Raw genomic sequence first — 72,089 nt, forward strand, 5'->3', positions numbered from 1 at the left:
GGTTGGACTCGTAATTGAATGAGTTGTCGGATTTTATAAGTTTCGCCAGATTCCGAGACGTGGTCCCTACGGGCAATTTTTGAGCTAATATCAGATTTTATTGAAAAGTGTAATACTTTCTTATGAAATTGATTCCTATAAATTTTGCTGACTGTATCGAATTAATTATGACTAGATACGAGTCGGTCGGAGTCAGAAAAATCGAGGAAAAAGCATAATACTTGGTTAAATTGGAGCAAGTCGAGGTAAGTGACTTGTCCAACCTTATGTGAGAGAAATTTCCCCTAGGATTGGTATTGATATGATTATTGAAATGTGTTGAAAGTCATGTGCACACGGGCTAAATGTGAATGATTGTATTTTTAAATTGTGTAGATCATTGTTGCGCATTTATTAAAATATTGTATCTGGTTATATTCTTCATCATTGATTAAATATTTATATTTTAAATTTATTTGACCTTCTCCTGCTAATTGTTTTACCTGTTAGTTGAAACTTGATTTCTTTTATTTTGTGCATTATTTGAAGGTTGATTTTCTTTAAATTAAATATTATTAATATGAAGTATTTGACATTTTTAAACTTGATATTGAAACAACGTATTAAAGATTTTGAAATATTATTTTCCTGAATTATTTACTCCTGAATATTTTTGTAAGATTTTCGTACTTATTGTGATGGAGCAGTGAGCTCTTTATTGTAAAAAAGTATTATTGTTGAATTATTTTGAGCTATTTATTGTGAAAAAATATTATTGTTGAATTATTTTGACATGAGCCGTGAACTCTTTATTGTAGAAAAATATTATTGTTGAGTTATTTTGATATGAGTCGTGAGTTCTTTATTGTGGAATAATATTGTTGATGAATTATTTTGGCAAGTTAAATTATTTGAGCACCTGAGGTGCAAATTGTGATATATTGTGATATTGATACGCATGCGGTGGTATAAGGTCTGGGTATTGAAACGCATGCGGTGAGATAAGGGTGGCTTGATACGCGTGGCTAGTAGGGGGAACTACTAGAAGTCATGCGGTGTGATAAGGATGGCTAAAACGCGGGATGCTATTTCGGGAAAAATATTTTCTTTCAAATAAATTGTGAAGGCTCCCGCGGTGAGATAAGGAAATGAGATATTGTGAATTTATTTATGATTTGGGACTACGAGGCGGTACCTCGGGAGTGCCCTTGTTGATATTGATTTATGGCCGCAGTTGCCTTTGATTATTATTGTAATTTTCTTCAAGTTGAAAAGAATTCTGTTTTGTTTCCACGAGATATTTATTTGCCATTATTTGATGTAATTAAATGTGACATACTACTTGATTCATTTTTATTGTCATTTTATCTTATAATATTATTTAAATATTTTACCATGCCATTATTTATTCTCCAGTAGGGCCTGACCTGACCTCGTCACTACTCTACCGAGGTTAGGCTTGGAACTTACTGGGTACCGTTGTGGTGTACTCATACTACGCTTCTGCATATCTTTTTGTGCAGATCCAGATACATCTTATCAGACCACGCATCAGTAAACTAGTTGTACGAGGAGACTTCGAGGTATATCTGCCAGCGTCCGCAGACTCTGAAGTCCCCTTCTATCTTACTATGTTGTCTTCCTTATTTTCTTTAGACTTTGATGTATAGAGACATAGAGAATAAATTCTTAGAAGCTTGTGACTTATTTCTACCGGGTTTTGGGAGTTGAAATTGTTTGAATTATAGTTTATTTATTTCAGATATTTATTATTATTCTGCATTGATAGGCTTACATAGTCTTAGAGACTAGGTGCCATCACGACATCCTACAGAGGGAATTTGGGGTCATGACAAAAGCGCTCCCTAACAAAGACGACTCCATACCCAAGGACTCGAACCCGAAACCTTTGGTTAAGGATGAACTCGTTTAGCTAATCATTGAAAGGCAAAGTCTATTCATTCCTCAAGAAGAAAACAAATTGTGTTCCTATTTAAGTACTGAATATTAGTGATGAGAAACGAAGTTTTTAAAACTATTGTTGAAGGATCCTAGTTTAATTATAGTAGGGATTAATATTTCCTACCTAGTTGAAATAAGGAAGGACTTATATAAGTAAAACTTTTATAAGGAAAAGATTAAATTCTTAAATATTAGGGATTTTTATATAAATAACTATTCCTAAACTTAGGAAATTAATAAAATGTCTATTTTGTCTAGTATGAACTTAAATTTAAAAGGGTAAAAAAGACGAACGACATTTCACTAAGGGTCTTCGTGCTTTTAATATAATACTAGTCTTAGGGTACGCGCTTTACGCGTGTATCCTATATCAATAAAATATACTTTTTAAAAAGAATTACTAAAAAAATTTAATAAACAATGTGTATTACTTTTAAAATAAAAATTAACAAAAAATGTATAAGTTATTGAAAATGATGACTACTAAATATTGTATATAGCTGGCTCAATGAAAAAATAATTATTTTCAAAAAAGTTCTTAGATGCCTTATTGTAGTTTCTGAGGACTTCTATAGCAATATCTTATAAAAAATATTGTTATTTCTATGATCTAATAAAAAAAGTAAAACAAATATGTAAATACTATTACCAACAAAGATTTATCAAATAAAATAAATTTTAAAAAAAATTAATTTCTCTGCCATTTTCGGAATGAAGAGGTTGGTGTTATACTCATAGAAAATATTGATAAGAGGAAATGTAACGTCTAAATGAATTATATTTTTTATCAAATAATTTAATATGGAACATAAGGGAAGTTGTCATTTGTAAAATAATAATAATAATAATAATAATAATAATAATAATAATAATAATAATAATAATAATAATAATAATAATAATAATAATAATAATAAATGACAATTCCTTTAGAATAAAGTTTGTATTCTATTGTTCCTCTTGATTGCTTCAAGTTTGTTTTTTTACTAATTTGACTCTTAATACTATTATAACCAATTTTTCCAGCTAATGCTATTCTTATCAAAACAAATTTATGTATCCTATTCGGTTTGTCAATTTGAAAATAATTTTACTTATATGACGAATACGAAGAACAATTAAATTAATTATTGTTAATTAGTTCATTCAAAGGCTTAATTATTTGTTCGCAACATTAAGGAAATAATTATTTTTTGTTAATTAAATTCTTCATATTAGCTCATCCAATTTTAAATAATTATTTATAATTATACTATCATCTTAATTAATTTATCAAAGAGTAAAAACATTAATTTGATATTTAACTTTTTGGATTATTGTGTTTGTAAAATCATTAATGTACTTGACTATTGTCAACCACTTAAATATTTTGTTAGTGATTTGTTCAATACTGATCGGTGTTTTCTAATATTATGTAATAATAATAGTAATTGCTATTATTACCAAGCTTTTATATAAAATACTTATCAATTGAAATTTAAAAATGGCCAATAGTTGATATGAAAGGAAATATAGATGCAAACTTGACCTTGTATGATTGAAATGAAAGGACAAAAAACACAAAAATTATTGTGGAGTTTCGTTGTTGGAAAAGGTGGTTTATAGATTATTTTTACGTATATGCTTTTATGATTTTGTGTTTTAGTTCATATTTTTAGATTGTCGATAGTTTTTCCTTTTCCTTTTTAACGATTTATATAAAGACAATTTTAATTGATTTTAATATCCTAAATATTAGGACTTTGTACTTAATTAACAAGGAATGATTTAATAAGTAAGATTTTAATTGATTTTGAATTCATAAATATTAGAAAAATCACTCAAATTATAATTTTGTCCAATATGATATATATTATTATAGGGTAAAAAAGACGGACGACAATTCGCTAAGGGCCTTCATGCTTTTAATATACACGCGTTGCGGTGTATCCCGTCTCAATGAGTAATTTTTTTTAAGAAAACATAGAAATATTATATTAAAAATAATGTTCGAATTATAAAATAAAAAGTCTAAACTCTCGAAATTGCTAATTGATCTTATATATATATATATATATATATATATATATATATATATATATATATATATATATATATATATATATATATATATATAGATAAATCAATCCATTTCTTCAGCAATCTTGCTAGTGAAAATTTGCATCTAAAGGTCGTAAAAAGAAATATTATGTGAAAGTTAAATGTAAATTATTTCAAATGCCAAAATGTTACACCATAAAGGGAGCATCATCGGTCCTAACCGTGTTTTCTACATTGTAAACAAAACAGAGCACACATAAGAAAAATAAATCGAAATAACGAATTGGATAATTAATTAAACATTAGTTCCAGACATTATTCGTCCCAACGTTGTCTTTGATATATATAGACTTTTTAAGAGACTGCAAAATTTGAAGTTATCAACAATCAATACAAATTTTACTTTAGAATAATCAACATCTTGACATAAGAAAAATCAAATTCTGCAAAAAGATGGATATTTTCTAGAGAAAATTAAGTTAGCAATGGCTCATGGCCCATGGGACAAGTAACACGATAAAGAGTTTTGACTTACATATTCTTTGCATGTTCCTCCATATTTGCTTTGGAACGTGGAGTAAAATTATTGTGTTGGAATTCTAGTTGCCGCCAGATTTCTTAGGTTTCGGGAAGCCATATACTTTGAAGTTCCATAGACTTTAAACTTTGTTTCATTCCTATATGGACAATAAAAATAAAGTTAAACTCTCTTTGTTTGATAAAGGAAGTTGCGGCGAATTGCAGATTTCGTGCATTTAATTTCATTAGGCAAAGAGATATAGTATATTTTAAATATGGAAAGATTTAATAACCAAAATTTTAGCGGAATTTAAATCCTAAAAGTTAGAAAAATAACTAAATTACAATTAAGTTCAGTGTGAACTCTATTTTTAAAGGGTAAAAAAGGCGAACAACATTTCGCTAAAAACCTTCGTACTTTTAATATAGTATAGACTACTAAAATAATTTACGCAAAAATAATACCTCACTCTAGTAGTGTTTTCACATGGAAAAAGATGCACATAACTTGCACATGACTCATTTGTTAACTCCTTTAAGGACTAAAATCTCATATTTACTTTATTGTTGTGAAAATAACTCATCAAGTAACATTAATCTCTCTAGTATGCACATAAATTCTTTTATTATAATATTCGTAATAAGATTTATTTACTTTAAATATATCCATGCCCTGGTCGTGGAGGATGAGTTAATGTAGGTTTAATCTTTTCTTCTTTGGCTTGTGCCAAATTAATTACTAAAAATATGAGTGTTCAAGGTTAGTATTATCCAACTAACCATTATTAGCATTTTCTATGTTGTGAAACAGGAAATATCATAATATATAGTTTTAAATCTTTTGTGCTTCATATTGCATGTCACACTTAAACAAGTTACAATTTTGTTGGTGATTCCCATTATATTGAGTGACATCAATGTTGGAAAGTCACCAAAGTGGATTTTCCTTGCTTATAACTCCATGGTGCTTTGGGGCAGTACCAGCACGAAAGCAGTAAATATGGCAGAATCTCACAACTTTTGTTATGGTTGGAGATGGTCCTTTGCCAGTCGTGCGTTTTTTGCTTTGCCACTTCTTGTACTGTCTTTCGTTCTTAGTGAGACTCCGAGGTTTCTCATTAAGAAAGGGCGTATGGAGGAGGCAAAAGCGTCCCTTAAGATGTGGAGGAAATGTGGAGCAGAAGCAGAGCTGCAGATGTTTGCAGGCATGATGAAAAATGAAGGCAAGAGGAAAAGGAAGAAATTGTCACACTCACCTCTTTTACTGCTTAACATATTGGCTCAAATTTTCCAGCAAGTGTTGGGCTTAGACTCAATACATTCTTTGGACCATTACTTCTGCAGTCAGCTAGATACACCTATAATGCCTCATTCATCGCTCCACTCATTGCCGAAATTGTTCGAGCTGGAGTTGCTGGACTTACTTATTCGAGTTACAGCTTCTTCGGCCGACGGATGACTCTAGTCTCGGCATGTTTAGGCATGCTTTTAGCACATGTACTTCTTCATTTCTTTCTTATTTAGGTTTCCTTTGTATAGATTAATTTTTATTAACTAAAATATAGCATATCTAATTTGATATCACTTTTCTCGGATTTTTTCAAGTTTCCTTGCCGGGTATCTTCCTTTTGGTAGGAGACTATATCTATCAACTGAGCCAAAAGAGTGCCTATGTTCGCATGGCATTTGCCTTCCCCCTCACAGGCTGCTATTCAATGTTCTCACGGCCTTCTGAGTGGACTGAAGAATCGTACGCTGAAGAATTAGGACTTTAGGCGCATGCTGGGAGACGAGCATATCTTTGCTCATGCCCCTAAACACGAATCCATTCGTTTTGCTACTCCTTTTTGCTCTCAAGGCTATGATATTCACGCTATTTGCTGCTCTGACATTGGGAATGTACTTCTCAATTTATAAATTTTTGTCCGAGAGAGAAAAGAAAGATGGCGAAGGAGTTGAGGAAGATCTCTTCAAATAACATTGGTTTTGGAAGAGGTTTCTTCCAAAAGATGGCAATGTTGAAGCCGTGTAGCTGTAAGTTATTTGTTTACTGTAAAATTATAATTTACATTTATTGTTCTTATGTATTCCTGAGATTTTGGGTATATATTTTTTTCTAGGATGGCAGCAACACTCTACTTATGTGGCAGCTCAGGAGCTTAATTCTGCATATTAACCAACCGATGGCTTTAGGGAGGTTTCAAGTAACACATTGGTGCGAGAAACAAAATTTTAGTTGATTAACTTGCTAATGTAGGTGTAGTTGAAAGACAAGAGATATTCTTCACTGAGACTCTCTCTCTCTTTGCAAGTGCAAGCCAAAGCCTTACTGAAAAATTATAGAAATGGCTATCAAGTGACTTTGATTTTCTTTCCTATTTAATTAGAATCTACTAAACTAAATTTTATACTAGCATTATGCAGATATTATTATTAATAAAATAATTTACGCAAAAATAATACCTCACCCTAGTAGTGCTTTCACATGGAAAAAGATGCACATAACATACACATGAATCATTTGTTAACTTCTTTAAGGACAAAAATCTCATATTTACTATATTGTTGTGAAAATAACTCATCAAGTAACATTAATCTCTCTAGTATGCACATAAATTCTTTTATTATAATATTCGTAATAAGATTTATTTTCTTTAAATATATCCATGCCTCGGTCGTGGAGGATGAGTTAATGTAGGTTTAATCTTTTCTCCATTGGCTTGTGCCAAATTAGTATCTGAAAATATTAGTGTTCAAGGTTAGTATTATCCAACTAGCTATTATTAGCATTTTCTATATTGTGAAATAGAAAATATCATAATATATAGTTTTAAATCTTTTGTGCTTCATATTGCATGTCACACTTAAACAAGTTACAATCTTGCTGGTGATTCCCATTATATTGAGTGACATCAATTTTGGAAAGGCACCAAAGTGGATTTACATTGCTTATAAGTCCATGGTGCTTTGGGGCAGTACCAGCACGAAAACATTAAATATGGCAGAATCTCGCAACTTCTGTTATGGTTGGAGATGGTCCTTTGCCAGTCGTGGGTTTTTTGCTTTGCCACTACTTGTATTGTCTTTCTTTCTTAGTGAGACCCCGAGGTTTCTCATTATGAAGTGGCGTATTGTCACGTCCCGAAATTCTCACCTTCGGACCGTGATGGCGCCTAACATTTTACTTGCTAGGCAAGCCAACGTTAGAATAATATTATCCATTTTAAAATAATTTTTAAATGTATTAATAACAAGGAAACAAATGCGGAAATAAAGTTTGAAATATAGTGAAATAATCCATCAAACAACGGTGTCTAAATACCATCCCAGAATTGGTGTCACAAGTGCACGAGCTTCTAGATTAAATACAAATAAAAGTCTGAATAAAGTAAAGCTGTCTGGAAATAAACACACAACTAAAGTGAAATAGACGGGGACTTCAGAACTGCGGACACCATGCAGTTATACCTCAAGTCTCCTCCGAGTAGCTGAAATCCGAGAAAAACTATGGCACGCCGCTGGGACCAACTCCAAAATTTGCACAAGAAGTGCAGAGTGTAGTATTAGTACAACCGACCCCATGTACAGGTAAATAATGAGCCTAACCTCAACGAAGTAGTGACGAGGCTAATGCGGGTCACTTACATTACCTGTATGCAATATTAGATACAACAACAATAATAGAAATAAATCAAGTAACTCATTTATAATAATTGAAGCCAACTCAGCAGTCATAACCAATTATCATTTCCATCAATTCAGTTGCAGCGTGTAACCCGCTCCTCCAACATATTCATTTTAATCAAGTCTGTTGCGGCATGCAACCCGATCCTCCAATATTAAATTTTAATAAGTCTGTTGCGGCGTGCAACCCAATCCTCCAATATTGACTTTTAATAAGTCTGTTGCGGCGTACAACTCGATCCTCCAATATTTACTTTTAATAAGTCTGTTGCGGCATGCAACCCGATCCTCCAATATTTACTTTTAATAAGTCTGTTACGGCGTGCAACCCGATCCTCCAATATTGACTTTTAATAAGTCTGTTGTGGCGTGCAACCCGATCCTCCAATATATTCATTATAATTAATTATGTTGCGGCATGCAATCCGCTCCTCCAACATTTTCATTTACCAATTCTTATAGAAGAAATTTTCACCATTAATATAACAATTAATATAAAATTACGAGACAACAAGCATACAATAATTATGGTTTAATTATGAAGCAAACAATGACAAATAGCAAATTATTATGGAAATCAGGGAGCAAATAGGCAGTTTAATATTTATTATGCTAAATATCAAATAACAATTAATGCACATAATTCAAATAGTGTGTAACCATTAATGCAGGAATTCAAGAATTTATATTTGCAAAGAATAAGAGAGAAACAGTTATTATAATAATTAATTTATAATTAAAAACAATTTATGATTTTTTAAGTAAGCAGGCAAATAATTAATTTAACGATGTATAGACACTCGTCACCTCGCCTATATGTCGTTATATGCAATTCACATAACAAACAATTTAAGGGTTCTATTCCCTCAAGTTAAAGTTAACCCCGACACTTACTTCGCTTTGTAAATTCCAATCAATTATTCAACCACAACTTTTCCTTTTAAATTTACCTCTGAAAGCTTCAAATCTATTCACAAACAATTCAATATATTCAATACTAATCATAGGAATTAATTCCATATGAATTTACTAATTTTCCGGATAAAAATCTAAAATTTATTAAAATATTCGGCAGTGGGACCCACGTCTCAAATCCCGAAAAAATTCGCCAAATCTGAACACTCGCTCCGATACGAGTTCAACCATACAAAATTTGTCCAATTCTGAGAATGAAAAAAGGATATACTTGCATATGTAGCTCGGTGTCTGAATTGTCAGCAAGTTAAGTACGAGTATCAGAGATATATTGGTTTGCTTCAGAAGTTAGAAATTCCTGAGTGGAAGTGGGAGCGTATCACTATGGATTTTGTTGTTGGGCTCCCACTGACTCAGAGAAAATTTGACGCAGTTTGGGTCATTGTGGATAGGTTGACCAAGTCAGCCCATCGTGATATTGCATTCATGGTTGGAGAACGAATATTGCTCCGGGTTTCACCTATGAAAGGTGTAATGAGGTTCGGAAAGAAGGGCAAGTTGAGCCCTAGGTATATTAGACCCTTTGAAATTCTTGAAAGGGTGGGTGAAGTAGTCTACAGGCTTGTATTACCACCTAGTTTATCAGCGGTTCATCCGGTGTTCCATGTGTCTATGCTCCGGAAATATCATGGTGATCCGTCCCATGTGTTAGATTTCAGCTCAGTCCAATTGGACAAAGATTTGACTTACGAGGAGGAGCCGGTGGCTATTCTAGCCCGGCAGGTCCGACAGTTGAGGTCAAAGAGTTATCCTTCAGTTCGGGTGCAATGGAGAGGTCAGCCGGTAGAGGCATCTACTTGGGAGTCCGAGTCGGACATGCAGAGTAAATATCCACACCTTTTCTCCAGCTCAGGTACTTTTTCTAACTCCGTTCGAGGACGAACGTTTGTTTTAGAGGTGGAGAATGTGATGACCCAAAATGTCATATTTAAATTTAATAAGTAATTCTGTGTTCTAAGACATCGAAAAGCACCATTTATCATTCCTCGACTTGCGTGCGCAGTCCGTACATTTTTTCCGAAAAGTTTTCATGTGAAAAATGAATTAAAATGTGAAATAGAGCTTTAAAATTCAAGTGAGTTGACTTTGGTCAACATTTTTAGCAAACGGACCCGGATCAATGTTTTGACAGTTCCGGTAGCTCCGTATCATAATTTGGGACTTTAATTTGGAGGTCCCTAGCTCAAGTTATGATCATTTAACGAAACTAGTAATTTAAAGGCTAAATATTTCAAGTTTGACTGCGGAGCTGACTTTTTGATATCGGAGCCGGAATCCGATTCTGGAAATTTGAATAGCTCCGTTATGTCACTTATGACTTGTGTGCCAAATTTGAAGTCATTCCGGATTCATTTAATATGTTTTGGCACGAGATTTGTAAATTAAAAAGTTTAAAACTCAAAGTTTGAATCGAGATGTGAATTGTAATTTCAGCGTTGATTGACATGATGCGAGACCCCGAGTAAGTCCGTATTATATTATTGGACTTGTTGGTATATTCGTACGGGGTCCCGAGTACCCCGAGAGTGAAATGGATCGAAATCGGAACAAGAATTGGACTTAAGAAAAATCTGAAATTTTGAATTCTGGTGTAATCGCACCTGCGAAATTTTGACCGCAGGTGCGAGCTCGCAGAAGCGAGACTTCCATCGCAGATGCGGTCTTTGCAGGTGCGGCCCTTTTGCGCAGAAGCGGACATCGCATGTGCAACATTTTTGTCCGCAGATGCGAAACCTTGCCTGGTAGCCCCACTTCGCAAATGCGAGACCGCTGGTGTGAAAATATAGCCCGCAAATGCGAAAATGCTAGGCAGAATACATAAAATCGGGTCTTAGCCATTTTTACTCATTTTTGAGTTTTAAGTCTCGGATTTGGGCGATTTCAAGGGAAATTTTCACGACTTTGAATTGGGTAAGTTTACTTTAACCAAAAGTGATTAAATTTCACAAATTCATGTCTATATTACACATTTTTCTCAGATTTAGATGGAAGAAATTGGAATTTTTGTAAACCTTTTAAAAAACGAAAAATTAAGATTTGAATGTCCATTGGATATCGGAATTGGACAAATTTTGTATGTTTGAACTCGTATCGGAACGGGTATTCGGAATTCGTGAGTTTTTCCGAGATTTGAGACGTGGGTCCCACTATCGAATATTTTAATGAATTTCAAATTTTTATCCAGAAAATTGGTAAATGCATATGGAATTAATTCCTATGATTAGTATTAAATATACTGAAGTGTTTGTGAATAGATTTGAAGCTTTCGGAGGCAAATTTAAAAGGAAAAGTTGTGGTTGAATAATTGATTGAAATTTGCAAAGCGAGATAAGTGTCGGGGTTAATTTTGACTTGAGAAAATAGAACCCTTAAATTGTTTGTTATGTAAATTGCATGTAAATGACGTATAGGCGAGGTGACGAGTGTCTATACGTCGTCAAATTAATTATTTGCCTGCTTACTTGAAAAATCATAAATTATTTTTAATCATAAATTAATTATTATAATAATTATTTCTCTCTTATTCTTTGCAAATATAAATTCTTGAATTCCTGCATTAATTGTTACATGCTATTTGAATTATGTGCATTAATTGTTATTTGACATTTAGCATAATAAATATTAAACTGCCTATTTGCTCCCTGATTTCCATAATAATTTGCTATTTGTCATTTGTTTGCTTCATAATTAAACCATAATTATTGTATGTTTGTTGTCTCGTAATTTTATATTAATTGTTACATTTATTGGAAAAATTTCTTCTATAAGAATTGATAAATGAAAAAGTTGGAGGAGAGGATTGCACGCCGCAACATGATTAATTATAATGAATATATTGAAAGATCGGGTTGCACGCCGCAACAGACTTATTAAAAGTCAATATTGGAGGATCGGGTTGCATGCCGCAACAGACTTATTAAAAGTCAATATTGGAGGATCGGGTTGCACGCCGCAACAGACTTATTAAAAGTCAATATTGGAGGATCGGGTTGTACGCCGCAACAGACTTTTTAAAAGTCAATATTGGAGGATCGGGTTGCACGGCGCAACAGACTTATTAAAAGTTAATATTGTAGGATTGGGTTGCACGCCGCAACAGAACTGAATGTGGATATATTATGAGAGCGGGTTGCACGCTGCAACTGAATTGATGGAAATGATAATTGGTTATGACTGCTGAGTTGGCTTCAACTATTATAAATGAGTTACTTGATTTATTTATATTATTGTTGTTGTATCTAATATTGTGTACAGGTAATGTAAGTGACCCGCCTTAGCCTCGTCACTACTTCTTCGAGGTTAGGCTCAGCACTTACCAGTACATGGGATCGGTTGTACTGATACTACACTCTGCACTTCTTGTACAGATTTTGGAGTTGGTCCCAGCGGCGTGCCAGAGTTTTGCTCGGATTTCAGCTACTCGGAGGAGACTTGAGGTATAACTGCATGGCGTCCGCAGTTCTGAAGTCCCCGTCTATTTCACTTTAGTTGTGTGTTTATTTCCAGATAGCTTTACTTTATTCAAACCTTTATTTGTATTTAATTTGAAGCTCGTGCACTTGTGACACCAATTCTGGGATGGTATTTAGACACCGTTATTTGATGGATTATTTCACTATATTTCAAACTTTACTTCCGCATTTGTTTCTTTGTTATTAATACATTTAAAAATTGTTTTAAAATAGATAATATTATTCTAACATTGGCTTGCCTAGCAAGTAAAATATTAGGCGCCATCACGGTCCGAAGGTGGGAATTTCGGACACATATGGAGGAGGCAAAAGCGTCCCTTAAGATGTCGAGGAAATGTGGAGCAGAAGCAGAGCTGCAGATGTTGGCAGGCATGATGGAAAATGAAGGCAAGAGGAAAAGGAAGAAATTGTCACACTCGCCCCTTTTACTGATTAACGTAGTGGCTCAAGTTTTCGAGCAAGTGTTGGGCTTAGACTCAATACTATTCTTTGGACCATTACTTCTGCAGTCAGCTAGATACACCTATAATGCCTCATTCGTCGCTCCGCTCATTGCAGGAGTTGTTCGAGCTGGAGTTGCTGGACTCACTTATCCGAGTTACAGCTTCTTCGGCCGACGCATGACTCTAATCTCGGCATGTTTAGGCATGATTTTAGCACATGGACTTCTTCAATTCTTTATTATTTAGGTTTCCTTTATATAGATTAATTTTTATTAACTGAAATATAGCATATCTAATTTGATATCACTTTTCTCGGATTTTTTCAGGTTTCCTTGCTGGGTCTCTTCCTTTTAGTAGGAGACCATATCTTTCAACTGAGCGAAAAGAGTATCTATGTTGACATGGCATTTGCCATCCCCCTCATAGACTGCTATTCAATGTTTATGGGGCCTTCTGAGTGGACTGAAGAATCGTACGCTGAAGAGATAAGTGCGTTAGGCGCATGCTGGGAGACGAGCATATCTTACCTCATGTCCCTAATCATGAAACCATCCGTTTTGCTGCTCCTTTGTGATCTCAAGGCTTGGATATTCATGCTATTTGCTACTATGACATTGGGAATGTGCTTCTCAATTTATAAAGTTTTGCACGAGAGAGAAAAGAAACATGGCGAAGGAGTTGAGGAAGATCTCTTCAAATAACATTGGTTTTGGAAGAGGTTTCTTCCAAAAGATGGCAATGTTGAAGCCGTGAAGCTGTAAATTAATTTTTACTGTAAAATTATAATTTATATTTATTGTTTTTATGTATTCCTGAGATTTTGGGTATCTGTTCTATTCTAGGATGACAACAACACTCTATCTATGTGGCAGATCAGGAGCATAATTCTGCATATTAACCAACTGATGGCTTTAGGGAGGTTTCAAGTAACACATTGCTATTCCTCATTTTTAGTTGATTACCTTTCTAATGTAGGTGTAGTTGAAAGACAAGAGATATTCTTCAGTGAGGCTCTCTCTCTTTGCAAGTGCAAGCCAAAGCCTTGCTGAAGAATGATAGAAACGGCTATCAAGTGACTTTGATTTTCTTTCGTATTTAATTGGAATCTACTAAACTAAATTTTATACTAGCATCATGCACATAATATTATTACTAAAATAATTTACGCAAAAATAATACCTCACTCTAGTAGTGCTTTAACATGAAAAAGGATGCACATAACATGCACATGACTCATTTGTTAACTCCTTTAAGGACTAAAATCTCATATTTACTTTATTGTTGTGAAAATAACTCATCAAGTAACATTAATCTCTCTAGTATGCACATAAATTCTTTTATTATAAGATTCGTAATAAGATTTATTTACTTTAAATATATCCATGCCCTGGTCGTGGAGGATGAGTTAATGTAGGTTTAATCTTTTTTCCTTTGGCTTGTGCCAAATTAATTGCTGAAAATATGAGTGTTCAAGGTTAGTATTATCCAACTAACCATTATTAGCATTTTCTATGTTGTGAAACAGGAAATATCATAATATATAGTTTTAAATCTTTTGTGCTTCATATTTCATGTCACACTTAAACAAGTTACAATCTTGCTGGTGATTCCCATTATATTGAGTGACATCAATGTTGGAAAGTCACCAAAGTGGATTTTCCTTGCTTATAACTCCATGGTGCTTTGGGGCAGTACCAGCACGAAAGCAGTAAATATGGCAGAATCTCACAACTTTTGTTATGGTTGGAGATGGTCCTTTGCCAGTCGTGCGTTTTTTGCTTTGCCACTTCTTGTACTGTCTTTCGTTCTTAGTGAGACCCCGAGGTTTCTCATTAAGAAAGGGAATATGGAGGAGGCAAAAGCATCCCTTAAGATGTGGAGTAAATGTGGAGCAGAAGCAGAGCTGCAGATGTTTGCAGGCATGATGGAAAATGAAGGCAAGAGGAAAAGGAAGAAATTGTCACACTCGCCCCTTTTACTTCTTAACATATTGGCTCAAATTTTCCAGCAAGTGTTGGGTTTAGACTCAATACTATTCTTTGGACCATTACTTCTGCAGTCAGCTAGATACACCTATAATGCCTCATTCGTCGTTCCACTCAGTGCCGAAATTGTTCGAGCTGGAGTTGCTGGACTCACTTATCTGAGTTACAACTTCTTCGGCTGATGGAGGACTCTAGTCTCGGCATTTTTAGGCATGATTTTTGTCACGACCCAATTTCACCTATAAGTCGTGATGGCACCCAACACTACAGCTAGGCAAGCCAACTAATAAATTAAGCATACATTGATAAAATTTAAAACCAAAAAAATATAATAAAATCCAAACTCTACCAATGTGTGTGCCAAGACCTGGTGTCACAAGTGTATGAGCATCTAGTAGATTATAAAAAACTCCAAATACTATCTAAAATGAAATAGACAGAATGTAAATATAAGAAGAGACATTGGTAGCTGCAGAACGACTCAGAAAGGCAGCTCACCACTATGCCTCGGGATGACGTGGATATGTGATGATAGGTCATCCACTAGTACATGTCTCAGATCCTGCACAAAAAGTGTAGCAAGTGTAGTATGAGTACGTAAACAACGTGTACCCAGTAAGTATCAAGCCTAATCTCGAAGTGGTAGAGACGAGATGACCGACTTTGACACTCACTATGGGTCAATAATAATAACTGAAATACAATTAGGATATTTAAATCAGCATGATTTATAGAATTTAAAATAATTTATTTAATCAGCGAAAATAATCAAATTCCTTCAAACGCAACAATTCTCAATATATTAACTGAATCCTTCAATTCAAATAATTTCTAATTTATCAATTAAATATCATTTACACGAATAACAATTAATTCTTTAACAAGCAAGAATAATAATTCATTAAATTCCAAGGATTTTTCAATTTATCAATTTGCTTCGCAAGCTGAAATAAATTATTAAAGTATCGTGTAATTATTATTATTATTAAGCACGATTTCTGCCGAGGACGTACGGCCCGATCCAGAGTGTCGTGTACACTACCGAGGGACGTGCGGCGCGATCCATAGATGCATCTATCCTGCCGGGGCGTTCGGCCCGCTCCACTGGAACGGAGGACATTTTTCTTAAGTATATATATATATATATATATATATATCTAACAATTCACAATATATTTATATATCAATTAATATTAATTAAACAAGGAATATAATTTACACAAGTAATTCATGCTTTGAGTCCTAAACTACCCGGACTTTAGCATTAATAGTAGCTACGCACGAACTCTCGTCACCTCGTGCGTACGTAGCCCCCATAATTAGCAACAATTATTTAATTTTAATCACCTATGAGGTAATTTCCTCCTCACAAGATTAGACAAGAGACATACCTCGTCTTGCTCCAATTTAATCCACTAGAAGGTCTTTTCCACGATTATCCAACTTTGTCTAGCTCGAATCTAGCCAAAATAATTCGATACAATCACTAAAAATTATAGGAATCAATTCTATAAGAAAATGCTACATTTCCAATCAAAATTCCGAAATTAATTATCAAATTCGTCCATGGGACCCACATCTCGGAATCCGACGAAAGTTACAAAATATGAACATCCATTCAACCACGAGTCTACCCATACCAAAATCACTAAATTTCGATAACAATTCGGCCTTCAAATCCTCAAATCTATCCAATATTGAGTTAGGAACACTTACCCCGTTGTTTTCTCCGAAAATCTCCCAAAAATCACCTAAATCCGAGCTCCAAATCGTTAAAAATGGAAAATATTTTCAGAACTTAAACTCTCTACCCAGTGATTTCTTCTACGCGATCGCGAACTTGCTCACGCGATCGCGTAGCACAAATTTTCTGCCCAAACATTAACCCTACGTGATCGCATCAAGTCCCACACGATCGCGATGTACCAGGTTCTGACTCTACGCGATCGCATCCCTCTTCACACGATCGCGTAGCACAAATGCATGGCCCAGCTTCCTCTCAAATTTCCCCTACGCAATCGCAAACAATGACACGCGATCGCGATACACACACTAGCCAATCCTACGCGATCGCGGACGTGTCCACGCGATCGCAGTGAATAAATTCCTAGCTGCCCAAATTAACTCTATGCGATCGCAACCCCATTCACACGATCGCGTAGAACAAATCCACCTCTGCCTAAATTACTCTACGCGATCGCAGACCAACTTACGCGATCGCGTATAAGGATACCAGAAGAAAATACCGGCAGCTATCAGTAGTGTTCCAAAGACCAAAAGTGATCCGCTAGTCGTCCGAAATTCACCCGAGCCCCTCGGGACCTCAACCAATTATACCAACAAGTCCCAAAATATCATACAAACTTAGTCGAACCCTCAAATCACACCAAACAATGCTAAAACTACAAATCACCCCTCAATTCAAGCTTAATGAAACTTAAGATTTCCAACTTCTACATTATGTACCGAAATCTATCAATTCAAGTCCGACTGACCTCAAATTTTTCACACAAGTCATAAATAGCATAACGGAGCTATGAAAATTTTTAGAACTGGATTATGACTCCGATATCAAAAGTCAACTACCCGGGCAAACTTCCAAACTTAAATTCCTATTTTAGCTATTTCAAGCTTAATTTAACTACGGATTTCCAAATAAAATTCCGAACACGCTCGTAAGTCTAAAATCACCATACAGAGCTGTTGGAATCGTCAAAATTCTATTCCGGGATCGTTTTCTCAAAATGTTAACCGAAGTCAAATTTTGCACTTTAAGACCAACTTAAGGAACCAAGTGTTCTGGTTTCAACCCAAACACTTTCAAATACCGAACCAACCATTCCCGCAAGTCATAAATCATTAAAAGCACATACAGAAAGTTTTATTTTAGCTAACGGGATTCTAAAAGTTAAAATGACCGATTGGGTCATTATATTTTCCACTTCTTAAACAAACGCTCGTCCTCGAACGGGTTTAGAATTGTACCTGGAGTGCTGAATAAGTGTAGATATCTGCCTCCCAAGTTGCTTCCTCGACTGGTTAGCCCATCCACTGGACCTTTACTGCAGAAATCCTCTTAGACCTCAACTGGCGAACTTGTTTATCAACAATGGCAAATGGCTCTTCTTCATAACCCAAACTCTGATCTAGTTGAAATGTGCTGAAGTCCAACATATGTGATAGGTCAGCATGATACTTCTGGATCATAGATACATGGAAAACCGAATGAACTCCCGATAGACTGGGAGGCAATGCAAGCTCATAAACAACCTCCCCAACTCATTTCAACACCTCAAATGGGCCTATAAACCTTGGGCTCAACTTGCCCTTCCTGCCATGTCCCGCCACATCCGACGTCGGGCCATGGCCACGTACAACCACGTCCTGCCATGTCCCGTCATGTTCTGCCTCGTGCGATGGCCATGTCCTGCGACGTCCGACGTCGTGCCATGGCCACGCCCTGCCATGTCCTGCGTCCTGCCATGGCCATGTACTGCGTCGTGCCATGGCCATGTCCTACGACGTCCGATGCCATGCCATGGCCATGCCCTGCCATGTCCTGCGTCGTGCCATGGCCATGTCCTGCCACGTCCGATGCCGAGCCATGGCCACGTCCGACGCCGAGCCATGGCCACACCCTACAATGTCCTGCATCCTGCCATGTCCTGCCGTGGCCATGTCCTGTCATGTCCTGCGTCGTGCCATGGCCATGTCCTGCGACGTCTGACGCCGTGCCATGGCCACGCCCTGCCATGTCCTGTGTCCTGCCATGTCCAATCTATTAGTCACGGAATGCGATTGCACAGAATGCAGAATGCGTTCATAAGTCGCAATTGTAGATTACGGTTTATAAGTCGCAATTGTAGAATGCGATTTATCTCTAAATTGATTATGGCGCAATTGCTGAATGAATAAGTCCCATTTATGCAGTGGAGAAGGCAAAACAAAGTGTTAGTAGCAAAATGATAAGATGGATGAAACCTGACTCTCGATGGCTGAAGCTAAACACAGATGGTTGTCGTAAAGGTAATTCGGGAAGTGCTGGCAGAGGCGGTGTCATCAGAGACAACCTTGGACGATGTATTTTTGCATATGCTGAAAACTATGGCAAATGTAGTAATAATATGGCTGAGGCTATAACTTTGAAACATGGAATGAATTTATGCATTGATAGAGGTTTTCTCTATGTGATGGTGGAATCCGATTCCAAATTGATTATTGACATGATTAACAACAAAATGAAGGCACCCTCGCTGATCCAACATATTATAGACCAGATTGTTCAACTCTCTAGCAAAGGTAATTTTGTTTTTGTCCATACTTTCAGAGAGGGAAACACAATGGCTGATCAACTAACTAATTTGGGAGAATCAATAGGAGGTCAGATTATAATGGATGATACTAGTTCTCTACCGGACATAGTGCAATCCCTACTGAAGTTGGATCAAGATGGCATCCCAAATTTCAGATTTAAGCCAAAGAAGAACAATTTTGTTATTAATGATGCCAGTTCTACATAATTTTGTACATTGTATAGTGTTGCTAACTATAGGCATAGTATCCTGTAGTTTAGAGCTTAATTGTCAAATTGTTATGGAGGAAATCTCCCAACTTAGGCAGAGTTCTTGGCATCTGTTCACAAGGATGATCCATGTCATTCCTCACCATGTTCTGGAGGCTATGTTCTATGTCCTTCTCTGTGTTTTAGTTCTTTTTGATAATATACGAGTTGGGGTCTATGCCTAAATCCCAACTCCCACCATGGTGAACTTTTTATTAAAAAAGAAAGTCCCATTTATGATAGGAATAAGTCTCACGCAGAAACTCTCTAAAAAAGGCTCCAATTTTCATATTTCGCCAAAACATTATGTCTCATATGATAGCTGTCACGGCCCAATTTTCCCTCTGTATGATGTCGTGACGACACCTAGTCTCTATGACTAGGTAAGCCTAACATTTTCGGAATAATGAAATAAAAACATGAATTAAACAACTAACTGTTCAAAATACACAGTAATCCCAAAACCCGAAACATCGTAAGTCACAAGCTATAAAAAGAAACTAGTATCTCTATACATCAGAGTCTAATAACAGAAGTAAGGAAGGTAAATCACATAGGAAAGAATAGAGAGGGACTCCGAGGTCTGCGAACGCGACATATATACCTTGAAGTCCCCGTACAACAGCAAGCACTCTCTGCTAGTAGCGGGGCTGATAAGAAGTACCTGGATCTGCACACAAAATATGTGCAGAAGAGTAGCATGAGTACACCACAATCGGTACCCAGTAAGTTCTAAACCTAACCTCGGTAGAGTAGTGATTAGGTCAGGTCCGGGCCCTACTGGAATATGATAATAAAGCAAGGCAAAAATGAAATATCGCAGTAAAATAAAGAGTGAAATTTAACAAGAAAGAATTTATAGACGGTAACAATTCAATACATAGAAATACAACAGGGGATCTCTCGAGATACCGTCTCGTAGTCCCAAACGTAAATGTGCAAGGGGATCTCCCGGAATACCGTTCCGTAGTCCTAAAGTAAATATGCAAGACAGGGGGATCTCTCAGAATACCGTTCCGTAGTCCCAAAGTAAATATGCAGTACAAAGGGATCTCCCGGAATACCGTTCCATAGTCCCAAAGTAAATATGCAGTATAGGGGGATCGCCCGAAATACCGTTCTGTAGTCCTAATGTAAATATGCAGCGCAGACAATAGAAATACAACTACATCACGATATCTTACGATTGAGACTAAGTACAAGTCAAGGAATAAGCAGGAAATTCACTAAGCATGCTGGACAGAGTTCACATAAGCAGTTAAGACACGTAGACATGTTGTATTAGACTAAACAGGATAGCTACACATATTGGAATAACTCAATTAAGAATGAAAATAGATTGTTACTCATTAAAATGGTATAACTCAAAATAAAAGGAAAACAAGTTGTTGCTCAGTAAGAAAATCGAGTTTTTCTACAACTAGCCCGTGTACGTACTCGTCACCTCACGTACACGGTGCTCACATATCACAATAGTTTCAAATCTTAAGGGAATTCTCCCACACAAAGTTAGGCAAGCCACTTACCTCGAACCAAGCTCAATCAATCGGTCACAAAGCCTTTCCCACGAATATCCGGCTCTGAATGGCCCAAATCTAGCTAAAAGCAATTACATATCATAAATACAACCATAATAGGCTCATCTAATTAATAAAATCAATACTTTAATAAAAATTCCGAAATTCGTCCTAAAAAGTCGACCCGGGCCCACGTCTCGTAATTGGGTAAAATTCACAAAATCCGAAAGCCCATTCACTCATGAGTCTAACCATATCAAATTTACTAAAATCCGACACCAAATGGTCCTTCAAATCCACAATTCAAACTTTTCAAATCCCTAGTCTCAAACTCCCAAATCCCACCTTAAATACACACTAACTAGGTGAAAAAATAAGTGGGGAAGCAAGATTATTGATCAAAATAAGCACAAGGGACTTACCTCAAGAAATCTCTCGAAAATGCTCTAAACAATCGCCCTAAACCGAGTTTGCAAAGTCCAAAATGACAAAAATCAAGAAGCCCTTCGATTTTAACCACTGCGCAGGTATTTCCGCACCTGCGGAGCCTGGGCTCGCCCCTGCGGGTGCGCTTGTACGGAAAATATGCGCATCTGTGCAAATCACTTACCTTCTCTGCCTCGGCACCTGCGATGAAAGGGCCGCACCTGCGCGTGCGCGCCTGCGGAAATCTCTTCCGCTTCTGCGGACCTTGCGCACGTGCGATGACCCTAACGCATCTGCGGGCATCACAGATACGGAATTCACCTCGCACCTGCGAACCCTGACACTCCTCCACTTTTCCGCTTCTGCGCTTGCCTCTCCGCACGTGCAATCCCGCACCTGCGGTCTCTCCACCGCAGGTGCAAAATACCAGATGCCTGAAGGCTTCAGCAGCAACACAAATCCAACTTTTTGATCCATTAAGCACTCAAAACTCACCCGAGGCCTCCGGGACCTCAACCAAACACATCAACCAATCCTAAAATACCATACGAACTTAGTCGAACCCTCAAATCACATCAACTAATGCTAAAAATATAAATCATCCTCCGATTCAAACTTAAAGAACTTGAAACTTTCAAATTCGACAACAGATGCCGAAACTAACCAAACCACGTCTGATTGACCCCAAATTTTGCACACAAGTCATATTCAACATTACGGACCTACTTTAACTTTCAGAATTGAAATTCGACCTCGATATAAAAAATTTCACTACCGGCCCAAAACTCCAAAAATTTGACTTACGTCATTTCAAGCCTAAATGAGCTACGGACCTCCAAAACACAATCCGAATACGCCCCTAAGTCAAAAATTACCTTACGGAGCTAACGGAACCGACGGAATTCTATTCCAGAGTCGACTTCACCCAGTCCTAATTACGGTCCAAATCCTAAGGCTTAAATCTCCATTTAGGGACTAAGTGTCCCAAAACACTCCAAAAATCAAAACAAAACCTCCCGACAAGTCACAAAAGCAAAAATAAATATGGAAGAAGAAGTAAATAGGGGATCGGGGCTATTACTTTCAAAACGACCGGTCGGGTCGTTACAATAGCAATGGCCTCTTAGCTCAAAATCCCACTTTCCCCCTCCTCAAATTGAAGAAATTAGCAAAGGTCGGTTATTTTGAAAAGAATTATACGGAGAATGGTTCAAAGAACCAATTGAGCGGGAGGATGGTTCTTTGCCTGATGTTAGGAATTTGGAGCAAACAAAAACGTTGGTTGCATTACTGGAGGTAGGCTTGAGATTTTCCAATTGTGTGTCTGTCGCAATTGGAGAGTACCAGTAATGGCCTCATCTTCTACCAGTAATGTGGAGAGTACAATTCTTCTATTGATGAGATGTAGAAAGTTACAAATAGATGACTCATAGGATTGCCTCCGGAAAATGTTTGTCGCTGGTAATTTTACTTTGTTAGTTAGAGCAAAGGTTGATATCTATATGCTCTGTGTAATTATGGCCAATATTTTGGCTAATGGATTCTATCTCACATAAATATAAGTATCTTTGTAAAGTGTAGACTTTGTTGGCAATATTTTTTGGGACCCAAAAATATTACATTATGTGGTGGACATCATTTGCACAAGTTGTATCGCTTCTTTTATACCTAAGAGGCCAAGGCTTTTTTGCATATAAAAGGGAAAGTCATTAGTTGATTTTAAACACACCAACAAGACTTGAGTCTTCATTTCTTGTTTCTTCCTTTCTTTCTTTTATTAAGAGTGTTTTGTATGAGAGTTAAGTGTTGGGAAGCACTTGTGTGAACCCTTTATTTGGAGTGATCTTGTGGGGTTATTCTCTTGGGGTATTTGAGATTAATTAGAGTATTTAGTCTAATTTTATACTCTCTTTTGTATTCTTGTTGGTATAGTGAAATTACTCCTTTCCGCTTGTGGACGTAGGTCACTTTGACTAAACCACGTTAAATTTGTGTCTTCTTAATATGCTTTAATTATCGTTGGTATCAACTTTCATTTTCTTTGTTATTGTCATTATAACGTTGTTTGGCTAAATTCCGCACTATCCGGGTTCCCGATCCTAATACCATGTAGTGTTGTTTGAGATTATGCTTATTCCAGGTTCTTATTTGTTTAGTTAGTAATCAAGCTTTACTCCAAACCCTGACCTATAGCACCACACCTACAGGTATTTTCAAGAGACAAAGCAATTTACGAAGCTGTTCAGAATGCTTTCGTTACAATTTTTATAAGGAAGAACCTAGTTGAACTGCTAGGAAACTCGTGAGTCTAGCCGTAGATTCAAGTATTGAAGATCTTGCTGCTCTGGAGTTGATAGTTAGAGCCATGGTGTCAAAAGGCGATATAACTACTAGCACATTATGTTCCTGAACTATATATCTGGCACCTCATTTTACTATGAATGAGCTGATATAATATCACCAATGCCTGGTGTCACGATCCAAAATTCCGTTAAAGGTCGTGATAGTGCCGTACACCACTATCAGGCAAGCCAACAACTAAATAGTTAATTAAATTCATATTTTAATATTTTTTTTTAAATCGTAAATTTATTTTAATTTATCTAGTAAAATATGAATTTACAGAATAATTAACAATGTTTTCCAATTTCAATACAGAAAATCCCATAATCATCAGCCTTTTCTAGAAATTTAAAATAAAATACAATAACTGTCCGGAATACAAATTTGGATAGGAAAGAAAATACAATACTCTGAAGGAGACTCTGCTGGCTACGGAGTGTCGTATAGAATGCAGCTCACCTAAGTCTCCGCCATAATCGCGCCTCTGCGCCCACAAAGTTGCTAAACATATGTGTACCTGCACAAAAATGTGCAGCAAGTGTAGTATGAGTACGTAAATCAACGCGTACTCAGTAAGTATCCCGCCTAACCCTGAAGAAGTAGTGACGAGGGGTCGAGTTCGACACTTATAATGGGCTATAAATAGGATATCAATGATATAATTAAATATGGATTATATGAACGGTTGCAAGCTCAATATTTTGAAGTAAGTAAGCAATTCTTTTATAATTAAGAAATATCCAAAAAAAAATTCCCCTTATTTAAAAATTTAACTCAGGCCGAGGAGGTAATATCATTATTTATAAATTTCAAGGCAAACAATACAAGCATGCGCAAATTATGCCGAGGTCATACGGCCCGATCCAACAAATATTTAAATTGTGCACTACTAGAGGGTCGAATAACGCGAACCATAGATGCATCTATTTAACCTGCCGAGGCGAACGGCCCGCTCCCATGAGAGTAGTAGGATATACCCCGCTCGCGAATCATATGTGCGACGCGGTAAAACATAAATTTAAGAAATCACCCCGCTCGCGGATCATACTTGCGATACGGTCAAATATAAATTTAACATTTAAAATCATATCTCTTTATTGGTTCTTTTCAAAATAAGGAAAACTCAACTTGTAGCGTTTTAAGAAAATTACCCCGCTCGCGGATCATACATGCGATGCGGTTACACATAGATTCTTCAGCTATTATATTATTCCTCAATTCTTTTCGAAATTACGAAGTTCAAATGAAACCTTTTAAATCTTAAGTTCTTCAATTTCAACTCCTTTCAAAACATTTAATAAGCAGACTCAATCTCGCTCCCTTTCAAGGCAAACAATAAACATAAATCAATAACAATATCAACAAGGCATAATGTGAGTCTAAAACTACCCAGACGTAGGCATAGCTAGTAGCTACATACAGATTCTCATTACTTCGTGCGTATGTAGCCCCCACAAATAGGAGCACACAATAATTTAGTTCACCTATGGAGTTAATTCCCTCTTACAAGGTTAGAAATGAGACTTACCTCTCTCCGAAGTTCCATAACCGGCTCCGAAGCCATTCAATCAACTCAAATCGATGCCCAACGCTCCACAACCCATTATAATTGATGAATATGGCACTCCAATGTGCTCCAAAATCGGCACCCATGGGCGAAAATGAAATGAGATACAGCCAAACCCTCGCTTTAAAGGAGACACTACCTAGCCTCGACTTTCGCACATGCGGCCTCTTCGTCGCATCTGCGGTCTCGCAGGTGCGGCCAAAACCTCGCACCTGCGCATTCCCTCTGCCTAGCTCGACTCCGCACCTGCGCCTTTCCTTCTGCGCCAGCGCCTTCGCAGGTGCGGACAAACCTTTGCACCTGCGATCACTGCCCAGCTTCGCCCAAACCGCACCTACGACCATTAGCTTGCACCTGCGGTTCTTTTGCGCAGGTGCGATCACACCAGATATCTGCTGCCTCATCTTTTCTTCCAAGTCCAAACTCGATCCGTTGACCATACGGAATCCACCTGAGGCCCTCGGGACCTCAACCAATTATACCAACATGTCCCAAAACACATTACGAACTTAGTCGAGCCTTCAAATCACATCAAACAACGTCGAATTCATGAATCGCATCCCATTCCAAGATTAATGAACTTTAGAATTTCAAACCTCTACATTCGATGTCGAAACCTATCAAATCACGCCCGATTGACCTCAAATTTTGCACACAAGCCACATTTGACATTACAGACCCACTCTAACTTTCGAAATCGGAATCCGACCCCGATATCAAAAAGTTTACTTCCGGTCAAACTTGTCATAAACCTCCAATTTCCTAACTTTCGCCAAACGACTCCAAAATGACCTACGGACCTCCAAATCCACTTTTGTACGCGCTCCCAATTCTGGAATCACCATACGGAGCTATTCTCAGAATCGGAATTCCAAACGGATATTGATAACATTGAAATGTACTTCAACCCAAATTTATGAACTTCTTCCAAATGCTAATTTTTGGAAGTGGGAGTTCTAGTGGGAATCACCCTCCACTTCTAATCAAGAGATTGTGAGTTCGAGTCAGCCCGAGAGCAAGGTGGGAGTTCTTGGAGGGAGGGAGCCGAGGGTCTATCGGAAACAACCTCTCTACCCAAGGGTAGGGGTAAGGTCTGCGTACACATTACCCTCCCCAGACCCCACTAGTGGTATTATAGTGGGTTGTTGTTGTTGTTACAAAATGTTAACTTCCACAGTAGGTGCCGAAACGCTCTCGGGGCATCCAAAATCCGATCCGAACATACGCCCAAGTCCGAAATCATCATACGAACCTACTGGAACCTTCAAATCCCAATTCCGAGGTCGTTTACTCTAAAATCCAATCTTAGTCAATTCTTCCAACTTTAAGCTTTCTAAACGAGAATTTTCTTTCCAACCCGAGTCTAAACTTCTCGAAATTCAATCCCGACCACGCGTACAAGTCAGAATACCTGAAGTGAAGCTGCTCTTTGCCTCGAACCGCAGAACGATGTGCTAGAGCTCAAAACGACCGGTCGGGTCGTTACATTCTCTCCCACTTAAACATACGTTCGTCCTCGAACGCGCTCTGGAGTTGTCTGAAATCACTACTTAACACCTTGTGCACCTACCCGTGCTACCACAACTCAGTTGAGCACACTGGATTGAGTAAATCTGAAGATTCCCCTTTTTGCTTAGTCAAATTAGCCTTAGAGCCAAATTCCAACATCTGTAATCTTCTACCAGGCCTGTTTCTAACGTACGATCACCGTGTCAATCACCACACGATGTACCAAAACATGACTGCATTCCTTTGTTGAATTCACACGATGCGCCACATAATTCACATGAGCCTAATAACATCCTCTGATAACAATAGCCGAAATTCCACGAACCTGATGTCCGCAATGCACTTCATGACATATATAAGTCTGGTTCCAACTCTTGTAATGCTGCCGCAACGGAAAAGATGCGTAGAAATTTACAACCAACTGTCGAGTCAACCATTCATTGAGTTTCTCCCCTTGACAAGAACCATTACCTCAATCTGGATTGAATACCGATACTTACTCTTTAACTATGCCTCATACCGATCTGATCACACTGACCCCAGGTCTAATAATCACGTCTCTCCTAATATAAGCTGCCCAGACAATAAGCCACCTCAGACTCTGCCAAAATCTCATATGATGCCACAACGTGCCGAACTACAAACTTAAATGTGATACATAAGGAAAACGCACTCTGGAAAGAACTACTCAACCCACGTAACTAATTAAACAACCGAAAAGGTGTTATGAACCTTCCCCAGAAAATGAGAAACAAAACACACAAGAATAGATATAGGGAGTTGTACTCCACATCACACTGTTGTGGCGCGCAACTCGATCCAAACATAAAATCTATAAAAGGAGATACTTACAGAGTTAGAATGCTCATTATTACAAAATACCCGAATAGCGGCCACAAGCACGCTAAGTGCATAATACCATCCCTAGGGAGACAGATAGTACCATACGCTACAAAACTCGAGCACAACTAAGGTGCGATATATGATCTGAAGCTCGAGAGCCATCCCGCTCACACAACACCATCTCTACGCGGAACCTCAACACATAGGAAATTTATCAAGCCATTCCACAACTCACACGGCACAATATAGTATTACATGAAATAGTTGACGACGAAATAACATCCAATGTCCGAATATTCCTCCATAAGGAGCGCTATGCCAAAATGAACACATCCGGCCTGACATAGAGCCATATTCACTTTTAAATCCATACACATACCTCAAGCCGATTCTGATCGCACCGTACTAGGCTAATAACCTTTCAAGGGTCCATAATAACCCCTCTTTCCCATAACACATAAGAACAACCGTCATAACCGGAACAACTTCCACAGTCCACCACCAAATAAACCGAGCGCCCTCCGGGCATAAATTCCCAATTAGCGATATTACCAAAATCTTCATACTTGGTTTCCATTCTTCAATCAATCAAGTGACTACATGTCACACTTATACCATCTTCCCGTGGGATATGCTCCCATGACCTTCCGCACCAGGAAACAAGTCTGTATATTCATACTATCGGCCACACCAATTGTTGTAAAGCAAATTCAAGAATCCGCATTCAATATGCAAAGCCTCTTTACACCAGGCACCGATATCAGGTGACGCCAAAGACAATACCAGCTTACTCTAACCATCTAAATCCTTTCCCGCTCATTCGAGCTCTTGACTTTCTTGTCGACACGAAACTGCAACCTTGATCCTCAACTTCTGAATCCCATGCCGATCACTACACTTAGTCATCCCAATGCACAACAGTACAGGAATTTCATCTTAACCTCCGAACTACTAATAGAGTAAACACTTCACCACATAGAAACCTTTTACTTAACTCGTTCCAAGAGAACCATCTCAACTTGTGACTGAATCCTCAAATCTGCAGAAAATACCAACCTCAAGTAGTGGTCTAAACCACCACAGTCCTTCAGGAATCCGTCTACACCTAACATGACATAATGCTCGAATGCCCTCAATTAAAATCAATTACGGCGGCCGTCAAACCTCACACGTACTGCCACAAATCACATGCACAAATCAACACGCTTAAGGAGCTAATCATTGCCATCATCATGCCAATTCAACCATTGCTAACCAAAACCCGACTTCTCCTAATTTACTCTGGATCTTCCTTAGAAATAACAACAGCTCCTTTATTAATATAATGAATTCAATCCACACTCATTCTGAGTGACCCTATTTCACGAGACCACATTGTCCCCAAAACCCACAAACCATTTCATACCCTCCTTGTGCGCATAATCGTGTCTTCAACTGATACACCTATTCTGATGATTCTTCTATAAATCCAAAGTTACATGCTCCCCTTCCTCTCATGATACCCCGTAGACCAAAGGTAACACGGAACACTCCAAGTTCCTTTATCATAATCCGCTGCAAAACTCATTATTCAACCATACTATAGACTTGAAACCCTTAGACACCACACCTTAACTTTTAAATCTACTAGGACCGTTATTGAGAGTCACCCACTCTGACTTGGTCCTGAATATAATCAACTCCAAGGCTCCGCTAGCACATGAGTACCCTCTCAAAGAAGCACCTAGCCGAATCATCTTCCTTGTAACTCGCCTCTACACGAAGCATAAATCTTGAGTCTTCCCAAAGCCTGAGCATGAATCGATAAGGCCAACTATAGCACACATTCCTCAAATAGCTTACTCAAATTACCACTGATATTCTCTTTCCGTAGTCGTAGCAACCCATCAATATGCTGATACCTAAATATCTTACAAATAGACGACCATGCAATCCAACTGTAGGCGGTGGGATTCTCCCACTTAGCTTGAAGCTACTATTGCATAAACCTAGAACCCACCAAGATTCTTCCTTCATCGACATGATCCAGCACAATCAACCCTCCAAATTCCTCGAAATCCTTCTATTAACCTTTAATAAACACTCTGAACCACTAGCCACATTTACATATTAAATCTCTTACCGGGTAGCCAGTAGAATTCTTCGCAGAAGCTTCGTCAATCACCACATGACCGCTAACCTGCTCACAGGAGATAACCCACTTGTGGAAATTACATGCCGACATATTCCAACGTCGTTGCACTAGTTATAATTAGTACGAAATCAGTAGATCATCCTGAGTTTGAGCTCATTCACCAACTGCACCAGTCTGTTCACTCCTCATAGACATCAACTAAAGGTGCGACAATACATTCCAATCCAAAGTCATGTGGTATCCTTCTTCATATCATGCAACTATTTTCTGTTGTATCCAATCTACCGCCACATAATAGCCAATATTTCAAATTAAGTCCGTAGACCTAGTCACTGACCACCATGAATCCCAAATCACTCTAAACTTTCCTCAAGACGTGTAGTTATCCTATCATAGAACCACATGCTACTTTGACACTCTCCCACTTTGGTCAAACTCACTCCTTTAAGTAACTACCTGACTCATGTTCCTCACACTTGGCCTTTTATAAGTTTATCCACTGCAAGGCACCTCCCACATGACCTTCCTCATCCTTCGCTGCCCAGTTGTTGCCTTAAATTAAAATCTACCTCTGTAACACTTGAACCGATAGATCGCTACCAACTTTAAACCCTTCCTAAAATAATCTTTCTCGAGCCATCAATATCGGGAATTCCAATTCGATCCTAAACCACTGCATACTGCGACCTCTGACAACCGCTTTCTCGGCAACATATATAATACTTTTCCCCAAGGTGAATAGAAGGAAACCATAACACCAGCGAACTTAACACATCATAACCAATCGAGGACGATGACGCCACATCACAAGCGAAGATTCCACCACGCTCGAAAATATCGAGTCTCGCTACTCCATCAACCCAAGTCTGAACATTCTTAGTTCGATTGCCTTTCCTTCGTCGGAAGTAAAATACTGAATCCTTGAATCATGCACTAAGTAAACCTCCTTTCAAGTCATTCACTGCCCCAAAACATAGGCAAGCATCCTACCATCACATCAATATTGTGCGATAACAACTCATGAGCATCATAGCAACATGTGCATAGCCTCAAAGCTCTCAGAAGTACAACTATTGAGCTGAAATTACAGAATATCCTTCCACAAGGCGACGACAATGGCCCAATCAACTACGCATGGAGAAACATCCCGCATCACATTTGTAGAACCATTACAATTCCTCAATTCTCGATCGATAGCAAGCGTTTCATGTCGCATAAGATTGAATGTGAAGGAAATGAAGGCATAGGCCTCAAAGGAATCAAATCGCACGATGATAATCAAGATGGGAATTGCTCCTAACAACCTTGTAACCTCTCGAAAATAAGTACAGACGTCTCCGTACCGATCCGCAAGACTCTACTAGACTCGCTCATGACTCGTGAGACCTAAGTGAACCTAGTGCTCTGATACCATGTTGTCACAACCCAAAATTTTATTAAAGGTCGTGATGGTGCCGGACACCACTGTCAGGAAAGCCAACACTAAATAGTTAATTAAATTCTCATTTTAATTTTTTTTAAAATCGTAAATTTACTTCAATTTATCTAGTAAAATATGAATTTATAGAATAATTAACAATATTTTCCAATTTCAATACTGAACATCCCATAATCATCCCAGAACCCGATGTCATGAGGGGTCGACTTCAACACTTACTATGGGCTATAAATAGGATATCAATGATATAATTAAATATGGATTATATGAACGGTTGCAAGCTCAATATTTTGAAGTAAGTAAACAGTTCTTTTATAATTAAGAAATCTCCAAATTTATCTCTCATTATTTAACAATTTAACTCAGGCTGAGGAGGCAATATCATTATTTATAAATTTCAAGGGAAGCAATATAAGCATGCGTAAATCATGTCGAGGTCGTATGACCCGATCCAACAAATATTTAAACTGTGCACTGCCATAGAGTCGAATGGCGCGAATCATAGATGCATCTATTTAACCTGCCGAGGCAAACGGCCCGCTCCCATGAGAGTAGTAGGATATACCCCGCTCGCGAATCATATGTGCGACGCGGTCAAACATACATTTAAGAAATCACCTCGCTCGTGGATCATACTTGCGACGCGGTCAAATATAAATTTAATATTTAAAATCATATCTCTTTATTGGTTCTTTTCAAAATAAGGAAAACTCAACTTGTAGCGTTTTAAGAAAATTACCCTGCTCGCGGATCATACATGCGACGCGGTTACACATAGATTCTTCAGCTATTATATTATTCCTCAATTCTTTTCGAAATTACGAAGTTCAAATGAAACCTTTTAAATCTTAAGTTCTTCAATTTCAACTCCTTTCAAAACATTTAATAAGCAGACTCAATCTCGCTCCCTTTCAAGGAAAATAATAAACATAAATCAATAACAATATCAACAAGGCATAATGTGAGTCTAAAACTACCCAGACGTAGGCATAGCTAGTAGCTACATACAGATTCTCATTACTTCGTGCGTATGTAGCCCCCACAAATAGGAGCACACAATAATTTAGTTCACCTATGGGGTTAATTCCCCCTTACAAGGTTAGAAATGAGACTTACCTCGCTCCGAAGTTCCATAAACGACTCCCAAGCCATTCAATCAACTCAAATCGATGCCCAATGCTCCACAACCCATTATGATTGATGAAGATGGCACTCCAATGTGCTCCAAAATCGGCTTCCATGGGCGAAAATGAAATGAGATAGAGCCAAACCCTCGCTTTAAAGGAGACACTACCCAGCCTCGACTTCCGCACCTGCGGCCTCTTCGTCGCATCTGTGGTCTTTCAAGTGCGGCCAAAACCTCGCACCTGCGCCTTTCCTTCCGCGTCTGCACCTTCGCAGGTGCGGACAACCCTTTGCACATGCGATTACTGCCCAGCTTCGCCCAAACCGCACATGTGACCATTGGCTCGCACCTGCGGCCCTTTTGCGTAGGTGCGATCACACTAGATATCAGCTGCCTTTTCTTCCAAGTCCAAACTCGATCCGTTGACCATCCGGAATCCACCCGAAGCCCTCGGGACCTCAACCAATTATACCATTACGCCCCAAAACATATTACAAACTTAGTCGAGCTTTCAAATCACATCAAATAACATCGAATTCATGAATCATATTCCATCCCAAGCTTAATGAACTTTAGAATTTCAAACTTCTACATTCGATGCCGAAACCTATCAAATCACGTCATGAGACGTATCAGACCACTATACATATGTTGCTATCAACACTTTCATGAGCTGAATAACTTTGAGATTAGAGGATTCAATACAAGATGCAATTAATGGAAGAGATAAAGCAGTACAAGTGAGATAGGATAAAGTAGGAAAGCTATGATACAAGTCCAAAGTGGATAGGTTGTGCGGACAAATGCAAAAAGGCCGGTTACAGCACAAACCACCATAGATGTCAACACTTCAACTGAATACTCCCATGTTAAGTCTTTTGCATACAACACAAATAACACTGTTGACATCCCCATAATGTTGTTCAAGATTACTCGGACATAGATCTGCTTGTAAAAAAAATTAAATAATATTAGAGTTGTCAACGCAAAATTACAAATACAAAAGAAAGCAAGTACTCTGCCGGAGGTTTCATGAGAAAATAAAGAGAAAAGAATCTACTGAACATAGTAACTGTGTTGGAGAATTTGAGATAGATGAGAAGAGATGTAGACCTCGGAAAATGTCAAAGAAGAAGTTGTGGAACTCTGCTGGCTTGTTGAAGATAATAAAGTTATTGCTGTTATTGCAGTTCTTGCATTGATAGCCAGAGGTACTATGACAAATGATAGGAAGAAAGAAGGCGTGCCAATTGCATTTGCGAGTCGTATAATATTATCCATGAGTGGATCAGCACACAATGTTAATATAGCAGTGCCCAAAATCACTTGCAGCACAGACTTGCAGAATGCTCCTTTCAACACCAAAGAGTAGTCGAAACGTTTATGTTTTTCTCTTTTAGCCTCATCCAAGAACTTGTCGACTTCTCCCCATATCATCTGCAAAAATAAATTCCAAAACAAATCTAGCTGTCAAAATATCTTGTACATATATACATCAGACACAAGACATATAGGACTATTTAGTTAGCAATATATTTTACTTTATCCTGAAGTTCTTCGGTAGTCCTCTTGGCATTACGAAGCCAATATTTCACACCATCGAGAAACTCATTTTCGTCTATCTTGTTATCTTTATTTTGATCAAAATCCTTGATGATTTCCTCGATAGAGCCTTGGTGATCTAGATGTACTTCTCTGATTTTGACATTTTCCGTTAGTTTCTCCAGTTCTGAAGGTGTTAAGTAACTGTTTTGATCATCATCTAACTTTTGGAAGAGCCTGTAACACGATCAGATGATAAGGATTAATGAGACATTGATTCTTAGGAGCTTGTGAAATTTCTCCTCTGAACTTGAAAAAACATTGTTGGTTTTTCAAAAGATGGTTCAGCAAAAAAGGTTGGAAGATTTATTGAAAGTTTCTCTCTTGAATTTTATTAAGCATGGAGGGCTTTAAATAGCCTACTCTGAAAACAGAAAATTTGTAGAATAAAATTCAAAAGCCTAAAATATCTCAACTAAACTTATCTAACTAAAATTAAATTCAAACAAAGAGTCCTCCTACAACTAAACTACTTATTATTCTAGTAAATCAGCAGTAACATATGCAAAATCCAACAAACATTACCTTTTAATAGCTTCTATGTTGGGGCTACCGTCATCTTTTAAAAGGCCTTCGGATTCAATTGCCTGGTTCTGTATTTGTGTGAGAACTCTTGGCATGAGCTCCTGAATCTTAACTATTTCTTTTTGTTGTCCCTCAGTGTACGCCTTAACTACCTGCATATATATGGAGTTGCAAAAATTAATCATTTTACATAGTACTAGCTCAAATTATGATCGTATTCCACCTTGTTTCTATCAACATCCTTTTATTTTGACTAACTAAAAGTAATTCTTTTTGTCACAGATAGAGCCACTAGTGTCTATATTAGTGAAAGAGCAAAAGAAGATGATTTTTTTTTTTGCCTCATCAAAATGTTTCTTGATGGAGGTGGAATCGCCCTTGGATTCCTGTATCAATTTCTTGCATCCCTCAATGAACTCTTCCTCATTTATCCTTTCATCTCCATTTTTGTCGAATATCCTTGACAGTGTTGACAGGGCAAAGTTACTGTCCACTTTAACCTTTCCTGATTCAAGCTGGTTTACCAGTTCTTCTAGTTCAGTGAGTGTTATGGAGTTGCTCCTATCTTTATCGGCTTTGATAAATAATCTGCACGAGTGAAATTATCTTGACTTAAATAGATCAAAATGCTGCTACTTTAAATGAATTGTAGTATTAACTGTATTTCAACAACAACAACAACAACCCAGTAAAATCCCACAGGTAAGGTATCTGGGGAGAGTAGTGTGTATACAAACCTTAACCTTACCCGTTGGAATAGAGAGGTTATTTTCGATAGACCCTCAACTCAAGATAGTATTAACTGTAAGTCTTGATAAATATATGAGGAAACAAGACTTTTCATAAGAGTTTAACTTCTACACAGTGACTTGTAAAAGTAAGATGTTTACACTTCCAGGTGACTTAAAAGTATGGGCGGTAGATTTAACTCATTATTTAAGGGTGTCAAAAAATGTTACCCTCTGAGCGCGTTAATGTCAGGACGTCCACCTTTAAAGAGATTTCCTCTTGCCTGCCTTTGGATATGCTCCACAAACACTTTCACCAGGTTTTCGTGTTTTATGTATTCTAAACACTTTTCTTGAATCAATGGATTCCACATCTACATATATCAGAAACATAATAAACAGACATGTTTTTACAACCTGAAGTACACAAAAGAGTGACTTATATATGAGCTTAAGTTAATTTGACAGTGATCAGGATTATCAATTGGATAATGAACCATAAATTAGGTTGTTGATGATAACCTGATATGCGAAATATGACAGCAACAATGTGACTGATACTATGAGAGCAACAAGAACGGTAATGCGCTTTCCTACTGATGAACTAATGATATCGACGAATAGCATTATTATGAATGGTGCAAGGGAGAGAAACATGACTCCAGCTATATAACCAGTTAGATCATTTGTTATGATTCCAGTACCTGTAAAGAAAGATCTCATTCTTATGATGCTTAGTTATATCTTTTTCCAAACTTCATAGTATGAAAAGGAAATTAACATACGCTTTAAGTCTTTCATTTTCAAAGTAGAAGAAGATGAGTCTGCACTTTGTGTATTTGAATTTCCTGAGATGTTTTGTCTCCCAAGTATGACACATATGCCCCAGAGCACAGTAAGATTCAAGACACTGGAACCAACATTCGAACCAAGTGCAGAAGATACCGATACTTGAGCTTGCTCTCTGCTAACCAGTAGTCCAGATACTGGAAAATCAATGGCTAGTTAGAATTTTTCTACAAGGAAGAATTTAGAGATTGTGTGCATTTTGTTCCAATGCTTAAAGGGATGAGAGGCAGGGGCAGAGCTAAGCTACAACCAGATGGCCAGTCGAATACCCTTCATCTGAAAATTATGTTGTATATGTTGGGATTAAACCCTCACAGAAATAATATTTACGGTACTAAAAGAGGAATAATAATATAGCACCGACATACGGTAATTAACAAGAATAAAAGAGTGACAACGATATCAAGATTTTTACGTGGAAAACCCTTTTGAATAAGGGAAAAAACCACGGCCCCGAGACGAGCAACTAATATCACTATAGCAAGGAATTTTACACTTTGTAGGTCCGAGTAAAATACTCCAAAAATCACTACAACACTCAAAAGAAATAACCCTTTTTTGATATTCCCACTTCACTATAATATCGCTCACTCTTTATTTTCCTCTATAGAGTTTATTTCTCACAATGCCTGAGAAATACTCTCTGCAACTATTGTGTTGCTTCTCTTTCTGTGTGGTGAAATGAAGAAGCCGAAGCTCTCCTTTTATATGAGAAATAGCCTACCTCTTCAACCAATCATAATGAAGGATTGGTTGAAAATTTGTAATGCAAATTATTTTTTTATCCGCCTAACAATTTGACATTTTCCTTGAGAAAAGATGGTTGTCAATCAAAGGAAAGAAAGTTATCTTCCTTAATTTATGGGATAGACCCTACAGTATATAAGGTCAAAATATTATTGTTTGCACATATATTTTATAATTTTGAACACCATTAGCAATATTACTAGCTTCGCCACATGGGATCACTAATTCACAATTGTTAGAAGACGTGGATCAAACATGTTACTTATCAGTGACGTAGCTAGAAATTTGGCTAAGGATGTACAGGTTTTCTTACCTATGACAAGGTGGGTTACTCTGATGGTAAGCACCCTCCATTTCCAACCAAGAGGTTGTGAGTTCGAGTCACCCCAAGAGCAAGGTGGGGAGTTCTTGAAGGGAAGGATGCCGATGGTCTATTGGAAACAGTCTCTCTACCCCAGGGTAGGGGTGAGGTCTGCGTACACACTACCCTCCCTAGACCCCACTAGTGGAATTATACTGGGTTGTTGTTGTTGTATTAAGGGTGTACAAAATTAAAAATACACTCATAATAGCTAACAGTTAACCTCTGTACACACATAATTTCGGTGAAGGGTGTGCACCAGGCCACTCTTAGCCTAAGGTGGCTCCGCCCATGCTACTTATATGAACAAGAGTTTAGGTTTTCTGCATTGATAGTGTATGGATTTGAGTTGACTTATAGTAATAAGTAACTCATCATAGCAAACCTGATATGGTAACACGAAATAGGATAATAACTTGGTATATATAGTTGGTTAAATTACATTTGTATTGTAAAATCCTTTATGATGTAAGTGTAATATATATATATATATATATATATAAATAAATATGGTACTTGAACATTTCCTTGGAAAGATAAAAAAAAGTTATAAGGAATAGATAATTACCAAACGCCATAACAATTCTTGGCCAAGTTATAAGGGCTGGAAAGATACTCGCACCAAAAATTCCAGTGTCAAGAATACTAAAGAGCCTGTTGCTTCCTATGGACTGTACTTTCTCACCAAGAATTAGCAAGTACTGAAATATGACAATCATGAAAATGTACCCTCCAATATTTTCTGCACATGGAAAGAAACCATATATATGTTTACATTCATCCCCTGAAGTTATAAGTGCCTTTGAGCTGCCTGGGCTTAGATATTCTGATTGATTCTTGAAGTGTTCAACTCCATCTGAGATCAATCTACTACTTTCTGAACCTTCAAGTTTCAGAATACGCCCTTCAATAATGGGAAAAACAAAGATCAAGATTGTAATAAAGAAGAAAGAAAAGCTAGCCATTCTTGAGAAAATGAAGAAAATTTTGTGCAAGTATGAACCTCAATGTTTATTATTCCTTAGCTGCTACTGGTTAATATTTATAGTACTCAACTGGAGAAGTGAAGTTGTAGAATAAGACATCATGCTCACATCAGGAAGTTGCATCATCGTAATATTTTATTTTGTCCACCAATAACATAGTTAATTAAGACCCGAAAACTTGAAGACTTACTGCTTGTTTGGATTGATGTTAATATCGTTTCATAGTGTATTGTATCATATTGTATTTTATTGTATTGTATCGTTTAATGAATACGATGTTGGGATAGATTGTGTCGTTTGTCATCATTTCATGATATCACGAACCAGCAATATGAAGAATAAACTTGTAATATTATAAAGAAAAATTATCATACAGGATAAAATCACTATATAAAAAGGTAGGGTAAATAATAAAATAAAATTATTTAATAATAATGAAGGGTGAGATTGAGAGAAAAAAATAAGGTAACGACGCGACCACACCAAATCGGTCGTTACATAAAGTGACACATTTCGTCGTTACGTAACGACAGATTTAACGATACGATAATAGTTAACTAACAATCAAAACAAATATCTTATCTTATTTAAAGTAACAAAAAATACAATAAATAACAATCATCCAACCAAGCTTTAGCGAAAACATAAATAAAGAAGTACAATTGAATAGGACATCATGCTCACATCAGGAGGTTGCATCATCGTTATATTTTATTTTGTCCATAAAAAAATGTTTAATTAAGACCCGAAAATTTAGGGTCTATATTAAATTTAATGAATAATTGAAGACTTAGGGAGAACATAAATAAAGTAGAACAATTGAATATTCATATAAGTATGGTTGTCTAGTGGAGGTGCTAGAATCAATATTAATTTTCAGTTTGTGGTGCAAAATGTGGTTAATAATGGACGAAGAGTGGTGGCGCGCGCATGTGATTAATGCTTTAGCTCTAATAGTCTAATTTAATTTAATGATTTCTCACATGTTTTAATTCGAAGACAATTAAGTTATAGGATTTCTTTGATTCCTAGTACACAACTTGGTGCAACGTTGTTCTTTCTTAATTTCCACCATTTAATTATTGGCATGGAAATAAGATTTAAAAAGACATTAATTCATCAAAATCAGAAAATTAAATGTGACCACGAAATCATCTTTCACCCGGTGGTTAGATCAATTCCCTCCAAGAATATTTAAATAGTAACAAATTTTAGCAGTAACTAGTTGATTTAATATTTTTTGGGGTCTTCTGGTAACCACTCTAAATATTTTATAGAAATAATCAAACACCACAATCTTTAGCTGGCTTCATCAAACCCACTTGTCTGGGTATCACAGAAGAAAAAAAGGAAACGAAAGAACCCTTTTGATTGGTAAGATATTGGCGTGGCAAAAGTACTTGCATTAACCAGGTGCTTGCGCCAAACTAATATGTGTAAGTATTTAGAGTTTTATCAATTAATTATAGTTAATTAATATATATTATAATAATATTAAATAACTTAATCATGATAAATTAATATGGTTTAACGTAAATATCGGGTGCAAGAAAAGAAAAAAAAAAGTACATTACATATATTAATGTGTATAGCACTACATCCAAATTATATCACATTTGCCACCTACAGGACAAAAATATTAATCACTTACTATTCTCGTGTCCGAATACACATCGTTTATGGCAATACTGTTTACCCGAAAAATGGATAGAGTTAAATTTGTACGTTGTTCTAAAGGTACGTGGTATAATTTGGCACAAATCGTAAAGGGAAGTATGAATATCTTATATTGACTGTAAAGAATGAAATACAAACAAAGTTGAATGGGGGATGATTTATGGATAAGCAAGATGAATCAATCTATAAAAGCTAAAAAGGATAATCCTTCAATATGGGAGTGTATCAACAGTATCTGAGTTATAGTGTGTTAATGCCTTAACAGTCGTCCCCTTACAGAAATAATAATCATCCCTCTTATAGTGGAGGGATCCTACTTTAGATATAATTAAAAATACATAGTGGGGAACCCATGATAAATCAGTTTTTTCCTAATTCCCGCCGAGATTCTCTCCCTTAGTGCGGCTGTAACGGCTCTTGTCTATGAGCTCGATATTGACTCGAGGCCCGATTTTGATTCGGGCTCAGTATTGGTCGGTCTTTAGCTCTTAAGCTCGATAACGTCACTTCGCATCATAGTTCGATTTGGATTCGAGCACGATAATGACTTCGAGCTCAGTATTTATCGGTCCCTGGAACTCCTGATCGGTCCCTGGAACTCGAAGCTCGGTGACCTTGCTTCGGATCTCATCCCGATATTATGAAGATACTCTTCGGTCCATTATGTTCCCATCTCGACCAGTCATACGAAGGTCGAAATCGATTTTGACCGTATACAGATAATCCCCTAGTTTCTCGGGAAGGATGTGGCAAGAAACGACGTGATTTTCCAACGGCACTATTAGATATACACTGACATTTGCATCGAGCCCGACCATGACATACGTGATAGTTGTCCCGTCGGTTCAGTTTACCAAGGCATTTTATGTGTGTCAGACGATGGTCGGCCACTGCTGGTATTGAACTATCATTGCTCAATCTATAAATAGCCCCTCTTTTTACCATTTATCATTTTTACATCTCAAATTTCCAAATTTTCTAAGTCCTTTCTTGCATCTTGTGAGTTCTTCATTTGTGAATCTGTGATTTTCACTGCAAAATCTCCCTTTAAGGCACCAAATCTTATCATTTTCTTCTATCTTCAACCTTCGGATTCAAATGGCAAAAACATCAAAAATCGTTCCTCAAAAAGAAAAAGCTTCTTCTTCACGGCCCACCGCCGACAAAATACCGGTGGAGCCACAACTGGAGGAGTGCGTTCCCGGGGGGTGCGTTCTTACTTCTGATTTCAAGGTCGATAAAGACTCATCGGTTCCTGGTCAATGTAAACCAGTATCGAGGTATATGTACTCGATAACTAAGGGACACTTCGAGCAGCTGAGAAAAGATTGTAACTGGGAGAAAATAGAAGTGATAATACCAGCTCCCGAAGAAGATATTACTACTTATGTAAAAGGGTTTTTAAGTGTGTATACTTACCATTTCACATTGGGCCCCCTCGACCCTGTTGTTATCGATTTTTGTCTCCAATACCAAATAACCCTAGGCCAAATCCATCCTTCCTTTTGGCGGATCGTTATTCTAATCCGCTTCTTCGTGAACAAGATCGGGGGGATGCCTTTCACCCTCGACCATCTTATTAGACTGTACAACCCCCGCCTCTATCGAGGTGGGTTAATAAAACTCTAGTGTCGGGCTACCAAGGTGTTGTCCTCAAGCATAGAAGAGGACAAAGATCGAGGCTGGATGGGCAGGTTCGCTCGAGTGAAGACTTCGGACCTAATTCCGACCGAGAAGATGTCATTTCCCGAGGAATGGAACATGAAGCGTAAGTGTAATTCTGTTGTTATCTCCTATTGTTTTGCCCCTTTGTTTCTGTTACACCCCATATTTTCGTACGTGAAAGTACGCCATAAATAAATTGATATAAGCTCGGAAATGAGATGTTCCATCCCGCATTTTCGTACGTTAAAGTTTTGTCGTAAGCTAATCGACGTAAGTTCGGAAATGAGATTATTTGGAGATTATAAGCATTATGCTACTTCAAACAAGTGATGAGTAAATTCGTGAAGGTGAGAGGGTAAGCAAATCAAAGAAAATAAATTTTTGTCGAAGTTTGATATTTTGAGATAAAATACAGTCCAAGCTATAATACCCCGTATTTATGGACTAGTGTCATATAAGGTACCACATGGCCATAATAGAAAGGTGTGCAAAGTGTGTTAAAAGTGAGTAGTATTTTAAGTAATTTGAGATAATTCCTAATTATATAGATAATTGGATAATTATTGGATAATGGGGGAATTAACAAGTTAATTAATAATGAGTGGATGATTAATTAAAGTCTTTGGACAAAGACTAAGGCATTAACGTGGAAGCCACATACATGAGCCATTAAGTGACTCTTGAACAACTTTGCAAGGTGGCAATCTTTAAGGAAATGATTGAAAGATGACTTCTCAAATTCAAGATTTGCATTACTCACAAAGATATGGAATTCAAAAAAAAAGCCATAAAGACTCTAACGGTATTGCTTCAGTAGGTATCTTACAAGATTGTGATCAAATTCACAAAGTGATCATACGAAATTTGCTACAAAAATTCATACGATATTTCATAAGGTAATAGCAACGGGATTTTGCGATTTTAAGGGAGTACGATGCAATCTTTCTCAAGAATATCATACGAATATTTCCCTACTCCGATCTTGCCATCACGAATTTTGTCACAATTGTCGTGTGCTAGAAGGGTTGTGCAGAGAACCAGCTCAGGTATGTTAAGGCTAAGCCCTTCCTTTATTTTGGTATGATCTCATAATTACATATGTTTAATAACGAGGTATAAAGAGAAGTTCATACTCCCGAATTTATATACATTATCCTAGTCTCATAAATTATAGTATTCTCCTTATCGGGACTTCATATTTAATTGAGTATTGTCTTCTTTCAGTCAAGAGAGCAGAGAGCCTATATATACATATAGTATTTTCATTACCATCGAGCTATAATCGATGGGCAGGCCCCTATTGGGTAACCTCTGATCAGATGGTAAGTTATATACCGAGCCTATTGTGGTCGAGCGCCTATGAGCGAGCCCAGTTAGCCGAGATACAGAGCCTAGTATGGACGAGTGCCTATGAGAGAGCCTACTACGGCAGAGCAGTTATATATATGCCGAGCCTTATAAAGTCGGACAACTATTTTACTTACTATATTGAGAGAGTTGAGTCAGTATCAGTAGGTAAGCATATCTTCAGATTATCTTTGACACCTAGTTACTATCAGTTATTATATTATCAGTCCAGTTTCAGCTTTCAGTATATTGCCTTATATACTCGATATATTATTTTGTACTGACGTCCCTTTTCTAGGGTCACTGCATTTCATGCATGCAGGTTCACACAGACAGACGGGTAGACCTCCTCATTAGGTATTGCCCGAGTTTAGCTTGATCGGTAAGCTCCATGCCCTTCGGAGTTGCTGGGTCTAGAGCTTTATGTACATCTTGTGTATATATGTATATATGTTATGAGTAGGCCGGGGCCCTGTTCCGATCACAGTTCATCCATCATTAAAGGCTTGTAGACATTTATCTTGTCAGTTAGTGCAGTATGTTGGGCTTGTAAGCCGTTTATGTATATTTTGTTGGTTTGCCAGTCGTAGTAGTTATGGCGTCCTTATTGTCCCAACTTTATATTGATGTTTAGTCAGCATTCGCAATTGTCCTCCAATGTAGCCCATGGACAAAGTATGATATTATATGTTCAGAGTCCCTTAGTCGCAAGTTGGTATGCAAGGATAGGTGAGGCACCGGGTGCCGGTCTCTCCCCCTCCCCCCCCCCCTCCAGGTTCGAGGCATGACAAAAGTGGTATCAGAGCAGTTCTGTTCTAGGGAGTCTAGTAGAGTCTTGTTTATGGGTGTGTTGTGCACCACACTTATAAGTAGGAGGCTACAGGGCATTTAGGACTATCACTCTTTCTTCTTACTCTAGATCATGTGGTAGAGCTCAGTTGTAAGAACTCAATTTCCTAAACTCTATCTTATTCATAATATGACGATGCCTACATCCAAAATGACAATTGGTAAGAGATTGAATGTGGATATAGAAGAGTTGAGTCAGAGGAACTCGATTTTTCATGATGCTTATGATGAGTAAATGTAAGGTCTTCAGTAGATCATGTGTGTACTAAGACGTGTAAGCTTCTTGAAAAGGATCCCTAAGGCAAGAATGCATATCCCTAAGGCAAGAATCGGAAGGTAGACACAAGTTTCAGCAAGTAAAAGAAGCAAGGTGAAGAAAGGTACGAGATACCTAGTTATTAAAGATTAACAGTATTTACAATTCAAGCAGAGAAATATAAGCATTTTGAGTTACTTTCAACAGTAACAGAGATATGTACAATTGGCCACACCCATCTCAGTTATGTCGTATGGGGGCTAACAGAAGTAGTATAAGAGAAGGACGGATATCAGGATCAGGCTGGGTTAGAGTAACCCAGAATGGTGAATGGATTATTTGTGTTAATTGACATTTTCGAAGGATATTGCAAATATGATAATAGATCTCCTTGTGAGACACCCAGATGGTGCATTCTAAAATAGTACAACTAGATATGAGTACTACAAAGATAGGCACTGGAAGCCTTGAAGGGATAAATATTACCTTAGTATGGCTCCCATCCCTAGTAGGGAGAGAATGTTAGGCAATTCAAAGAACCAGTGGATAGAGCAAGGGGAGCTAAAAGCAAAAGAATGTCTTGTTGAAGTTTTCAGAATAAAGTGATAGAAAGAAATGTTAGCAGGAAAAGAAAAGGAGAATTAATTAAGCATTATGAGTAAGAGGTGATACATGGATGACAACGGATGATTAAAAAAAATGAAATGAATGACAGTATTACAGAGTCTATAGTCAAGTAAAGGAAAAGACGATAGGTGACAGGCCTTGAGACAACAAAAGAGTATAGGCCATAAAGTCATATCCTCATTTCGAGAAATAAGTTCGTGACTCCAACGTGATTACCAAAAAGAAAAAAATTAGACCCCAGAGTAATAAGAAATCAGCATGGACTAATGAACAAGATAAACTAAACATGAACTAGGGACTGAGTAATAGTCGGCATCATGAGAATTTCAGAGATTGCGTCCCGACGATAATAGAATGAACGACAGAAGAATACTCTTTAAAGGTCATTCAGGAAGACGCTTCCCTAAAGCAAGCAAGGTGAGTAAAGTTAAGCTTAAGGGACTATATGTGCCAGATACACTAAGTGTCACCCTCATGAGTGAGGAATTTCATTATCTTTGGTATAGAAGGATTACCGTGAGGGGAGTAAGGATCATCGATGATGTGAAAAGATGCCAAAGATGAGAAGGTAAAACATCTATATGTAGATCATCGTAGCACTAAATCTTAGTGCACCCCTAAAGGGGGGAATTTGGAGTTATGTGGCATTAAGTCGGAATTAAGTAATTCTAGTAACTATGGAATGGTAAAGGAAGAGTGCGACAAAAATGAAAAGGAGATGAGATTGCACTTATTCAAATCCTACAAATGTGCTACGATTCCATACTATTATGCAAGCACGACGTCAAGGAGAGGAAGTAAGGGTTCCTTCCCGAGATGTTATTAATAAATAAGGAGCCAGTGCGAGAGGTAAGTTAAGACAAAGGAAATAACCCAAGAAAGATTACGCGGAATATTGATATGAGAATGGGACAACGAGTAGTTAGTAGTTGATTCGTGAAGAGCCTAGATATGGCTAGACAAGAGGATACAGACAAATCAATAGATTGTGCAAGATAAACATAGTGAACCTTAACATGGGGAATTCAGTCTCGCAGATATGACATTGTGAACCTTGAGAAATATTCAGATAGGAGTTGTGGTAGATAAAGATACCGTATGAGTGTTACGAATAATTATAGGCGGGGAAGAACATCAAAAGTTCTGTCAAGTATACAATGTGATAAGCTTGCAGCTTTACAAGAGTCAGAGGATTCTCCCTAAATACTACAATCAAAGACTAGCTAAGGAAATAAGGAAAAAGGCTTCAACCTAAGCATAGTGATCTAAAGAGGAAATGATCGTGTAACAACAGTCTCACTACAAAATTTTATGCACTCCAAAAGAAAGTGGAACCTACCATGGCTAATGAGCAGGAAATAAAATCAAAAGTAATATTCGAGACCATATGAGTTGCACAAAAATTTCAGCATGCATGATAACTCAGATAAGCTAAGCATGCACCCAACAAGTGGGCAAAAAGACCAGTAAAAGCAATTGCTTACGTTTGAAGAAAGCTGAGATAGAACGAAGGAATTATTCGATTAATGATCAGTCGTAGAAGACTCCAGTATAAGTTAAAAGAAGGAATTGGGTCCAGGTCATAGACAAAAGATTGAATCATTAGAAGATTGTATCATGGTTTTCCATAGCATCTATGAAAGGCTAAAGTAATACCATGAGCCGCAGATCGGAAGATAACTTACGCATACATAAAGGCCGATTAGAAGGAATAGGAAACTAAAGAGTTACATCAACAAAGTAAATCAGGAGTCTGATTATTAGACCCAGAAAATTATAGAAATCGTGATTGAGGACACTACAGAATCACTCTTAATATCAGAGGTACAAAAGAGATAGTACAACAACCATATTCTATTATGGCTCTACGATAAAGCCAGTTAGAAAAGTACCAGCCTCATAAGAAGTCAGTATGAAGCTCCCACCGGATTGTGTATGTACCAGAGGTGCAAGTATTATAATAGAGCTTTAAGTCGTGGATATGAATTATACCTATGTGGAAGGGAGGTCATAAAAGAGATAGAAGGTGTGAGGCAAGCTTTTAAGGTAAGTAAGGTAAAGGTGAACAATGTACGAGATACTCAGGTGCAGAAGGTTGTGAATAATCTATACTTCAGATAAAGGGCTAGAAGCGTTAGGATTCGGTATCCAGGAATGATAGCGGCGGTGTCAGTGACATATCTTCCAGCCGATGATTTATAGGTATCGAGAGGTCTAGTTAAAAGAATAAAGAAGAGTTAGAAATGATGTGATGTCTCGCTTGATATTCCAGGATGACATAAGGAAATCTACGATGCAAGTAAGTTGAAGGAAGATTGCGAGTAATATAAGTAGATATGTGTAGGTCGCAATCTAAAATATGGTAAAGAGACAAGGTTTTAGGAAGACGGGAATAAGGATAAGAAAGAGCGAGTGAGAAGTTGACGAGAATGGATAAGTCCTCGAGATTAAGCCCATGAAAACAAGAGAGCTTATGGTTTGTCTAAGTCATAGAAAGCTCAGTATAGCCTGAATGAACTCAAAGGAGTCTAAGACTAGTAGCATTTAGAAGAAATGGAATACTGCCCCGATAGTAGAATGACGGTGTAATTGTGATAAATGAAGGATGACGTTTGGGCCTTCGATTGAGTAATAATTTCATGAATTGTACAGGATTAAAATACCCACGTAAGGTGAATCACATTGGGATGCTATGAAATACGGTTATGTAAGTATAGTATCGCCCCTAGGTGGATCAGTCTAATTACTTCAAATGTTCCACGATGCAACATGAGCCCTAGTGATTACATAAGAGGTTTCAAGTTATCAGTGATATATTGTAGATCAATATGGAGGTGAATCAACAACGGATGGACAAAAGTCGCAAAGTATGAGATGAGATTAGGTCGTCATTCTTAAGATGAACAGTAATGAGGAAGCATTAAAGGACTTAGACTTATACATATAGGATAAGCAACGAGAGCAACCTGGAGTTTGGTAGCAGACCTCAGTAACGATAAATTGAGGTAAGAGTTATGGTTTAGTATGACCTACCTAGAAGCAGTAAAGTTATACGGATGGATAATCGGGAATATGAAACAAGATATAGCAATAGTCGTAAGTTCAACAAAGTACCGAGCAGAGAACTTCAGTGTACTTATAGATGCCCAGAGGGACATATTATCAAGATATGTATATGCTTACAAAGTGAGGCCTGGAGATTGGCTAAAAATTGGAGGAAAAGGAGAAAAGAGTCGTATAGGCGCACATACAAGGAAAGAGTCGTACAGGCTGCATGATAGAAGGTACCAAGAGTTAAGATATTGGAAGAATTCTGACCACATACCGTGGTGTGAGAAAGAGGCCTAAAGGGGGGAATGCCCTGGCCTTTGGATTGGTAAGGAGAATATTAAAGTATCCGCAAAAGCTATGGGTTATGAGAATGATAAATGCATCAGTTGACATTCGAGGACGAATGTTCCAAAGGGGGGAATTATGTTACACCCCATATTTTCGTACGTGAAAGTACACCATAAATAAATTGATATAAGTTCGAAAATAAGATATCACATCCCACATTTTCGTACGTTAAAGTTTCGTAGTAAGCTAATCGACGTAAGATCGGGAATAAGATTATTTGGAGATTATAAGCATTATGCTACTTCAAACAAGTGATGAGTAAATTTGTAAAGGTTAGAGGGTAAGCAAATCAAAAAAAATGAATTTTCATCAAAAATTGACATTTTGAGATAACATACGCTCCAAGCTACAATACCCCATATTTATGGACTAGTGTCATACAACGTACCACATGACTATAATAGAAAGGTGTGCAAAGTGTATTAAAAGTGAGTAGTATTTTAAGTAATTTAAGATAATTCCTAATTATATAGATAATTGGGTAATTATTGGATAATGGGGGAATTAACAAGTTAATTAATAATGAGTGGATGATTAATTAAAGTCTTTGGACAAAGACTAAGGCATTAACGTGGAAGCCACATACATGAGCCATTAAGTGACTCTTGAACAACTTTGCAAGGTGGCAATCTTTAAAGAAATGATTGAAAGATGACTTCTCAAATTCAAGATTTGCATTACTCACAAAGATATGGAATTCATAAAAAAGCCATAAAGACTCTAACGGTATTGCTTCAGTAGGTATCTTACAAGGTTGTGATCAAATTCACAAAGTGATCATACGAAATTTGCTACAAAAATTCATACGATATTTCATAAGGTAATAGCAATGGGATTTTGCGATTTTAAGGGAGTACGGTGCAATCTTTCTCAAGAATATCATACGAATATTTCCCTACTCCAATCTTGCCATCACTAATTTTGTCACAATTGTCGTGTGCTAGAAGGGTTGTGCAGAGAACCAGCTCAGGTATGTTAAGGCTAAGCCCTTCCTTCATTTTGGTATGATCTCATAATTACATATGTTTAACAACGAGGTATAAAGAGAAGTTCATACTCCCGAATTTATATACATTATCCTAGTCGCACAAATTACAGTATTCTCCTTATCGGGACTTCATATTTAATTGAGTATTGTCTTCTTCCAGTCAAGAGATTAGAGAGCCTATATATACAGTATTACAGTATTTTCATTACCATCGAGCCCCTATTGGGTAACCTCTGATCAGATGGTAAGTTATATACCAAGCCTAATGTGGTCGAGCGTCTATGAGCGAGCCCAGTTGGCCGAGATACAGAGCGTAGTAAGGCCAAGCGCCTATAAGCGACCCTACTACGGCAGAGCAGTTATATATATACTGAGCCTTATAAAGACGAACAATTATTTTACTTACTATATTGAGAAAGTTGAGTCAGTATCAGCTGGTAAGCATATCTTCAGATTATCTTTGACTCCCAGTAACTTTCAGTTATTATATTATTAGTTCAGTTTCTACTTTCAGTATATTTCCTTGCATACTCGGTACATTATTTCGTACTGACGTCCCTTTTCTAGGAGTGTTGTATATCATGTGTGCAGGTTCACACAGACAAACAGGTAGACCTCCTCATTAGGTGTTGCCCGAGTTCAGCTTGATCGGTAAGCTCCATGCCCTTCGGATTTGTTGGGTCTAGTGCTTTATGTACATCTTGTGTATATATGTAAGTATGTATATATGTTATGAGTAGGTCGGGGTCCTGTTCCGATCACAGTTCATCCTTCAGTAGAGGCTTGTAGACATATCATGTCAGTTAGTGCAGTATGTTGGGCTTGTAAGCCGTTTATGTATATTTTGTTGGTTTGCCAGCCGTAGTAGTTATGGCGGCCTTGTCAGCCCCACTTTATATTGATGTTTAGTCAGCATTTGCAATCGTCCTGTAATGTGGCCCATGGCCAAAGTATGATATTATATGTTTAGAGTCCCTTTGTCACAAGTTGGTATGCAAGGATAGGTGAGGCATCGGGTGCTGGTCTCGCCCCCTCCCCCTCCCCCAGGTTCGGGGCGTGACAGTTTCTTTCTCACTGATATCCTCTTTTGCGATGCAGCGGTTCCTTGGTTACCCGGTGCAATTCCTAACCTTAAGTGTTGGGTACGGGACCTGGCTTCGACCTCTACATACATCGAGTGCTCGTGGCATGATTTATCAAAGGGACGATGGGAGGCCAAATATCATGGTAAGCCTCATTCCCATGTATTTGATGGATCGAACATAATGTTTTTCATATACTTAACCAAATTTCTTGTGCGTAGGGTTGGGCAAAGATGCGGTTATGAGGCCCCCGTCTGGTGAGGAAGAGACTTCGGCCCCGGTTCTGAAATCGGCGAAGGGAAATAAGAGAAAAGGGGCCTCTACTTCCAAGGATCCAGACCTTAAGACGAGGACGACTCGTAAGCCGAGGAGGAAAATCATCCCTCTGATCGAAGAATCTGTTTGGCGTCTAAGGGATGAAGATGAAGAATAAGAAGAATAAGAAGAAGACGGCTACGTACTGGTGGCCCGAGTGAAGAAAATCATTGATGCCCCAAAGGCATCTGGATCGATGGTAGTTTACGAGGCTCCGCCTCGAACTGAGGGGATATCGGAGAAAGATTCAAAAAAATTCCCCGAGTCGTTAGAGATCGAGGATGCCTCCCACCGAAATCAACAAATGGTGGATATATCTGAAGGGGCTGGCCCTGAACCTCTTCGAACCAAAGAGAATGCCCCAAGTGACTCACTTGGGGTAGTGGTAATCGGAGACTCTCCCACTCTCCCTGCTTTTTCCGAAGGGACGATTTGGGAAGCACAAGCTTTGGGGGACCGCGAGGTAGATGGGTCTCATGAGGGAGAGGACCCTTTTCATAATCTGTTTACCAGTATCGAGGATGTTGCCGGCCCTAGTGATGCATCGGGCCTTTTCCACGAAGTGCAGCAGGCTCTGAATTAGGGTTTTTCCCATTTTGATTTTTTGTGTAAGGTCCTGATCGGATGTTGTAAATACTCTCATATATATAAAAAAAAATCTTTTCCTTTCCCGACTTGTCTCTGTTTTATTTTCTTCCTTGTGAAGATTTTGTTTCATTCATGCCTTATGAAAGTTTTCATAAGTTCAATGCTTTAGGCAATTTGATCGAATTCGGGCCTTGTACTCTTTATAACCGAGTGAGTGCTTGCTCGAACTCGAAGTAAGAGTAGACCTTAGGTTTTATGGTCGAGTGAGTGCTTTGCTCGAACTCGGAATAATTGTTAGCCCGTAGGCTTAGTAGTCGAGTGAGTGATTGCTCGAACTCAAAGTAAGGTAGCCCGTAAGCTTAATAGTCGAGTGAGTGATTGCTTGAATTCGAAGTAATAGTTAGCCCGTAGGCTTAGTAGTCGAGTGAGTGATTGCTCGAACTCGAAGTAATGTTAGCATGTAGGCTTAGTAGTCGAGTGAGTTCCTGCTCGAACTCGAAGTAATAGTTAGCACGTAGGCTTAGTAGTCGAGTGAGTGATTGCTCGAACTCGAAGTAATGTTAGCATGTAGGCTTAGTAGTCGAGTGAGTGCCTGCTCGAACTCAAAGTAATAGTTAGCCCGTAAGCTTAGTAGTCGAGTGAGTGATTGCTCGGACTCGAAGTAATGTTAGCCCGTAGGCTTAGTAGTCAAGTGAGTGTCTGCTCGAACTCAAAGTAATAGTTAGCTCGTAGGCTTAGTAGTCGAGTGAGTGATTGCTCGAACTCGAAGTAATGTTAGCCCGTAGGCTTAGTAGTCGAGTGAGTGCCTGATCGAACTCGAAGTAATAGTTAGCATGTAGGCTTAGTAGTCGAGTGAGTGCCTGCTCAAACTCAAAGTAATAGTTAGCCTGTAAGCTTGTGTGGGGCTTAGTCTCGTTGATTTTTTGGTTGGCGGTCCCCGGCTTTGGGGGTAATGGTCAGCCCTTAAGCCTGTTTGCATAATAGATCATGAAATAGAGGATGGATTTTGAGACATGATATATCGGAAAAAAAGAAATTTCTCTTTATGTCATTATACATGTGTTCATGTTTTGTACCAGGGATCGAGAAAAATACACGAGCATGGTTCGTTTAGACCATTTGGCTTTTATAATTTTTCTTTTCGAAACCCTATTGTTATGAAGTAACTTCTTTGCATCGAACTTACATGATATATTTGAGGGTAATGCCCCCCAGTATTCGAGATTGATTGTAAAGAGGCCTCGGATACTATTGAATTGTACTAAGTTAGCACGATCAATGGTTGCCTCATTAAAAACCTTGCCGAAAAACCCATTTGGGACAAAAAACAGTCAAAGAGAAAAAGAATGCAACGCGTGCTTTCAGGCCTAAAGGCTTCGAGTTGAATAATCCATTCCTGTTTCTGATCGAACACCTGCAAGGGTTAATTTCGAAATATAAATGAACATAGGAGGTTGTACCTTAACAATAGTATCGTTTTAGTGCGACACTTTCCAATTGCTTGGTAGTTGTTTTCCGTTTATTACACTGAGCTTGTAGGATCCTTTACCGACGATTTTGAGGACCTGATATGGTCCTTCCCAGTTCGGACCCAGTTTTTCTTCGTTCGGATTTCGGGTGTTGAGGGTAACTTTCCTCAGCACTAAGTCCCCGATCTTAAAATGGTGAAGATTGGTTCTTCGATTATAGTATCTTTCGATATGTTATTTTTGGGCGGCTAAACGGATGAGAACTGCTTCTCATATTTCGTCCAATAATTCAAGGTTCGTGTTCATTGTTTCGTTATTCGACTCATTTGTCGTATACCGAAGTCTAACGCTAGGTTCTCCGAACTCAACCGGGATAAGAGCTTCGATGCCATAAACTAACGAGAATGGTGTTGCTTCGGTACTAGATTTTGATGTTGTTCAGTATGCCCATAGGACCTCGGGTAGTATCTCTCTCCATTTACCTTTAGCGTTGGTTAATATTTTCTTAAGATTTTGGATGATGGTTTTGTTTGTCGATTCAGCCTGTCCGTTTTCGCGGGGATGATAAGGTGTCGAAAGGATCCTTTTGATTTTGTGGTCTTCGAGAAATTTAGTCACTTTGCTTCTGATGAATTGCTTTCCATTATCGCATACAATCTCGGATGGCATCCTGAACTGATATATGATGTGGTCCCAAATGAAGTCTATCATCTCCTTTTCTTTGACTTTTTTGAAATCCTGTGCTTCAACCCATTTAGAGAAATAATCAGTCATAAACAAAATAAACTGAGCCTTACCTGGGGCTGATGGGAAGGGGCCCACGATGTCCATTCCCCATTTCATGAAAGGCCAAGGAGATATGACCGAGCGGAGAAGTTCCTCGGGTTGATGAATCATGGGTGCATGTCTTTGACATTTATCACATTTTCGAACGAACTCCCTTGCATCTTTGTCCATATCGATCCAATAATATCCTGCTCTGATTATTTTGTGGTCTAATGAATCGGCACCGAACTGATTTCCACAAGTGCCCTCGTGAATCTCATGAGGGATGTAGTCGGTATCTCCCGTTCCCAAACATATTGCCAGTAGACCATCGAACATTCTTCTAAACAGCGTTCCATCATTGGATAAGGTAAACTGTGCAGCTTTTGTGCGTAAAGCTCTCGATTCCTTTGGATCCGATGAAAGTTTCTTGTTCTTGAAGTATTATATATATTTGTTTCTCCAATCCAATATTAAACTTGTGGAGTTTATCTCGGCATGACCTTCTTCGATTACCAATTTCATGAGTTGCACGACAGTCCTCGAGTTGAGTTCGTCATCCTCGACCGGAGACCCTAAATTTGCAAGAGCGTCGGCCTCACTGTTCTGTTCTCGAAGCACGTGTTACAAAGTCCATTCCTTAAATCGATGTAGAGTCACTTGTAATTTTTCCAAGTACCTCTGCATTCGATCTTCACGGACTTCAAAAGTCCCGTTGACTTGATTTACCACGAGGAGGGAATCACATTTAGCCTCTGCGACCTCAGCTCCCAAACTTTAGCTAATTCGAGACCTGCAATTACGGCCTCATACTCGGCCTCATTGTTAGTCAATTTTGTAGTTTTAATAGACTGTCTAACTACATTACATGTGGGTGATTTTAGTACGATGCCCAGTCTGGACCCTTTTGCGTTCGAGGCACCGTCCGTAAAAAGGGTCCATACTCCCGAAGTGGTACCCGATTTTATTAGTAATTCCTTTGCAATTTCGGGTACGAGGGCAGGCGTAAATTCTTCCACAAAATTCGCTAAAATTTGAGATTTAATAGCGGTTCGAGGTCGATACTCGATGTCGTACCGGCCGATCTCTATGGCCCATTTGGCCAATCGACCTGAAAGCTCAGGTTTGTGTAAAATATTTCGTAAAGGATAAGTTGTTACAACATGTATTGGATTGCACTGGAAATATGGTTTTAATTTCCTAGAAGCACTTATTAAAGCAAGCGCTAATTTTTCTAAGTGTGGATATCTAGTTTTGGCTTAGCCTAAAGTTTGACTGGCATAATAAATAAGGAATTATGTACCTCGTTCTTCTCGAACTAGGACTCCACTTACCGCTATCTCCGAGACAACTAGATACAAATAAAGATGTTCATCTGCCTTCAGGGTATGAAGTAATGGCGGGCTCGATAAGTATCGTTTTAGTTCTTCCAGAGCCTGCTGACATTCTGGAGTCCACGCAAAATTGCTTTTCTTCTTAAGCAAAGAGAAAAGTCGGTGGCTCCTATCTGAGGATCTCGAGATGAATCGTCCCAGGGCGTATATCCGTCCCGTTAGCCTCTGTACGGCCTTTACATTATCTACCACTGTGATGTCCTCGATATCTTTGATTTTATCGGGGTTAATCTTGATTCCTCGATTGGACACCATGAAACCGAGAAATTTGCCCGAACCAACCCCTAATGCACATTTTTTGGGGTTGAGCTTCATATTGTATTCCCTCAGTATGTCGAAGGTTTCCTGCAAATGCTTTAAATAGTCCTCTGCTCACAGGGACTTAACTAACATGTCATCAATATAAACTTTCATTGATTTTCCTATTTGCTTTTCGAACATTCGGTTTACTAAGCGTTGATAAGTTGCACCTACATTTTTTAGACCGAATGGCATTACATTATAACAGTAAGTCCCGAATTTAGTGATAAATAAAGTCTTTTCCTGATCTTACGGGTTCATCTGTATTTGGTTGTACCCGGAATAGGCATCGAGAAAACTGAGAGTCTTGTGGCCGGCCATGGCATCAATCATACGATCGATATTAGGCAAAGGAAAAGAATCCTTAAGGCATGCTTTGTTCAGGTCTTTATAATCTATACACATTCTAAGTTTGTTCCCCTTTTTAGGGACTACCACTACATTTGCTAGCCATTCGGGGTACTTTACTTCCCCGAATGGACCCTATTTTAAGAAGTTTGGTTACCTCGTCTTTGATGAAGGCATGTTTGACCTCGGACTGGGGCCTTCTTTTCTATTTTACCGAGTGGAACTTTAGGTCCAATCTTGTCGGAGAAACTTAAAATTGGCAATGGAAACCAGCAAAAAGAAAAATACTAACATGTTGATATTACCAAAAGCTAGAAGCTAATGCCAATGAGTATTGACATAGATTAATGGCAATCCAGAAGGTTTTTTCTGACATTAGAAAAGCCAACAAGTATTGGGGTTGATAGAAAAAACTTTCGGATTACCAAAATAATTGGCCACAGGCGCGCGCCGCTAGAATGGTCATGGATCAAAAGGTCATCAAAGAAAACTGAGAGTCTCGTGGACGGCCGTGGCATCGATTATACGATCATTATTAGGCAAAGAAAACGAATCCTTAGGGCATGCTTTGTTCAGGTCTTTATAATCTATACACATTCTAAGTTTGTTCCCCTTTTTAGGGACTACCACTATATTTGCTAGCCATTCGGGGTACTTTACTTCCCGAATGGACCCTATTTTAAGAAGTTTGGTTACCTCGTCTTTGATGAAGGCATGTTTGACCTCGAACTGGGGACTTCTTTTCTGTTTTACCGAGTGGAACTTTGGGTCCAAGCTTAGCTTATGAGTGGTGATTCACGGTGGGATCCCTGTCATGTTAAGATGGGACCAGGCGAAACAGTCTATATTAGTTATAAAAAATTGAATAAGCTTTCTCCTGAGCTTGGGTTCTAACCCCGTGCCTAGGTATACCTTCCGTTCGGGCAGATATTCTATTAGTATGACTTGCTCAAGCTCTTCAACCGTTGATTGGGTAGCGTTGGAATCATCGGAGACCACGAAGGATCGAGGGATCCCTTGCTCATCATCTTAGTCAATCTTCTGATTTTCTAGTTAGGTCGAAGTTGACATCTGTGATTGCTATTTCGCATCACGTTCCCCCTTCGAGTACAAACCATTTGTTTATGAAGGCGAGGATATCAGAATTGCTTCTTCAATGGCAAACATTTCTCTTGCGGCCGGTTGTTCTCCATACACTATTTTGACTCCCTCCGATGTTGGGAATTTCAGAATCTGGTGGAGGGTCGAAGGTACAACTCTCATATTGTGGATCCATGGCCTTCCAAAAAGGGCATTGTACCTCATATCGCCTTCGATTACGTGGAAATTCATTTCTTGGATGGTCCCCGCCACATTTATTGGTAGAATTATCTCGCCTTTGGTAGTTTCACATGCCATATTAAATCCGTTTAGAACTAGGGTTGTGGGTACGACCTGGTCCTATAGACCGAGCTGTTCTACGACCTTCGATCTAATAATATTGGTCGAGCTACCTGGATAAATTAACACACGCTTAACTTTAGTTTTATTCATAAGTACGGATATTACCAGTACATAGTTGTGAGGTTGCATGATTCCTTCTGCATCTTCATCATTAAAGGACAGGGTTCCTATGGGTGCGTAATCCTGAGTTCGAGGTTGCTTCTCTCTCATAATTGACATCTTAGTGCGTTTAAGCACCGGTCCTTGAGGGGTATCGACGCCACCGATGATTATGTAGATGATGTGTTGTGGCTCTTCCTGTTCGTTTTGCCTACCGAATTCCCTGTTTGTGAAATGATTGTTGGCCCTGACGCTTAAAATTTCTCGAAGGTTCCTTTTATTGAATAACCGGGCTACCTCCTCTCTTAGTTGCCTGCAATCTTCCGTTCTGTGGCCATGAGTGCCATGATATTCGCACATTTGATTGGGATTTCCTCTGGAAATGATCGGTCTGCATAGGTCGAGGCCATTTAGTATCTTTGATGCGTCCGATAGCCGACACGATGGCGGATGCATTGATGCTAAAGTTATACTTCGATAACCGTGGTGCTTCTTTAGGTCCGGTATGTATGTCAAACCTATTTCTGTTCATCAGCCCCCGAGACCCCTGACCTCGATCACTTCTTTTATTACTTTGTACGAGGTTACGTCTCGGTTCGTTCCCCCTATGGTCTCCACTATATGGTCGGCATTGGTCCTTGATCGGCCCTTGTTCTCGATTGATGTCCCTTCTAACAGCGAGTCCAGAACCCAACTAATCATCTTAGACTCTAATTTTCAATTGATACCGATTGTGCACGTCGGCCCAAGTAATAGCTGGGTACTCGATCAGGTTATACTTCAACTGTCGTGAAGCCATCAAACTTCGTTCGTTCATACCTTGAGTGAAAGCCTGAACAACCCAATCATTTGTGACTGGTGGTAGATCCATTCGTTCGATTTGGAAACGAGATACGAACTCCCTTAGCATCTTGTTATCTTTTTGTCTTACCTTAAACAGGTTTGACCTCCTCATATCGACCTTTAAGGCCTCAGCGTGTGCTTTTACGAAAGAATCTGCAAGTATAGCAAAAGAATCGATAGAGTTAGACGGTAAATTATAATACCATATCATTGCTCCCTTTGACAGGGTTTCACCGAATTTCTTCAATAATACAGATTTGATTTCATCGTCCTCTAGATTGTTCCCTTTAATGGCACATGTGTAAGAGGTGACATATTCATTGGGGTCTGTCGTTCCGTTATATTTAGGAATCTCGGGCATGCGAAACTTATTTAGGATCAGTTTAGGAGCCTCGCTCGGGGGGAAAAGCTTTTGTACAAATTTTTTGGAATCTAAGCCCTTCAATATCGGTGGTGCCCCCGGGATCTGATCGACCCTGGAGTTATACGTTTCCATTTTTTTGTCGTTTGCCTCGGTCCTCCTTTCTCCTGATTCTATTCGTTTGGTCAGTTCTTCGAACATCTTAGCAATTTTTGGGATTAGTCCCCGACTCTTGCTCATTTGACCTTACTATAGCTGGTTCCGTTATGTGGGTGACTTCTCGAGGTGGTCTGGGCTCCGGTCTGCTCGACATATGGGTTTGACTCTGCAACTAAGCTATTGCTACATGTTGAGCTTGCAACATTTCGAAAATCATACGCAAGCTGATTCTGTTTTCCTCAACGTTATGGGTATCTCGAGCTGCAAATCGAGTACCACCATAAATGTTATTTTCAGGTTCAGAACGTTGGTTTGCCTCAATGGCCACATGCGAATTAATGTCTAATGGCACTTTAACTCGAGCTCCAAAGGCATCGACAAGCAGCCTTTCAGCCCTAGGCGTCAAGTTGTTGTTCTCACCTTGAAGGCCAGCTTCGTTGTTGATAGGTAAGGCCATTTAATTGAGAGTTCGTCGTTGCTAATCCGAAATCAAAGACACTTCCAAAAACAAGCATAAAATAGTGTGTTTTGCAGATTCGTATCAAATAACCACTATTATCCTTAGCCACACGGTGGGCGCCAAACTGTTTATCCGAAAAATGGATAGAGTTGAATTTGTACGTAGTTCTAAGGGTACATGGTATAATTTGGCACAAATCTTAAAGGGAAGTATGAATATCTTATATTTACTGTAAAGAATGAAATGCAAACAAAGTTGAATAGGGGATGATTTATGGATAAGCAAGATCAATCAGTCTATAAAGCTAAAAAGAATAATCCTTCAATATGGGAGTGTATCAACAGTATCTGGGTTATAGTGTGTTAATGCCTTAACAGTCGTCCCCTTACAGAAATAATAGCCATCCCTCTTATAGTGGAGGGATCCTACTTTAGATATAATTAAAAATACATAGTGGGGAACCCATGATAAATTACTTTTTACCTAATTCCCGACGAGATTCTCTCCCTTAGTGTGGTTGTAACGGCTATTGTCTATGAGCTCGATTTTGACTTGGGGCCCGGTTTTGATTCGGGCTCAGTAGTGGTCGGTCTTTGGCTCTTAAGCTCGATAATGTCGCTTCGCATCATAGTTCGATTTGGATTCGAGCTCGATAATGACTTCGAGCTCGGTATTGATCGGTCCCTGAAACTCGAAGCTCGGTAACCTGACTTCGGATCTCATCCCGATATTATGAAGCCTCTCTTCGGTCCATTATGTTCTCATCTCGACAAGTAGTATGATGGTCGAAATCGGTTTTAACCGTATATAAATACATTGTCCTCTCTCACGTAACCCAAATATTGGGAACAAACGATGAATCTCCTCTGACGAACATCAACACACTTCTTCAAGTTACACACCCAATGCCTCACAACATCCCACCAACTATCCTCTTAACATACGCACTCTGGCATACAGGGGCGAATCTATGCAGTGGAGATGGGGTGCCATGCCACCCGGACGCGGATGCTCGGGTAAAATTTAATGTATATACTGGTATTTCATACAATAAAATGGATATAAGTAAAGGGTGCCACCCATAGTAACAAAGTGATGGTAGGTGCCAATGGTCAAAGCTCTATTTTTCAGGCCTTTAGCCCAGGATCGAAACTCAGTTTTGTATGTACTGTCTCTTTTTTGTTCAAGATAGAACTAACCGAACCGAGATATTCAAAATATAGTGAATCGACCAAACATCACTCCTTTTCAATATTCTTGACCGGTAATAGCTTGGCATTAAAATTTAAATTGAGCGGCACCCGCTAGCATGAAATCCTGGATATATATGTAACTGTCGCAACAAATTGTTTTTTGAAAACAGAACGGAAACTCCAAATCCTAACAAAATCATTATACTACTATATTATCCAAAAAGGGTCCCACAATCATCCACATGCTATATCTATATCATATGGCATCCACCACCTGGGGCATTCTATAAACTAAATACCGATGGCTCTTCAAAAGGAACACAAACTAGGAATGGTTTGGGAGGGGTGATTCGTAACTCCACAGGAAATTGGATAGTGGGTTTTACTGGAAGCAGGCCAGCAGGAAACTCTACTCACGTGGAACTCTGTGCACTACTAGAAGGTTTACGCATCGCTTGGCGCCACAATTTAACACCACTGGAAGTGATCAATGTAGACTCAAGCTTAATGTCACTGCTCCACCAGATCCACCCTCATTTTGTCTAGAAACAAATCCCGCTGCTTGTACTAGCATGGGATCCTATATGAGACCACCCATTGCATTATGTAGTAATAGTTTTGTAATCCACGGTCGATACGACCTACTGCTCTTTGTAATCGTTAAATCTATAATATAACGTTCTTTGGTTGACAAAAAAAAACATTGCTTGACGTTTACTTCTTATTTGTTTATTCATATTATGGTTACTAATTTATTTTAGTGACAGCGATGAAAATGACAAAAACTAGGAGGACAACCAACTTGTGAATTGATGGGACTTTTTGGCAATTTTGGATTTTTTTAAATTATTTTTAGTATCTTTCTTGTTGTAGTGCAATTTTTATACTATATTTTTTGAAATTTGATAGTACTTTCCTCATGTTTAAGGTTAAATATTTGTTAACAGTTTCCGTCAAATTTAACGAGCATAAATTGTTAAATATTTGACGAAAACTAAAAGTATTAGATTTTGACAAACTTAAAGGACCAAAACTGTCTAGTACATGCTTAAAGGACTATTGTTAACCTATCTTCAAACATAAGGGGCCATTAATGTAAAATATTTGACGAAGACTAAAAATATCAACTTTTAGAAAACGTAAAGAACCAAGACTATTTAGTACATGCTTAAAGGATGACTTTGAACATATCTTCAAACATAATGGACCATTTTTGTCATTTACTCGAAACTACATACCTGTATGTATTTGGATTCTCTCTTTTTGACTGCTAGTTCCCCTCTTTAATTTCCCGATCAAAAACCTCTCCCCGTCCGACAGATTCCGCCATAATCGGCGGCATTGCAGTGCTCTCTTTGTCCCAAGCTTGCCCGGATCCCGGACCCGGATCGCCTGCTATTTTTTCGAGAAATCAAATACGACCTAAAGAACCATAGTCACCGCCCCACCATGACCAAATTACATTTTTGGCGTTTTACGGCCATAAAACTGGAATTCCGCCCAATTCCCATATTTTCGTGTGCTATAAACCACGCCTTCTGCCTTGGGCCCGGGTCCCCAGACCCGTATCACCTAATTTTTTTGCGAGACATCAAATACGACCTAAGAAAACATAGTCACTGCCTCGCCATGACCAAATTATATTTTTGGCGTTTTACGGCCATAAAACTTGAATTCCGCAAGATTCCCATATTTTTGTGTGCTATACCACAAGCCTTCGCCGTGGGCCCGGGCCCCTGGACCCGAATCACTTAACATTTTTCCGGGACATCAAATACGACCTAAGGAACCATAGTCACCACCCCGCCATGACCAAAGTACAATTTGTGGGGTTTTACAGCCATAAAATTGGAATTCCGCCTCATTTCTATATTTCCGTGTGCTATAACCCACGCCTTCCGTCATGGGCCCGGGCCTCCGGACCCGGATCGCCTAATATTATTCCGGGACATCAAATACAACCTAGTGAACCATAGTCACCGCCTCGCCATGACCAAATTACATTTTTTGGCGTATTACAGCCATAAAACTGAAATTCCTCGTGATTCCCATATTTTTGTGTGCTATGCCCACGCCATCCGCGTGGGCCCAGGCTCCCGGACCCGGATCGCCTAATAATTTTACGGGACATCAAATACAACCTAAGGAACCATAGTCACCACCCCGCCATGACCAAATTGTATTTTTTGGCGTTTTACGGCTATAAAACTGAATTCCGCCGAATTCTCATATTTTCGTGTGCAATTAACCACTCCCTCTGTCGTGGGCCCGGACCCCGGGCCCGGATCGCCTAAAATTTTTGTGGGACATCAAATACAATCTAATAAGCCATAGTCACCACCTCGTCATGACCGAATTATATTTATTTGCGTTTTACAGCCATAAAATTAAAATTCCGCCCGATTTCCATATTTTCGTGTGTTACAGCCCACCGCCTTCCGCCGTGGGCCAGGGCCCCCAGACCCGGATCGTCTAAAAATTTTCCGGGACATCAAATACTAACTAAGGAACCATAGTCACTTTCCCGCCAAGACCAAATTACATATTTTGGCGTTTTACGGCCCTAAATCTGGAATTCCATCCGATTTCCATATTTTCGTGTGCTATATCCCACGCCTTCCGCCGTGGGCCCGATCCCCCGAACCCAGATCGCCTTTTTTTTTCGGGACATCAAATACGACCTAAGGAACCATAGTTATTACCCCGTCATGACCAAATTATACTTTTTAGCGTTTTAGGGCCATAAAAAGGAATTTCACCCGATTCACATATTTTCGTGTGTTATAACCCACGACTTCCGTCGTGGGCCCGGTCCCCTGGACCCGGATCAGCTAATATTTTTTCGGGACATCAAATAGGATCTAAGTAACCATAGTCAACGCCCTGCCGTGACCAAATTACATTCTTTGGCATTTTACGGCCATAAAACTAGATATCCGCCCAATTCCCATATTTTCGTGTGTTATAGCCCACGCCTTCCGTCGTGGGCCCGGTCCCCCGGACCTGGATCGCCTAATCTATTTTCGGGACATCAAATATGACCTAAGGAACCATAGTCACTACACTACCATGACTAAAATACATTTGTTGGTGTTTTACAGTCATAAAACTGGAATTCCGCATGATTCCCATATTTTCGTGTATTATAGCCCACGCCTTCTGTCGTGGGCCCGGACTCGGATCACTTAATATTTTTTTGGGACAACAAATATCACCTAAGGAACCATAGTCCACCCCGACATGACCAAATTACATATTTCGGCGTTTTACGGCCATAAAACTGAAATTCTGCCCGATTATCATATTTTCGTGTGCTATAGCCCACGGCTTTCGTTGTGGGCCCGGGCCCCCGAACCCAGATCGCCTAAAGTTTTTCCGAGACCTCAAAGAATAACTAAGGAACCATAGTCACTACCCCGCCATGACCAAATTACATTGTTTTGGCATTTTACGGCCATAAAACTAGAATTCTGTCCGATTTTCACATATTCGTGTGCTAAGCACATGCCTTCTGCCGTAGGCCCAGTCCCCCAGATCCGGATCGCCTAATATCTTTCCGGGATATCAAATACGATCTAACGAACCATAGTGCCCACCCCGCCATGACCAAATTACATTGTTTGGCGTTTTACGGCCATAAAACTGGAATTCCGCCAGATTCCCATATTTTCGTGTGTTATAGCCCACGCCTTCCGTCGTGGGCCCGGTACCCCGGACCCGGATCGCCTAATATTTTTTCGGGATATCAAATACGACCTAAGGAACCATAGTCATCTCCCCGTTATGACCAAATTACATTTTTTGGCATATTACGGCCATAAAACTGGAATTCCGCCTGATTCCTATATTTTAGTATGTTTTAGCCCACGCCTTCCGCCGTGGGCCCTGTCCCCCGGACCCGGATCGCCAAATATTTTTTCGGGACATCCAATACGAACTAAAGAACCATAGACATCACCCTGCAATGACCAAATTACATTTTTGGCGTTTCACGGCCATAAAATAGGAATTTCGCCCGATTCCAATATATTTGAATGTAATAGCCCACACCTTTCGCCGTGGGCCCGGGCCCCCAGACCTGGATCGACTAAAATTATTCCGGGAGATCCAATACTTACTAAGAAACCATAGTCATTGCCCCACCATGACCAAATTACATTTATTGGCGTTTTAAAGTCATAAAACTGGAATTCCGCCCGATTCCCATATTTTTGTGTGCTATAGCCCACGCCTTCCGTCGTGGGCCCGGTCCCCTGGACCCGGATCGCCTAATATTTTTCTGGGACACCAAATACGACCTAAGGAACCATAGTCACCGCCCCGCCATGACCAAATTATATTTTTTGGCGTTTTACAACTATAAAACTGGAATTCCGCCCAATTCCCATATTTTCATGTGCTATATAGCCCACGCCTTCCGCCGTGGGCCCGGGCCCCTAGACCCGGATCGCCTAATAATTTTTCGGGACATCAAATACTATCTAAGGAATCATAGTCACTATCCCCCCCCCCCCATGACAAAATTAAATTTTTTGACGTTTTACGACCATAAAACTGGAATTCCACCTCATTCCCTTATTTTCGTATATTATAGCCTACGCCTTCTGCTGTGGGACCTATCCCTCGGACCCGTATAACCTAATATTTTTTTGGGACATCAAATACGCCTAAGGAACCATAGTCATCACCCCGCCATGACCAAATTATATTTTCTGGCATTTTACGGCCATAAAACTTGAATTCCGCCCGATTCTCATATTTTCATGTGCTATAGCCTAAGCCTTCCTCCGTGGGCCCGGCCCCCGGACTCGGATCGCCTAATATTTTTCCGGGACATCAAATACGACCTAAGGAACCATAGTCACTACCCCGCCATGACCAAATTATATTTTTTGGCGTTATACATCCATAAAACTAGAATTCCGCTTGATTCCCATATTTTCGTGTGATATAGCCCACGCCTTCCGCCGTGGTCCCGGTCCCTCCCACCTGGATCGCCAAATATTTTTCTGGGACATCCAATACGACCTAAGGAACCATAGACACCGCCCTGCCATGACCAAATTACATTTTTGCATTTTACGACCATAAAACAGGAATTCCGCCCGATTTCTATATTTTCGTGTGCTATAGCCCACGCCTTCCGCCGTGGGCCCGGGCCCCCGGACCTGGATCGCCTAATATTTTTCTAAGACATCAAATACGATCTAAGTAACCATAGTCAACGCCCTGTCGTTACCAAATTACATTATTTGGCATTTTACGACCATAAAACTGAAATTCTGCCTGTTACACATATGTTCGTGTTCTATAGCCCATGCCTTCAACCGTGGGCCCGGTCCCCCGGACCCAGATTGCCTAATATTTTTTCGGGACATCAAATACGATCTAAGGAACCATAATCACCGCCCCACCACAATTAAATTACTTTGTTTGGCATTTTACGGCAATAAAACTGGAATTCTGCCCGATACACATATTCTTCGGGTGTTATAGCCCACGCCTTCCACCGTGGGCTTGGGCTCCCGAAACTGGATCGCCTAAATTTTTCTGGGACATCAAATACTAACTAAGGAACCATAGTCACTTCCCCTCCATGACCAAATAACATTGTTTTGGCATTTTACGGCCATAAAACTTTAATTCCGTCTGATTCCCATATTTTCGTGTGCTATAGCCCACGTCGTTCGTCGTATGCCCGATCCCCCTGACCCGAATCGCCTAATATTTTTCCGGAACATCAAATACGATCTAAGTAACCATAGTCAATGCCCCGTTGTGACCAAATTACATTGTTTGGCCTTTTACGGCCATAAATCTGGAATTCTGCCCGATTCCCATATTTTCATGTGCTATAGCCCACGCCTTCCGCCGTGGGCCCGGTCCCCATAACCTGGATCGCCTAATATATTTCTCGGACATCAAATACGACCTAAGGAACCATAGTCACCTCCCTGCCATGACCAAAATACATTTGTTGGCGTTTTACAGTCATAAAACTGGATTTTCACCTGATTCCCATATTTTCGTGTGCTATAGCCCACGCCTTCTCCCGTGGGCCCGGACCCCCGGACCCGGATCGCTTAATATTTTTTCGAGACATCAATTACGACCTAAGGAACCATAGTCCACCTCGCCGTGACCAAATTACATATTTTGGCGTTTTATGGCCATAAAACTGAAATTTCGCCTGATTCCCATATTTTCTTGTGTTATAGCCCACGCCTTCCGCTGTGGGTCCGGGCCTCCGGACTCGGATCGCCTAAGGTTTTTCTGAAACATCAAATACTAACTAAGGAACCATAGTCACTGCCCCTCCATGACCAAATTACATTGTTTTGGCATTTTACGGCCATAAAACTGGAATTCTGCCCGATTCCCATATTTGCGTGTGCTATAGCCCACGCCTTCTGTCATAGTCCCGGTCCACCGGACCCGAATCACCTAATATCTTTCCGGGACATCAAATACGACCTAAGGAACCATAGTCACCACTCTGCCATCACCAAATTACATTGTTTGGCGTTTTACGGCCATAAAACTGGAATTCTGCCCGATTCCCATATTTTTGTGTGCTATAGCCCACGCCTTCCATCGTGGGCTCGGTCCCCCGGACCCGGATCGCCTAATATTTTTTTGGGACATCAAATACGACCTAAGGAACTATAGTCATCGCCCTGCTATGACCAAATTATATTTTTGGCATTTTACGGCCATAAATCTGGAATTCCGTCCGATTCCTATATTTTCGTGTGTTATAGCCCATGCCTTCCGTCCTGGGCCCTGTCCCCCAGACCCGGATCGCCAAATATTTTTCTGGGGCATCCAATACGACCTAAAGAACCATATACATTGCCCTTCAATGACCAAATTACATTTTTGGCGTTTCACGGCCATAAAATAGGAATTCTGCCAAATTTCCATATTTTTGTGTGCTATAGACCACGCCCTCCGCAGTGGTTCCGGGCCCCCAGACTCGAATCGACTAAAAGTTTTCCGAGAGATCGAATACTAACTAAGGAACTATAGTCACTGCCCCGCCATGACCAAATTACATTGTTTTGGCGTTTTACGGCCAAAAAACTGGAATACCGCCTGATTCTCATATATTCGTGTGCTATAGCTCACGCCTTCTGCCGTGGGCCCAGTCCCCCAAACCCGGATCGCCTAATATCTTTCCGGGACATCAATTACGACCTAAGGAACCATAGTCATCACCCCGCCATGACCAAAGTACATTTTGTGGGGTTTTACGACCATAAAACTGGAATTCCGCCTGATTCTCATATTTTCGTGTGCTATAACCCACGCCTTTCGTCGTGGTCCCGGTCCCCCGGACCCGGATTGCCTAATATTTTTCCTGGACATCAAATACGTTCTAAGAAACCATAGTCGCCGCCCCACCATGACTAAATTACATTGTTTGGCATTTTATGGCCATAAAACTAGAATTCCGCTCGATTCCCAAATTCTTCGTGTGTTATAGACCACGCCTTCCGTCATGGGCCCGGGCGCCCGAAACTGGATCGCCTAAATTATTTCGGGACATCAAATACTAACTAAGTAACCATAGTCACTTCCCCTCCATGACCAAATTACATTGTTTTGGCATTTTACGGCCATAAAACTTTAATTCCGCTTGATTTCCATATTTTCGTGTGCTATAGCCCACGTCGTTCGTCGTGGTCCCGGTCCCCCTGACCCGGATCGCCTCATATTTTTTCGGGACATCAAATATGATCTAATTAACCATATTCATCACCCCGTCGTGACCAAATTACATTATTTGGCCTTTTATGGCCATAAAACTGGAATTCCGCCTGATTCCCATATTTTCGTGTTCTATAGTACACGCCTTCCGTCGTGGGCCCGATCCCTAGGACCTGGATCGCCTAATATATTTTTGGCACATCAAATACGACCTAAGGAACCATAGTAACCACCCCACCATGACCAAAATACATTTGTTGGCGTTTTACAGTCATAAAACTGGAATTTTGCTTGATTCCCATATTTTCGTGTGCTATAGACCAAGCCTTCTGCCGTGGGCCCAGACCCCCGGACCCAGATCGCTTAATATTTTTTAGGGACATCAAATACGACCTAAGGAACCATAGTCCACCCCGCTATGACCAAATTACATATTTTGATGTTTTACGGCCATAAAACTGGAATTCCGCTTAATTCCCATATTTTCTTGTGGTATAGCCCACGCCTTCCATTGTAGGCCAGGGCCCCCGGACCCGGATCGCCTAAGGTTTTTCCGAGACATCAAATACTAACTAAGGAATCATAGTCACTGCCTCTCCATGACCAAATTACATTGTTTTGGCATTTTACGGCCATAAAACTGGAATTCCGCCTGATTCCCATATTTGCGTGTGTTATAGCCCACGCCTTCTGTCGTGGGCCCGGTCCCCCGAACCCGAATCACCTAATATCTTTCTAGGACATCAAATACAACCTAAGAAACCATAGTCACCGCCCTGCCATGACTAAATTACATTGTTTGGCGTTTTACGACCATAAAACTGGAATTCCGCCTGATTCCCATATTTTCGTGTGCTATAGCCCACGCCTTCTGTTGTGGGCTCGGTTCCCCGAACCCGGATTGCCTAATATTTTTCCGGGACATCTAATACGACCTAAGGAACCATAGTCATCGCCCTCCTATGACCAAATTACATATGTTGGCATTTTACGGCCATAAATCTGGAATTTCGCCCGATTCCTATATTTTCGTATGTTATAGCCCATGCCTTCCATCGTGGGCCCTGTCCCCCGGACCCGGATCGCCAAATATTTTTCTTGAACATCCAATACGACCTAAAGAACCATATACATCGACCTGCAATGACCAAATTACATCGTCATAAAATTGGAATTCTGCCCGGTCCCCCGAACTCGGATCACCTAAGAAACCATAGTCACCGCCCGCCATGACCAAATTACATTGTTTGTCACATTACGGCCATAAAACTGGAATTCCACCTGTCCGATTCCCATATTTTCGTGTGTTATTGCCCACGTCTTTTGCCGCGAGGCCCGTGCCCCTGGACCCGGATCACCTATTAATTATCAAATAAGACCTAAGAGACCATAGTCACCGCCCCTCCATGATAAAATTACATTGTTTGGCACTTTACAGCCATAAAACTGGAATTCCGCCCTCCCGATTTTCATATTTGTTTATGTGCTAATACCCACATCTTCCGCCGTGGGCCCGGGCTCCCGAACCCGAATCGCCTAATTTTTTTCCGATACATCAAATAAGACCTATGGAAGCATAGTCACCGCCTCTCCATGACCAAATTATATATTTTGGCGTTTTACGGCCATAATATTGGAGTTCCGCCCGATTCCTATATTTTCGTATGCTATATAGCCCACGCCTTCTTCCCTGGGCCGGGGCCCCCGAACCCGGATCACCTAAGTAACCATAGTCACCGCCCCTCCATGACCAAATTACATTGTTTGGCACTTTATGACCATAAAACTGGAATTCCGCCCCGCCCGATTCCCATATTTTCATGTGTTATAGCCCACGCCTTCCGCGGTGGGCCAGCGCCCCCAAACTCGGATTACCTAATAATTATCAAATACGACCTAAGGGACCATAGTCACCACCCTGCCATGACAAAATTATATTTTGGTATTTTACGGCCATAAATATTGAATTCCGCCCAATTTTTATATTTTCGTGTGCTATAGAACACGCTTTCTGCAAAAGGCCCGGGCCCCCGGACCCGAATCGCCTAATATTTTTTTGGGACATCAAATACAACCTAAGGAACCATATTCATCACCCCGGCATGAAGAAATTACATATTTTGGCATTTTACGGCCATAAAACTAGAATTCCACCTATTTCCCATATTTTCGTGTGCTATATCCCACGCCTTCCGCCGTGGGACCGGGCCCCCGAACTTAGATCGCCTAATATTTTATCGGGACATCATATACGACCTAAGGAACGATAGTCACCTCCCCGCCATGATAAAATTATATTTTTTGGCATTTTACGGTCATAAAACTAGAATTCTGCCCAATTCCCATATTTTCGTGTGCTATAACCCATGCCTTCCGCCGTGGGCCCGGCCCCCCAGACCCGGATCGCCTATAATTTACGGGATATCAAATATGATCTAAGGAACCATAAACATCGCCCCTCCATGACCTATTACATTCTTTAGCATTTTACGGCCATAAAACTGAAATTTCGCCCGATTCCCATATTTTTGTGTGCTCTATAGTCCATGCTTTCTGCCGTGGGCCTAGGCCCCAGAACTCGGAGCACCTAAGAAACCATAGTCACCGCCCACCATGACCAAATTACATTGTTTGTCACTTTACGGCCATAAAACTGGAATTCCACCCGACCGATTCCCATATTTTCGTGTGCTATTTCCCACGCCTTCCGTGGTAAAGCCCGCACCCCGGACCCGGATCACCTAATAATTATCAAATACGACCTAAGGGACCATATTCACCGCCCCGCCATGACCAAATTGTATTGTCTGGCACTTTACAGCCATAAAACTGGAATTCCGCCCGCCCGATTTCCATATTTTAATGTGCTATAGCCCACATCTTCCGCTGTGGGCCCGGGTCCCCAGACCCGAATCGCTTAATATTTTTCCGGTACATCAAATATGACCTATGGAAGCATAGTCAGCGCCCCGCCATGACCAAATTATATGTTTTGGCGTTTTACGGCCATAATACTAGAGTTTTGCCCGATTTTCATATTTTCGTGTGCTATATAGCCCACGCCTTCTGCCCTGGGCCAGGGCCCCCGAACTCGGATCACCTTAGAAACTATAGTCACCGCCCCTCCATGACCAAATTACATTGTTTGGCACTTTACGGCCATAAAACTAGAATTCTGCCCCGCCCGATTCCCATATTTTTGTGTGCTACAGCCCACGCCTTCCGCGGTGGGCCCGCGCCCCCGGACCCGGATCACCTAATAATTATCAAATACGACCTAAGGGACCATAGTCACTACCCTGCCGTGACAAAATTACATTTTTGTCATTTTACGGCCATAAATTTTGAATTCCGGCCAATTTTTATATTTTCGTGTGCTATAGAACACGCTTTTCGCCGAAGGCCCAACCCCCGGATCCGAATCGCCTAATATTTTTTTGGGACATCAAATACGACCTAAGGAACCATAGTCATCGCCCCGCCATGACCAAATTACATATTTTGGCATTTTACGGCCATAAAACTAGAATTCCAACTATTTCCCATATTTTCATGTGCTATATCCCACGCCTTCCGCCGTGGGACCGGGCCCACGAACTCAGATCGCCTAATATTTTTCTGGGACATCATATACGACCTAAGGAACCATAGTCACCGCCCCGCCATGATAAAATTTCATTTTTGGCACTTTACGGCCATACAATTGGAATTCCGCCCAATTCCCATATTTTCGTGTGTTATAGCCCACGCCTTCCGTCGTGGGGCCGGGACCCCAGACCCGGATCGGCTAATAATTTCCAAGACATCAAATACGATCTAAGGAACCATAATCATCGCCCCTCCATGACCTATTACATTCTTTAGCATTTTACGGTCATAAAACTGGAATTCCGCTTGATTCCCATATTTTCGTGTGCTAGCGCCCACGCCTCTCGTTGTGGGCCCGACCCCCCGGACCCGGATTGCCTAATATTTTTCAAGGACATCAAATACGACCCAAGGAACAATAGTCATCGCTCCGCCATGACCAAATTACATTTTTGGCGTTTTACGGCCATAAAATTAGAATTTCGCCTGATTCCCATAGTTTCGTGTGCTATAGCCCACGCCTTCCGCCGCGAGCCCCCGGACCCGGATCGCCTAATATTTTTTACGGAACATCAAATACGACCTAAGGAACTATAGTCTCCGCCCCGCCATGAACAAATTATATTTTTTGGCGTTTTACGGTAATAAAACTAGAATTTTGCCTGATTCCCATTTTTTCGTGTGCTATAGCCCACCCCTTCCTGCGTGGGCCCGCGCCCCCGGATCCGGATCGCCTAATAATTATCAAATACGACCTAAGAAACCATAGTCACCGCCATGACCAAATTACAGTCTTTGGCATTTTACCGCCATAAAACTGGAATTTCGCATGATTCCCATAT

The 72,089-nt window shown here is 39.5% G+C and overlaps 2 protein-coding genes across 2 annotated transcripts; one reads left to right on the forward strand and one right to left on the reverse strand.

The window, feature by feature from the left end:
- Positions 1–14,789: 14,789 nt before the first annotated feature.
- Positions 14,790–15,242, forward strand: LOC107829968 (putative inositol transporter 2). The gene has a single exon (XM_016657434.1). The coding sequence runs from the start codon at positions 14,790–14,792 to the stop codon at positions 15,240–15,242; it is 453 nt and encodes a 150-aa protein (XP_016512920.1).
- A 17,118-nt stretch (positions 15,243–32,360) lies between these two features.
- Positions 32,361–38,358, reverse strand: LOC107814467 (sodium/calcium exchanger NCL1-like). The gene is made up of 9 exons (XM_075248314.1): positions 37,905–38,358; positions 36,165–36,365; positions 35,902–36,083; positions 35,611–35,753; positions 34,993–35,239; positions 34,652–34,803; positions 34,066–34,303; positions 33,638–33,961; positions 32,361–33,469 (listed from the first exon to the last, which is right to left on the reverse strand). Exons 1-9 carry the CDS (start codon positions 38,299–38,301, stop codon positions 33,239–33,241), a joined length of 2,115 nt encoding a protein of 704 aa, XP_075104415.1. The 5' UTR covers positions 38,302–38,358; the 3' UTR covers positions 32,361–33,238.
- Between the last annotated feature and the right edge of the window lie 33,731 nt (positions 38,359–72,089).

This window comes from Nicotiana tabacum, chromosome 24 (genome assembly GCF_000715075.1).
Source record: "Nicotiana tabacum cultivar K326 chromosome 24, ASM71507v2, whole genome shotgun sequence".
Classification (NCBI taxonomy): Eukaryota; Viridiplantae; Streptophyta; class Magnoliopsida; order Solanales; family Solanaceae; genus Nicotiana; species Nicotiana tabacum.

Excerpts from the sequence above, each read along its gene's own strand:
- LOC107814467 (XM_075248314.1), bottom strand. The coding sequence starts at position 38,301 with ATGGCTAGCTTTTCTTTCTTCTTTATTACAATCTTGATCTTTGTTTTT. Across the intron at positions 35,754-35,901 it reads TGTCATATTTCGCATATCAG|ATGTGGAATCCATTGATTCA; the intron begins GTTATCATCAAC and ends TGATATATGTAG. Across the intron at positions 33,470-33,637 it reads CTTCTTTGACATTTTCCGAG|ATCTATGTCCGAGTAATCTT; the intron begins GTCTACATCTCT and ends TTTTACAAGCAG.
- LOC107829968 (XM_016657434.1), top strand. The coding sequence starts at position 14,790 with ATGGCAGAATCTCACAACTTTTGTTATGGTTGGAGATGGTCCTTTGCC.